Raw genomic sequence first — 72,089 nt, 5'->3', positions numbered from 1 at the left:
CCACAGGTTCAACATTTGGTTCCTCAGCAACACCCATATCAACATCGATACCCATATTATCAACATCAACATCCATGACAAATCAATGAACAAAAATTTGAGTAAAATCAGAAACCAGCAAACCTCGAAAATGTGCAACACATATATCACAAGGGAAGAAATGCTACTGAAACATGTACACAAATGAAATAGCATAATAATCAATCACCAATACCATAACACATGGCCATATACACCGAATTATTATATGTATAGGGACAATACAATTGTTTATGAAGTTGATGTGCACAGTTACATTCGACGCCTTGATAAAAACTAATGCATTATACATACAACATACAATAATCTGTTACCCTTCACTAAACAAGTGCATATGAACTACACATTCATACTTATAATACAGTTAATATAATTATATTACATTTTAAAGAAAAAAGCAATAGATATAAAGAAGAAACATAATAGTTTTGGTTAATGGTAAGGAAAGTTGTTAAAATGTTTCCATAATAGATTCAAATGAATATAATATTGCCTTTCTTTTAATTTAAAAGTGATTCAAGCTTTGTATGTGGAAATGAAAAGATTAGCTTTTGAACAAGTGATGATTTATTGGGATGGAATAGAGGAGATGGAGAAAGGTTTGAGATTACAAATGCCATTTTTCATATTAAGGTTGTTTTTTGGTTTATGTGTTACAAATGTCTGCTCTGTATTTCGTTCTAGATTTCTAGTCGTTATTTATTTTCGAGTAATTAGTTTTGATGAATAACAAAGTACAAACAAATACATGAGAGAACTTGGCTTGGATGTGAACTTGTTTTCACATTAATTGAGTGGAAAGAGATAACCATGTGAATAAAGATATAATTTATAAAAGTAAGTGGGAAAAGAAATTGAGAATAATAAGTGAGAGAGATACCTTTTAGAGAGAGTGAGAGAGTAGAGTAGAAGGGATTAAGAGATTTGATGATCAAAGGAATAAAGTCTTATTTTTTATTAGGTTAGTGCTTATTGTTCTTCTTGGCTGCTAGGTTAGATTGAGAGTTGTGAGATAGAAACAATTAGGTTGAGAAGTTTTTGTTATATAAGACAAGTTATTAAAAATACCCTTGTAAGTGATAAATTACAAAAAACAATGTTATTTTAATTGGAAATATTTAACAAAGAGTTGGACAATTATGATATATATATATTTATAGTGAAAGTGTCAAACTATAACTAGGGCTTGGTTAGGGCTAATGAGGGCTGAATTAGGGTTGGGCTTATGTTTCAGAACCTTAGCCCTAACCCTGTCTTAGAAGGCATTAGGGCCGGGCCGGCCTTACCCTAAACTCTGTGAGGGCTTTATAGGGCTTAGGGTCGGGTCAGTCAGGGCCAAGTTAGGGTCGTTAGGGCCAAATTCCCACCCCTACCCCACCCACAAAAAAAAAAAACAGTATGCAATTTTTTATTTTTTTGTTAGAAGGTCTAAACAATAAATATCAACAAAATTATGTATTTATTTCAATTTACAAAACTAGAGTGCGTTAACTACTAATGATTTAATATGGATTGATGAAGTCAACTACTTACGTACTTAAGCCATTAATTGATACTACTATATATATATATATACAGTTTTGCTCTCATGCGGACTGTTAAGTTACATACTTGGAGCGGACTCAAACTCAAAAGGAAACTCACACTTTTAATTTAGTATTTCTTATTCTTTCATTAAATATAACTAAATTGGATCCCACAAATATATTCACTTGACTCTCTTTCTTAATTCTCTCTCTATTTTATCTCCCCCACACAACACACACTTCTCTCTCCTCACTCTCTCTCCAAAAGTAAACACACGCCCTCTCTCCTAACTCTTTTTCCAAAAGTAATTTCTCTCTCATTTGACTTCAATTAATATATTTTTTCTCACCTCTCTCCTACCTATCTCTCTCTCCACTTTTTGCTGATATCACGTACTCTTCTCTATTTCCAACCCTCTTCTCTATTTTCGACCCCACACACATAGTCTCTCACCTCAATCTCACTATCACACACTTTTTTTTCTTTTCTTTTTGGATTGTTCCAACGTGGAGCAAAATAATATAGCTGAAGTCGTTTTTCAGCATCCCCGTGCCGGTATGTTCAATTTTTGTTTAGTTTATTTTGTTTTTTTATTTTATTAAATGGTTATTATGTATACTCCCTATTCAGGGTCTCGTAGTGTTATATTCAATTTATTTACAATTTAATTTTTCAATAATTCTTATTAAATGTTAATTAATTACAATTTTATTTATGTGTAGTATCTATTGAATGAATATGGAGTTTGAACAATTAAACTCAGATGAAGAAGAACAATCTGATATGGTTTATATGCCTGAAGTAAAAGAAGATTGCAAACCGAAAATAGGACAAGAATTTGGTCTTTGGATGAAGTTTTATGAATTTTACAACAATTATGCAAAAGTGGGTGGGTTTAGTATACAAAGTAGTTCTACTAAGAAGAATAAAGAAGATAATGAAATAACTAGGAAGAATCTTGTTGTTTTCAAAAGGGAAACCTAAAAGAAAAATGAGAAAGAAAAAAAAAAAAATTCGGGATTGTTCGTGAGGGTTGCAAGGCAAAATTATCAGTTTTGAAGAGATCGGGTTACATTGTTAGCCAGTTTATCGAGGGTCACAACCATTCTCTTTCAACCCCTCATAAAGTACATCTGTTGAGATCCCACCGAGGCGTATCTGAAACAAAAAAGTCATTGTCTCAACTTTTTTCTTCGGCCAATATACCTATAAACCAGCAGATAAGTATTCTTTCAATGGAAGCGGGTGGAATAGAAAATATTTATCTGAGAAAAAAGACCTTAGGAATTTTGTTAGAGATGCAAAAGAACTTGGTAGATGGGCATGATGCAGAGATATTGATGGAATACTTTTGTCGAGCAAGAAAAAAATTCTTCATTTTCTTTCAGAATTGAGACAGACGACGAAATAGGTTGACTCATTGTTTATGGGCTGATGCGAAGGCAATAAGAGCGTACAAACTTTATGGTGATGTAGTAGTGTTTGATACAACCTACAACACCAATAAATATGGTATGATATTTGCACCATTTGTTGGGGTAAATAAACATCGTCAGACTGTAATATTTGGCTGTGCATTCTTGTGTGATGAGACAACAGAATCATTCATTTGGCTACTTCAACAATGGATGGAAGTAATGTTAGTTGGCCCTCCCAAAATGATTATCACCGATCAAGACCCCGCTATGTCAAAAGCTATTGCTCAAGCTCTTCCAAATACATATCACCGATACTGCATTTGGCATATTCTGAACAAGTTTTCTGAAAAATTGGATGCTATCATTTATAGAGATCATTATAATGTTTTTCAAAAATGAATTTGGAATACCGAGTCTGGTGAAGAGTTTGAGGCAATGTGGCAAGATACAATAGGGAAAAGCGAACTAAAAGATAACACTTGGTTAGCTGCATTGTATGGTATGCGTTCTAGGTGGGTTCCGTCATTTGTGAAACACATTTTCGCTACCGGCATGTCAAGTAGTCAAAGAGCGGAAAGTTCACATGCATTTTTCAAGAGGTATGTCTCTAGAGAAAATTCTTTAAATGAATTTGTTAGGCGATTTAATTGTGCACTTGAATACCAACGTCATAAAGAATTGCAAGCTGATCATGTTGATAGCAATGAGTGTCCCGTGATGAAAACCCCAATTTTTATGGAGAAGCAAATGGCAGATATATATACCTTGTCTATTTTTTTAAAATTTTAGAATGAGTTATGGGAGAGTTTGGAGTACTTGATTGAAAGTTCAATAGATGATGAAAAACAGGTTGTCTACATGGTGAAAAGGCCAAGTGCAAGAGATTCTAGACCGCGGAAAATTGTATATGATAAGGCTCTAAATTTTGCTACTTGTAGCTGCAAAAAATTTGAATTTGAAGGAATTCCTTGTAGACACATTTTGGCTTACTTGAAAGTTAGTCAAATTGTTTACTTGTCGGATGCTTATATATTAAGTAGATGGAGGAAAGATACAAAATTGGAAGAAATAATAGCAGATGGTGGGAAAGAGGTGAAAGAAAGTAGTAACGACTTTATGTTGTTGAGGCACACAAAATTATCTCATCTTACTTCAAGGGTACTTGATGACGCTGTAGCTTGTGAAGAGGCAAGTGAAATCTATGAGCAACATTTGAAAGTGGTACATGAAATGATTAAGGAAGTGTTGGCTATTAAAGGAGTTGGAATTTCTCGGAAGGAAAAATGCCTCGACATGTGACTTTGAATGAGCCGAATCTAGCTAAAGCAAAGGGGAGTGGGAAACATAGATTGCAAGGGGGAAAAGAGAAGGCACAGGTTCAAGCACAAGTTCAAGCAAGGCGCTGTAATGGATGTGGACTTACCGGGCAATCACACGACAAAAGAAACTGTCCGAAGTTGATTGGTAATGTTCGATTGTTTATTATTTTTATTTAATATGTACTCTTTTATTTTTATTTTGTATTAAGGTTAATATTGGCTTTTGCAGGTTCAACTGGCACTCAAAGTTCAGCAGATGGTGGTGGTAACTCGTCAGTCTCTACACAGGTTGAACGTTTGCCTTGAGTGGGTCATGATTGTGAGAGAATCAAGTGTGAAAATAATGAACTGGTGGCATTTTTATTCGGTAAATTAAATAGTTTGTAGTTAGAATTAGCGTTGTTTTTTTTTATGTGAATTGAGGTGTTCAATTGAGGTGTTCCTATGTTATTTTTAAACATATCATTTTAAGTACCTTTAGCTAGTTCATGGTACATGTTTGCTAAATGATTTGATTCCAAGTTTCCAACTCAGCGAAGTTCACGTATTGTTTGTCTTGTTCCACTATACAGTTTTGACATCAGTTTTTGACAGTACAAATTGGTGTGACAAAAAACCAAAAGTATAGTTGTAGTCCCACATGCTTATATTATATATATACATATTCATTTTCATCTAACCAACATGAGAAATCATCTGCACTATAGGCCAAGTATGTGAATGTCTGAGGACTATTTACTGTTTTTCTTTTTATTCTTTCAATAGCACTTCCCCGCCTTGTTCTCTGCGGTCATTCTCGATGTCCTTGCTGGGACAGCCATTAAAGGGTTGTAAAGGGGAGCAAAACCCGTTTTGTCGACTAAACGTCTCAGCCAACGGAAAATACCACCTGATTCCTAGACATGCTTATATTTTCAGTGCTTCTTTGCTTAAATCACGTCTCAGCCAACGGAAAATACCACCATAACCACCTAATTCCTAGACATAGTACAACATCAGCCATTCTACAGTGCTTCTCTGCTTGATTAATCTCCTTTGGAGGTAAGGCATCCTCCCAATCAAGAACCGTGTATTTCAATTTGGCACCACACTTTTCATTAGAACAACGCCTTGATGTTTCCTTCAATCCGTACATGAATGCTTTGTAGTTTTGACTGATTAGAGCACTAACTTTATCCCCTATCATTTTCTAATCATGGCTGATGGTCCACGCCCATGGGTTCTTGTTTGCCAAGATGAGAAGCTTGATCATTGTATTTACGGAAGCTTAACTGTACCCTCCTCTTTGGTGAGTGAGTTCCAAATTTAAACTATAAAGCTTAACTGGACCCTCCTATTTCTGAAGTTGTTTGGCATAGAGAGATCACTTGACTCCTCTTTCGAGATTGGATGATGATGATGATGATCAAAACAATTTGAGAAGTCTAAAAAAAGCAGGGGGAGAGTAACTTCAAGTAACATTGAAATATATTATCTTACACATTCACTCAAATGATTTGCAACTATCGGCAATCCAATACATGCCACTTTCGGTTTAGGTAATAGGTACTACATAGTGATGCATAAGTAAGAGCACTCTTTGCAACTCTGTCAGAGAGTTGAATCAAAGGTTGGGTACTTCACAAGTTCACAAAGAACCGTTGGAACATCCTAGCTAGCTTCAAACAAGCATTTTTCGTATCAGCCCCTATTAAATCTATGCAGAAAAAGTGGAAAGATTTGAATGTAAAATTGTTGCCGTAAAGATTTTTTATGAAGTAGAATTAGCTGGCCTAATGACTTGAATTCTAAAGATTTGAATGACTTGAATTCTAAAGATTTGATAACAACCAGTAGTGACAGCAGCAAAAAGTGGAGAGAGAGAGAGATAGGTAAGAGAGAGGTGAGAAAAAAATATATTAATTGAAGTCAAATAAGAGAGAAATTACTTTTGGAGAAAGAGTGAGGAGAGAGGGCGTGTGTTTACTTTTGGAGAGAGAGAGAGTGAGGAGAGAGAGGTGTGTGTTGTGTGGGAGAGATAAAATAGAGAGAGAATTAAAAAAGAGAGTCATGTGAATATATTTGTGGGACCCAATTTAGTTATATTTAATGAAAGAATAAGAAATACTAAATTAAAAGTGTGAGTTTCCTTTTGAGTTTGAGTCCGCTCCAAATATGTAACTTAACCGTCCGCATGAGAGCAAAACTATATATATAATCTAGTCCACAAATCTACAACAATTCAACAATTTGTTAACTTTCTATAATGTTATAAGTCTATATAACATCATGTGGAGAAAACTATAAAAAATTAACATTGAAAGTAAAAAATTACTTGTTTTGTTGTTGTTGTTTTTTTTTAAGTAGAAATTTTATTAATAATAATAACGAATTTTACAAATAATTAGGACAAGCATGCAACAAGCTGCACTACAAGTTATTTTTTAATTTATTTTTTGTTTTTTGTTTGGGTTGATGTCTGACGCTTATTTAAGAATTGAGAGTGAAAGAAAGGAGAGAGAGCTTACAGGTTTATTATGGGTTATTAGAATTATACAAACTGGTCGGTTGGGTTTTGGGTCTTTGGCTATTTGTTTTAGTCTCATTAACCCATCAAACATTCAAAAATACATTTGTCCATCTTTAATGGTTTTTGGACTTAAAATAAATGATAAATGATAATTTTGTAAGGGCAAAAAGAAAAGTAAAAAAAATATTGATTTATTGGAATATTTTTTATTAGGTTTTTTTTTATACTATTTTTTTTTTGTTGATTATATTTTTATTATAGTGTGAAAATTTTGGGGGTACGGTAGTGAAAGTTTGCTAAAATAATTACGGGGGGGGAGTCCTTATAGTTTGAAGATTTTTCTAGACAATTAGTTATGTGGTAGTGGAGCTTTTCTAATCTCAGGGGCTGCGACTCCCCCCACACAACCCTGCTATACTAGAGTTATGTGGTAGTGGAGCTTTTCTAATCTATGCTTACTCTTCTCATCCTACAGTTGTTTGATATCGTTATTCATCTTTTTAGCTTGTCTACCTATACTAAAACGAGAGCAAGTGCACCACCCTCTGAACCACTTATTACTGATATGTCCAGCTTTAGTTTCTAATTGTGTCGCCTCGTTGAGAATACTTCTGCCTTCCGATTCCACGTCTGTACCATTTCTTTAATCTCTTTGTTGTTGTTCTCAGCTGTAGCGATCAACCTTTCAACATCGGTCTTCATTGCTTTTAGTAGTTCAATATTATCTTTGAGATCATTGACATTTCTTCTGAAATGAAATAGGTAACCAATCTCACGTTCGAGATGAGTAAATAAAGACTTAATATCTTCTCCAGTAACATGATTAGCAACATCCATTATAGTTATTTGTGAGTATGATTAGAAACAGGGAATGCATAGTGGAAATTTTTGGGAAGAAAGGCCGGGTTTATTAGTTACTGCCTTGATTGCTTGATGAGATTTAGTTTTTGAATGTCGGCATACCTATTTTGTATATGAAGAACATATTCCAAAGTGTGGGGTTAGGCGAAAACAAAACTTGCGAAATGGGCATGGCATCGACACTTTGCAGCTGAAGTGGGCTTTCTAGCACAACTTTTAACTAATGAATAAATCTGGGGCCGTGATTATCTCACGGGTAATCCCTTATCAAAGAAAAAAGTTTCAACTCTCTCTCTTTATCAAAAAAATAAATAAAAATTCGGCTCTCTCTAAAGTCTAAACATGGTATCACAATTCACACTTTGTCCACAAACACAAAAAAAGAGTGGTTGGGCCCTGCGAAAATAAAAAGTAAAGTAAAAAGAGAAAGCAGAGGACATAATTTGACTAGTGGGCTCTTAGAGAAAAAGAAAAAGCCCCGGCCGCCACACCCCCGAACCTCAACCTCAGACCACGTATCCCAAGCCCATATTTGAAGTTTCCAATATTTAAAACAAACTGAAAAATAGCATTTAGGCACTAATTTTCACTTAGATTTGGGTCTCCTATTATTATTATTATTATTATTGTTATTATTATTATTATCTTAAGTGTTGTGAACTTGCTCAAATATAATCTATAAATCTACAGTTGTTGTTGATTGCAGTGTTATCAGACCCGTCCCGGGCACTAATCCGGTAAAGGTATTGGGTCACTGGTCCAACCAATGGTTACTTCAAATTTATATCTAGTTATTTTTTTTTTATTGAAAACTCACTGTAGTGTGGTGGGAACTAGGGGTGTGCAAGAATACCCAATTGCCTGAACCCGAACCGGAACCGGAACCGAAACTGTTTATAGCGGTTATGGGTCCTAAAATGTTAAATCTATTTAAAGTGGGTCTTCAAGAACCGAGCCGATAAAGAATCGAAACCATTAGAACCGAATAGTAAAAACCCGATGGGTACCCGAACTGAAATCGGAACCGATTAGTATGATTTTGATATATAGAATTTAGTATTATATTACACTAAATAAAGACAAATCCAAACATTATTATTATATATAATCTATATTTGTTAGGTGTAAAATTATACTAAATATATATAACATTTAGCATAATAGTGAATGTGTGTTATTAAATGCATCTTTTATAATATTACATTAAATATGTGTATTATAAATATTAATAATAATGTTTACGTGTCTACGTCTATACGTATGGTCGTATACTATGAATTAACTAATGCACTGTCTATATTAACTAATGCATGAACGTGTACGTGCTTGATATATTACATGTATATATATTGGATAACGAATACGTACAATGCTAACTAACAATTGTGGTATATGTGATATTTATTCTATATATGACGCATTACGTATAGTATAATATACACATGTTCGATTTAAAATATACATATACATATAATGTATGAGAATGTATTTAAATTTTTTAGATAACTTTCAAATACTATTATTGAATTTAGGATCATTACTTCTTATGAGAGGACAAAAATATCGATGACAAGTGTTATAGTCGCCATAAACCAACTTTTATATCGGTTATATAATTAAAAAAAATAATTTTAGCAATAAAAATGTATAACCCAAGAAGAAACTGAAACCCAAATCAAAACCGACTTAATTAATTGGTATGGGTCTGGGTTTTCAAAATATAAAAAAAAAACCGAACCCGATAAAAACCGCTAAAAATAGACCCATAACCGAAACCGATAAGAATCGATCCAGAACCGACCCATGAACACCCCTAGTGGGAACTATGCCTCATTGTTATTTTTGAGAACCTAGGTTCGAACCAACCCCCACATAACCCATTTGAGTTTTGAAAAAAAATCTATTTGAATGTATTAAATATTAAATACTAATAAATTAAGATTAGTAAAAAATAAATCATATTCTCAACACAAATAGTGAAGTTTGGCATGCTAGTAAGCCGCTACGTGAGTTTATAAGTTGTTCTAAGTTCGAATCCTTGCCTAACAAAATTAATTTTTCTAACCATTAAAATGTGTGAATTTGACTAGGTTGGTCAAAATCGTTTGAGTTTATCTGGTTTGGCTAAAAACCGGTTGGTTTAACTGGATTTGTACTGGGTTGATTGCAAAAACGATCTAAACTCTAACCCAACCCGGTTAGGAGACCGGGTCACCAGTTACTAGGTCAACCCATCAAGCCAGATCGGGTCTAATAACACTGGTTGATTACTTCATACTATAACTAATTATGGTCCTTTATTTTTGACATTAAAAGCTTTTCATTTCACAATAAAAGAACCATGAATATGCCCATAAAAAAAGTAGATGATTCTCTATTTCCATACATAGACCAAAACTAGGTCATATATATATATATATGGGGATCTGACCAGAATACTGTATAGCCACATTGTGGACACAGCCGATCCACACCTTTCATCTCCCCATCAACAGAACTGATCCTACGGAGAACAGAAATAATAAGAAAAACAAAAACGAAATTCGGAAAAACCAAAATTTCGGGAATTTTGAAAACAAAAACACGAAATGTTTACCTTCTTCTCCAAAAAAAAATCAGTGTGACAATCTCCTCCAATTTCAGTGTGACAATCATTGTGACAATCAGTGTGATAAACAATCGAAATAGGATTCAAATAAAAAAAATCGAATGTTTACCTTCTTCTCCAAAAAATCGGTGTTTTGAATCAATCTCCAAAAAAATCAGTGGACACAGCTACACTCTCCGAAAACAATTAAGGTTTGTGTTTACATTCTCTCTTTTAATCTTATCTCCAAAAAATCAGTGTTTCACTCGAAAACAATGTGCTAATTAACCATTGTTGTGTTGAATTAAGGTGTTCATTGTGAATCAATCTTCGTTTCAAGCTTGGTTTAAGTCGAGACAACCTTTATTTTTCACAGGTTTGTTTCTTCCATTCAAACAAGATTTTGTTGTTCATAAATTGGGATTTTGCTTCTTTTTATGGAACTAATTGGCGTTGCTATGGGTTTGTTTGATATTTGTTTGCTTTATAAACATTTAAGTGGGATTAAATTATTAATTGAAGATATTTTGTTTGTTTACTTGATTGGATTTATAAGAGATGAATGATTCAAAATAAAAATCATTAAATCAAGCAATGAAGTTATGAACGGTGAACTCTGTCAGAGTTCGGTGAACTCTATCGAGTTTTGAACTCTTTCGAGTTGAGTTTTGAACTCTGTCGAGTTTTGAACTCTTCGAGTTTAGAGTTTTGAACTCTGTCGAGTTTTGAACTCTGTCGAGTTCGTGAACTCTTTTCGAGTTGAGTTTTGAACTCTTTTCGAAGTTGAGTTTTGAACTCTGTCAGAGTTCGGTGAACTCTGTTAGAGTTTTGAACTCTTTCGAGTTGAGTTTTGAACTCTGTTAGAGTTAGGTGAACTCTGTCGAGTTTTGAACTCTGTCGAGTTCGGTGAACTCTTTTCGAGTTGAGTTTTGAACTTCTGTTATAAGAGATGAATGATTCAAAATAAATAAATCATTAAATCAAGCAATGAAGTTATGAGCGGTGAACTCTATCGAGTTTTGAACTCTGTTAGAGTTGGTGAACTTTCGAGTTGAGTTTTGAACTCTGTCGAGTTCGGTGAACTCTTTCGAGTTTTGAACTACTCTGTCGAGTTGAGTTAACGAGTAATTGGCTCATTTGAAATGAAGTGAGTTAGGAGCCACCCTCGAAATATGTATACTTTTTCCTCTTTGTCTCGTTAATGCGCACTTTGTGAGCTACAACAAGCTTTTAGATGCATCGCATTGTGCGGTTAGGTTTTAAGTTGTTCTTGGATCTCGGTTTAGCGACTTTCTATATAAAATTAGAAAACTCAACTTTTTATTGGTTTGTTGGACAAGTGAAGTAGGGAAGAACTCACTTTTATGGTTGTGCATGGGCTTTTCTTTTGTATTTAGTCGGATCGGGGACTTATGGAAATGTGTTTGAAGCTTGCGATGTTTTGGTTTTGAAAGACATTTGGTTCTCTTGCGAAACCGGAGGCCTCTCTTTATCTCTTTCGTTCTGTTGCCATGAAGAGAGTGTGGAATACCCTCTTCTCTTTAGTTCACCTTAACAATCATTGTAAGAGACTGGAATTTGTACAAAGTACGACATATGACATCGATTGCATTGATTTTATCTTAAGTCTTCTAAGCCATATTTCCGCAGGCCTCCTCTAACACTAGGTTTAAAGCCCAAATGTTCACCAAACTCTGTGTCAAAATACTTTCATGAGTACTGACCCAGATTGGACTAGGGTAATAGACTTGACCCCCTGTTTGTAAAGGTTCTTTGCAGGGAAGATACTTTATGTGGTTGGTTTTCCCTTCTTTTGACTATGTACTTTTACTATAGGCTAATGGAAGCCCTTTCTTTTGTGAAGTTTTACTTAGTACCTCGTACTTTACTTCTTTAAAGTCTATATGAAAAAAGGAGCTGTTGATACAAAATTGGGAAGTTGAAGTTAGAATATCTAATGTGAAGGCGTGAGGCTAATTCTTAAATACGTTTTAGAGATGAAGTTGCAAAGGAAAAGGTGATTTGGATAGTTATACAATCGAGAGGTGTCAAGAAGAGATATCTTGACTTTGGATGATGACAAAAATCAAATTTTGGATTTTTGCTAAGTAACATGGACACTTTGTATATGACATATGGCCACTTCCATAGTTATTTATCTGTAAAGAGACACTTTTAAGGTCTTGAACCCAAGAGTTAGTTGTGTAACTAAAGAATAGAAATAGTTTTCTTTTTAATTATTAGGGTGTCCTTGTGTCCTAGTTCAAATAGGTCAGTAGTTTTTCTTTTTATTGGTTTGTTAGACAAGTGTAGCTAAATGGATGTTTGTTTGTTTGAATTTTTGTTACTGTAGATGGAAAGAACTGCGTGCAATAGGTGTGGTGATAACACTCATTCATCGAGAAATGTTGTTGGTTGTTGTCGCCTTTGTTGCATTCGAAAATGTCGTGGAAGTAGGATCACGAAGCGGTCGAGCCAAATCCAATCTCTTGGGAATTTTTTTTTTTTGACTGTCGGCGCTTGCGGAGACTTCCAATGGTTGGAAGAAGAGCGAGAGCATCGTCATTAGTACCTCTAGAGAATCTAAGATGCATGACGGTTGAATTGCGGGGGTTGAAAGGTTAACACAACAATGAAAAAACGGAAAATGAAGGCAGAAAATTCTTGAATTGCACCGAGTGTGGGAAGGATTTTGAATGGTTGGATACTTTGTTAGCTTGGTTAAGGAGCAACATTGAGTTGGCAGCGAGTTCAAGCTCTTCCACGATCACCTCTTCCTCGTCTTCAAAAAGATAAAAAGTCAAAATTACACTTGAAATTGGCGACGATGGTTTGTCGAAAGAATTCGAAGTTTCATTGTAAAATTAGATGAGTCGTGGTTGATTTCAAGTTCTTTGTATTTTTTTTTTTGTGAACTTGTGGTGAATGTAATTATCTTTGGTTAATTCATTTTGTGAACTTCTTTGGTTAATCCATTTTGCTTATCTTGGTAACAACTTGTGGTGAACTTGTGGTTATGACTCGATGTAACTATGACTCACGGTTATGAACTTGTGGTGAACTTGTGCTTATCTTGTAACTATGACTCGATTTATTTGCTACTGAGAATCTTGTGTTGATGTAACAATGAATAAATTTGATTGGTAGTTTGTTCTAATAACAATGAATAAGTTTGATTGGTAGTTTGTTCTAATAGTTTAAATCGCCGGAAAATAAAAGCTAAATAAAAGCTGTCACAGTTCCTACAACTTAAATAGTTTTGCTGTCATAAACATAAAGATAAACAAGTTCCTACAAGCTGTCAGAGAACAAGTACAAGCTGTCAGAGTATTGGTATTTCACAGAAACATACAAAAAAAACCGCAAGTACATGTAGAATAGAAAAAAGACAATGAGAACACCGACTGAAAAAAGCACAAGCTAACATAACATAACACAAGTCTGTACTAGTTTTACACTCCGACAACTTGCGCATTTTAGTTTGTCATTGCAGAACGTAATGTTTTTGCCAAAACGAAAGCATTTGTTTTTTTGCATCTTGAGCGGTGTGGCCTAAACCCTAAACACCTTTTTGAGCGGTGTGGCCACACGTTCAAGAGGCAAAAACAGACAACACCATTTTTATCCAAGCTCAAATCCCAAACGACATGGCCACACCGTTTGGGACTAGGTCCCGAACCACACCGTTTGGACTAGGTCCCAAACGGTGTGGCCATGTCGTTTGGGACTAAGTCAAAACGGTGTGGCCACACCGTTTGGGACAAAATCCAAATGGTATGATCACACCGTTCAAGAGGGAAAAAAACAGACCACCATTTTTATCAAGCTCAAATCCCAAACGGCATGGCCACACCGTTTGGGACCTAGTGAAAACGGTGTGGCCGCACCGTTCAAGAGAGAAAAAAACAGATCCACGCTCAAATCCCAAACGAAATTTCAGAAAAACCAAATTTTGCAAAGCAAAAAACACGAAATAAACAAAACATTACATCGAGAATTCTTCTCCAAAAAATTACATCGAGAATTCTTCTCCAAAAATTTTCTACCCTCTTCTCTCCATAATTCACGAGTGGGTTCTCTCTTTGGGCTGTGTGCTTCTTTCACAAAAGGTAATTTCTCTATTTTGAATTTCCTTATGCATTTTCTCGACTAGCCTTATTATACATTTACACTTGTGACTTGCTTAAATGGACAACAATTTGTTTGAGTTGTAGTTGCTACTATACTTTGTTCACAATTCCCTTGTTTCCACAATTTTGACATTTTTTGTTACTGTAGATGGACGACTCAATATTGATTGATGAAGTCGGAGAGAAGGAAGAATACGGTTCAGGTGAGCTAATGTTTCAATTTTATTTTCGATTTCTACCAACGAATTCAATCTTGTATTATTGTACGTGTTAGTTTATTTGTTTTTTTTTTTTGGCGTGGACACATTTATTTGCGTACCGAGTCTTTTGCGGCACCTTCGTGGCATTGGCATTTTCTTCCCTGTTCAACCTCCGAGTTTGAAGTGGAAGTGGAAATTGTGAAGCCACCATGTTTGGGAATGTGTTTTGAAACTCTTGAGGCACAAAACAATTCTATATAGATTACGGAAAATCGTTTGGATTTAGTCCGATAATTGAAGCTCTGAAAAATCAGTTTCGTTAGGATGAAGTTAGTAGTTGTCAAATGACTTGCTCGCGATTTGGGGTTTATAGAGATCGAGGAGGCAAAAATAAGAATGTGGATGGAACCGAGAAAGAAGTGAGAAAAAGAAACACAAATCTGATTAAATGTGGGTGCCTTGCTTCAATGAGGGTGACAAAGCAAAATAGTGGAATCTGGAAAGTGATGAAATTTAGTAGCGAGCACAATCACAACCTGGTTAGTCCGGCAAAAGAATCGTATGCCTGTTAATAGAAATATGCCTGCTGCAGCTAAGGTGTTGATTGACTCATTTCGTGATGGTGGTGTACTTGTGAATAAAGTTGTTGATATACTTGTGAATTACAAATTGGTTTTGATGATAGGGATTGTTGGAACCATTTGGGCCCCTCGAAAGAATACAAGAAACCCGGTGAGAGGTGATGCTACGCGGTGCTTCATTTTTCAAGAAAAAAAAGTATAGAGGATCCTAATTTCTTTTTATGCAATGGATGGATCATGAAGCAAGGGCCATTAATTTTTTACGGGTAGATGTCGGATTGGCATTACCACGTTTCAATATTTTGGTGGCGTGGTTTTCTTTGATACCACATATCGGAAGAATGTATATGAAATGCCATTAAGCCCCATTCTTTGGAGTTAACCACCATATGCAATCAATCCAATTTGGTTGTGCACTACTTTTGGATGAAACGAGAAGATTCTTTCAGGTGGGTTTTGAGACTTGGCTTGGAGCTATGGCGGACGTGCCCCATCTGCAATTATCACAGATCAAGATAGAGCTATGACTCTAGCTATTGGTGCGGTATTCCCTAATACTCGACCGCATTCTGCCTATGGCATATTATGAAGAAGTTCCTGAAAAACTTCCAAATTATTATTATCGGAAGTCAAAATTCAAAAAGAATTCAAACAACGTATTGGCAAATATTTATTATTCGATGTGTTTGAAAGGAGGTGTGGGCAGAATTGATGTCTAGTTTTAAGTTGGAGGAGAATGAATGGCTTCAAGAGATGTACAAGATTCGACACAAATGGGCTCCGGTTTATCACTTGGATACTTTTTATATCAAGCCGACTAGGGGCGTTCGAAAGCATGAATTCTGTTTACAAGAACTTTTTCACATCTCGACAACTCTTAAGGAGTTTGTAGTGAAGAATGATAAGTGTTTGATGAGGATTGTTGAAAGAAAAAAAAGAGGATTATATTCTTGAACACTTTCGAATCGGATTATAGGCAGTAATTCATTTCTCTTGAAGAGTCGCGACAAGTGTATACACAAGGAATGCTTATGATATATTCAAGCAAGAATTGAGTTAGCTAAACCGAGTATGTCCCATGATGATGAAAAAAGGTGCGGCGGCAATGAGAACCTACACTTATAAGTCGCGAGTTACGGTGTGGCGTGAATGAAAAGGTGAAGTTCAACCCAGCGACAAAAGAAGGTAATTGTGAATGCAAAACTTTTGAATTTCTGGGGATACCTTGTGGACACCTCATAAAGGTATTTCAGAGTCGTGATATTGAGATTCCCGAGCTCTTTATTCTTAAGAGGTGGATGAAAGGGGCAAATAAGTATAGAGCTGAGTATGACCGTGGATTTGGTAAGTGGCCATGAGAACTCACGAGTCTTGAGAATTACTCGACTTCAAATGGTTGCTAATCGGTTGGTTTATAGGCTGCTGAAACTGATTGACTTACCAATTAATGCTACAAAGACTGCAAGAACTGTCAGTGGAGCTCAAGAAACAGAAGGAAGTTGACCCTGGTGTTTCAGTTGTTAATTCATGCACTATTGCTGATAGTTCAGCACCGCCACTTGACCTATCCCAAGTTTTACTTTTGAATCCTAACATCTCTCAAACAAAAGGAAGAAAAAAGTATTGAAGATTTATAAAGAAAACTAAGGACGGTGGTAGAATAAAAGGGGGTCTTGAACAAGCATGTGCAAAAGCCAAAGCAAAGACAGAGAGGAGATGTACATGTTGTAACAAAGTTGGTGTTAACCATGATGGCCTAAATTGTCACGAAAATCCAAACAAAAGAAGGGCCCAAGTAAGTATAATATTGTTTCCTTAAAAGCTTAATTAAGTAGTATCCTATCTTACACAATTGCCTTTAAAACTTAACGTTTTCCATTCTTTTTGATTTGATTATTGGATGTAGAGTTAGAGGGCGGAGAGGCGGCGGCGATGAGGAGAACGAAGATGAGGATGGGGAGGAGAACGAAGGCGAGGGCACAAATGATAACATTTCCCTTTATCAGTTTATCCCGCTTTCGTATGGAACCTAGCAAGGAGCGGTGGTGGGGATGTTTGAGGACCACGAATATCACGCCATTCATGTCACCAACTTTATTTGGTGGGGCTGTCGAGTTCGGAATTGTGAAGAAGTTTTAGTGATTTGAGTTTTATTTGGGTTTTATTTGGGTTTTAGTTTTAGTTATTTGGGTGAATTGTCGAGTTTTAGTTATCATAGTTTTAGTAAACTATTTATTCATTTTGGAACCAATCGGAAGTTTAGTAAATTATATGAACTTGATTATATGTCGGAACTTGATTACCTTCGGAAGTTTTACATGTCGAAGTTTGTGTAAATTATATGAACTTGAGTTTTTAGTATTGATTGATTTAAACGTAATTATGCATGTAGTAATTATTGATGTGTACAGTGATTGGACTGGACTGAGAGACAAAATTCGAGGCTAAAACGACCTGGCTAGGTAGTCTGTATTGCACACCAAACGGTGTGGCCATGCCGTTTGGGATTTGAACTTGGATAAAATGGTGGTGTCTGTTTTTTTGCCTCTTGAACGGTGTGACCACACCGTTTGGACTTAGTCCCAAACGGCATGGCCACACCGTTTGTCCATAGTCCCAAGCGGTGTGGCCACACCGTTTGGGATTTGAACTGGGTTAAAAATGGTGTTGTCTGTTTGTCCTTAGTCCCCAAGCGGTGTGGCCACACCGTTTGTCCTTAGTCCCAAACGGTGTGGCCACACCGTTTGGGATTTGAACTGGGTTAAAAATGGTGTTGTCTGTTTGTCCTTAGTCCCAAACGGTGTGGCCACACCGTTTGGGATTTGAACTGGGTTAAAAATGGTGTTGTCTGTTTGTCCTTAGTCCCAAACGGTGTGGCCACACCGTTTGTCCTTAGTCCCAAACGGTGTGGCCACACCGTTTGGGATTTGAACTGGGTTAAAAATGGTGTTGTCTGTTTGTCCTTAGTCCCAAGCGGTGTGTCCACACCGTTTGGGATTTGAACTGGGGTTAAAAATGGTGTTGTCTGTTTGTCCTTAGTCCCAAACGGTGTGGCCACACCGTTTGGCTTTGATACAAAGCGGTGTGGCCACACCGTTTGTCTTAGTCCCAAGCGGTGTGGCCACACCGTTTGGGATTTGAACTGGGTTAAAAATGGTGTTGTCTGTTTTTTTGACTCTTGAACGGTGTGGCCACACCGTTTGGCCTTAGTCCCAAACGGCATGGCCACACCGTTCAAGAGGCAAAAAAACAGATGTTTTGTGTTTTGGCAAAAACATTGCGTTCTGCATTAGATTTGTGTGTAAATTGTTATTGATTGGATAATGGTAGACATTTTGTGAAAACCATGGGGTTATAGTCTGGCCACTTTTCTAGCAAACGCAATGAAGCAGGATATTGTCGTGGGCTAAGCAATAAATTCAAATGAAGCAATGCGCGTTTATCTGAGGAGACCAACAAAATGAAATGAAAAAAATTATTAGATCAGGCTCGGGTCAAGTTTCAGGCCCCTTTGCAAGTCCATATACTTTCGTGCTATGATGAATCCATAGACTCATAGAGGCAATAATACACAACACAACATTTTGCACAGAACACAAACAAAAAAATAAAAGTGTAATCAATCAGGTCAGGCAAAAGAATAGTGTTTGTTTGTGTAATCAATCGACGACCACGAATAATAACCGGACACCCTCACGAAAAGTACTAATAAGTTTTCAAAATCTATGTTATCAAAATCTAAAATGTGAACAGATAAGTTACTCAAGCTTCAGGAACTGTAGTAACATGTTTCAGGAACAGAATTTCAGGGTTAACATGTTTGTTACGCATGCTCAAATACTTTGACATCCCAACAAATGACACTCACAGTTCACCGGTACTTAAAAGTCTGCAATCTCTCCAAGTAAGTGGACATAACTTTCAAAGCAAATAAGCGGATATATAATAGACCACTGCTTTTTTGCGCCTAAAGAGAGGGCACTCAAGTCCGAACCCGTTTCCTCCTCTTTCTTAACTTCAACTTCTTCAACATTCTTTGCAGAACCATTATCGCAACCTGCACCAAGAGGAACACTACAAGTCTTATAAGGATGAACATTGTAAGCAACAACGTATTCACTACTACAGAAAAGCTCATATACCACTGTTATTTACAGTGGTAAAAAGCCTTTAGCCACTGTTTTCATACCGTGGTAACAACCACCGTGACAAATACTTCTAACAAAACCGTGGGGAAAAATATCTCTTATATACCACGGTTTTAGTAAAACATGATGGTATTAGAATTTACAAACCGTGGTTAATAGCCGAAAAAAGTCTGCTATATTCGATGTGAACCGTGGGAAATATCTCTTATATACCACGGTTGGATACAAACCGTGGGTTATATAAACTGATATATACCACGGTTGGATACAAAACGTGGGTTATATAAACTGATATATACCACGGTTAGAAACTGTGGGAAATAAATATGATATATACCACGGTTGGATACAAACCGTGGTTTATAGTTTTTTTTTTTTAAAATAAAATCCCCTAATTATTTGATTCTAATCATATTCATTCAACCTGCAACCTGCCCATTTTCACCATATATATCCACACTAGATTTAAAAACACATTGCTCAAATAAGCAATTCATAGTGCAACACAAACAAAAGAAATAAATTTACACATCCAACACAAAGACATTGAATTGCTAAAAGAATTTTGAACTTTTTTGAGTCATCAATAATAAAAGAAACATCCAAATTTACTTGTTATATCAAAATAATAATGACCTAACTTGTTGCATCAATAAAAAAAAACAATCTATTTGTTCTATCTAAAATATCAAAAAAAAAATGGTGAGACCAAGCACCACACCTTAATTGGAAAGGGTCAAAACCTAGCTAAGACTTCGGACGCTTGGCTCGAACGCTCCATTATCTTTGGATGAATCTAAGAATTTCAAGTCGAACAACATCAAGTTCCTCTTGTGTGTATGTATCTTTGAGGGATAGATTTGTCATCTGACGATCAAAGATAAAAAGTATATAATAACTAAATAATGAAGAGTAACACAAAATAGAGAATGCTAGTGTATGACCGAAAATATACCTTATTTTCAAAAGAATTATCTAAACAAGCTTCCATTATTTCTCTCATAAACTTCATTACGTAATACCCACACTCTTTACTACCCGGGTTGGTGCGGGCCCTAAGTACAAACATGGAAAATATTCATAAGCATATATTTTTCCAAACACACGGTATATATGCATAAAAATTTGTTTATTACCATAATCTTCTCCCCACTTCTTTGGACCTTTACTTCCTTTCCCTTCAAGTCTTTCTATTTTCATGACCGCACTTCAAAATAAGATCAATGTAAAACCTAATTAGCAAGTAAAAGATAAGCACGTAATGATCTAATTATTTCATATACATACACAATCATGACAAACCTGTTAAAATAGATATCCATATCATTAGATGGTAGATTATGCATCGAATCCAACCAATTAAAAGTCATTCGCGATAAATTAATAGCAATCAAAACCCAATGTCCACTACAAAAAGATCAGAGGCATGTGTGGTTAAAAAAGAAAAATTAGGCATTAAAACTATAATATACATTCCAATGAAAATGATAAAACATGGATAGTATTAAAAATATAAGACAATATCCTTACCCTGGATTATAAGGGATAAGAACAACTCTTTTCCACTTGTATTTTGCAAGCTCTCCACAATAATTTTAGTTTTCTCATTCCCATTAGCTCTTGTGAAAGATAAAGGGTTTATAAATCCGACGACATCCGACAACTCACAAATTAGGTCATAAAGAATCCTAGAGAAAGAAAAAAATAAAGCAATCATAATTACTAAAACTAAATATGAATATCTAAGATTTACGATAGCACCAACAATGAAATTTTGCAGATATTCTAACCTCATGTATACCACCAAAATAGCAGCATCTAACCAACCCATGTTACATACATCCATTATATCGCTTTTCTCCATAATGAAACTACCCATATTATCTCCAAACAATTCTCCTCCTTTGGAAAATGTATCGAACCTTGGTCCCCCAGGCGCCATATTGAGGAATCCCACAAAGCGAATCTATTGCACCTTGATTATGACTATCACTAGTTTGATTTTTACTTCCCTAAATTAAAAATTCAGAACAATCAATTATTAAAAGAGAAGCCAAATTCAGAAATCGATCATATAACTTCATATTAAAGAATCTTGTTATTTACCTCAATGTCGTCTTTATAATAGACATGGTCCTTTGGCCAAGGAACTTGTGTGCCAAGAGCATCTGCGACATATCTAAGCTCCTCATTCACTTGTATAGGAAGAGCAAGGCGGCCGGCTTCTTCAGAAACAAAGCGATACAACATAAACACCTAACATTATTGAGTCCCAAAGGGTAACCGTGAATTTCTTTTCGTTTATTTCCCTCATTATACCAAGCCCCGGCAACAATATTTGTTCGCCAACCTGACCAAATAACATTCTTTTTCCTATATAAATGTCTAAGTATCATAATAAGCACACAACATTATATTTTAATAACATATTACGTGTAAACTACAATTTACCTCCCTAGACCAAATGTTTGACCTCGTGTTTTCTTATTTGCCTTGTTCACATGATCAAATTGAGCCAAATTACACTCTAGGCCCTACAATTGAAGTATAAATCTTAGAACCATTTTAAAATTATATATATAATGTGTAAAACACTACTTACCTCTCTGGACCGGATGTTGGACTCACGAAATGATGTTTGACCCGTGTTTTATTCTTATTTACCTTGTTCACACGATCGATTGAGCCAAATTACACTCTAGGCCCTACAATTGAAGTATAAATCTTAGAACCACAACAACATTATTAAAATTATATATATCACATGTAAAATGCTACTTGCCTGTCCTAGACCCGGATGTTGGCCTCGAAAATGGTGTTAGACCTTCTTGTGTTTTCTTATTTGCTTTGTTACCATGATCTGCTTTGGGCTTTGATGGAGGTTGGGCTGCCTTCCCATTTTTTTTCAGCTATTAGTCAGAAAAATAAAATTTGTAGTTAGAAGGTCGGAATGCATAAAATGGTTGGGTCAAACTGTTGTTGCACAAACACACTAGACGAATGATGAATGATGCACAAATAGATGGCGGGGTTACCAATAAAATAAAATAAACATTCACAAGTAGTAACTTACTTTGGCGAGCATTTTTACTAGTCTACTAGATTGATGTTTGTCGGATGAGTGTATCGTCGATCAATATTGACACTTTCGTATTCTTTGTTTGAAGAGATTTTTTCAGATGGTAAGGAGTTATCTTTGTCCTCCAACCTTCTGACTCTATCCAACAACAACTTAACGTCTTCCTGAAGACGGTAGTTTTGGTCCCGTTGCTCTTGAATTGTTGATTCCAACTTTGTAACATGTTCCTTTGAGCCACGTTTGTTAACATGGAAATATGTGGTGGGGGTGATCCCCTTTCCAACCGCTCGAGTGCGACCAGGATGCTCGGGTGTGCCCAATGCTAGAGTTAAGATGTCTTTACTTCCTTCAATAACTACCTTTCCCTCCTCTACTTCCTTAGTCAGCACATCCTTCAATTAAGTTTTGAAGTAAACAAGGATTTAGTAAATCCAAATCACAACAAGCATTCATGTCTAACATTAAAACATAATAATAAATGATTAGAAAACTTACAATCTTTTCAGCCACTCTTTCCGTAGCTACTTCAATATATTTTCCTTTTTTTGAGTAAGCTCTTTTCCATATTGAAGGCCTTCGATTTTTTCCATTAAAGGATGGTCCCAACTCTTTTTTCTATGGTTACAAAATAATCACACAAACGACAGGGTTAATACGATGCATGTCTTCGAAACTCTTGGTTGAAGGTTTATCATACCCAAACAAATTAACAAGTGCCTACATGTATAAATGTTGGGGACGGACAATGTACTCACCAATTGTTCTCCAATATCAGCAAATCCCGTCTTGCCCGTCCTATGGTTATATACTTTTGCTGCTCGCCGCTGCGAATTAAGTTTGCTAATTTCCTGGAAAACATGAAATTAGTCGTCTTTAGGAATAAAAAACAATATATAGGTTTAATGTGATTGGATGTCTTTAATAGTCGAGGAATTAATTATCACAGCACACGTCAAAGGCAATTTGGGGAGGTCACATTCCTATTAACAACCTAGGTTGGCACACAATCCTAGACTATCAAAGGGGTGCTCGAGTTTAGATGTGCAAAAATACCGCTTGTAGATGACATCCTATGACAAAGACAATTTGGGGAGGTCACATTCCTATTAACAGACAAGTAAAGAATTTTTAGAGGACCAACTATTTAAAGGTGCTTACTGTGGTGGGTTTGTGCGTACAGTGATTGCCATGTTGTTAGGGCCTATATTGACAACATTCATTGTGTTGATTTGGAGAACAAAAAGAGTGAATGAGACATTTCGAGGCTTAGTCACATTATTTTCATGACTTAATGTTGGCGGCATATGCATTTTCATGACTTAATGTTGGCAGGAAGTCACTACTTAGCTCCTAACTCTCCTCTGCCTAGCTCCAACTCTCACTCGTCATAATGATTTTCATGACTTAATGTTGGCAGGAAGTCACTACTTAGCACTAGCAGTAAAAGGTTCTATTTACACAGCAGTAGTAGCTACCCTACAAGGAATGCATATATAAAGATAGCAGTCACTATCCATAGCTCGTCACTCAAGCTCTGACAAGACCTCAGCTTTAGCTCTGTTATCCTTGTTCCGAACATTTCCTAAAAGTCGACTACAAGTTATAAATCAGAGGGGGAAGGCAGGCGAAGTCCTTTCCTCTGGCCGGCAATGCCCCGGATTTCATCGAACCGGAAGGAGAATCAAAGGTAAGCCAAAGCTTTCGCGATAACGCGTCACTACCCGTTCCCTATAAGCCATAGCTCCTCACTCTTCACTGACGCAACTATAGCTCCTAACTCTCCTCTGCCTAGCTCCAACTCTCACTCGTCATAATAGTTTCGTTTCGTTCTCTGTTGTAAACAAAATTTTAGTGAGCTTACGCTTGGGGCCCTGTAGCTAATTAAAGCTTAGAATATAATGGAAGAGCAACTTCAGGGAAAAACATTATCGAAGCAGATAAGTGTATGCCGACTTGTGGATAAGTGTATGCCGACTTGTGAACCAAGTGTATGCCCGGCTTTGTCAAGTGTATGCCGGCTTGTCAAGTGTATGCCAAGACTTGTCAAGACCCAAGACTTGCTAATCAACTACGTCGGTACATTTTCATACAATAGCGCTGTGTAAAAAACAATCATCAAGCATTATGGTGGTGTATAACACTGATTAAAGTGTATGCCAGTTTTTCCAGTTTTTCCAGTTTAAAGTGTATAACAGTTTTTCCAACTGGGAAGCAGTGTTTGAAATGTAAAGTTTTCAGGCACCATCTCCATTTTCCACGTCGAGAGTACATCGATGAAGACTAATAAAGCGAAGACCCTCTCTACTATCACCATCATAGAGTAATCGAAGGTCGAGTTTTCGTGCAATCGAAGGTCGAGTTTTTGAATACCGTCGAGTGTACCATCGGAGAGTACCACGTTTTTAGGCAATCGAAGGTCGAAGTTTTTGAATACCGTCGAGTGTACCATCGAGAGAGTACGCGTCGAGAGAAATTACCACGGTTTTCGAGGCAATCGAAGGTCGAGTTTTTGAATATTCGATGCGCTTACGACTAATAAACCGATGAAGACCCTCTCTACTATCACCATCATAGAGTAATAGTGAATTAAGAGAACCGCAAAATGTTCAGCTAATAGTAATAAAATTCTATCAACTAGGAACATACAATTTGGAAGTACTTAAGTAGTACCATCCCTTCCACATCAACAAGAGCCTCTACTACCTTTACAAAGACTCTCTTTCTCTTTGGAATTGCTTGCCAACTCAACTCTGCACCGTTGATCTTGTGGAACTGGTAGATGTTCGCGGATAGAGTTCACGGATAGAGTTCAATCTTAATCGGCAAGCTGTTGAACCGACCATTGCCGCCAAGAGAGAGACCGGGCTTGCGCTTGGCTCAATTCGATGAGAACTCATAGCGGGGGATGCACCGTAGAGGAGGAAATCAAATTTAGGGAGGGAACCTATTCGCAAGGGAGAAAGAGTTTATTTAATGCGCAGGGACTTTCTGTACTACTCTCGTGAGACTCATCTAAGGCTTATGTCACCCCCCACTCGGTCGATTCCGTACCTTGATTACCGCGTGGAAAGCTGAAAGGCAACTTCAAAGTGAAGTCCGGTGGACGGATCGAATGCGGGATAAACCACTCGGCAAAGTGGCTCTTAAATAAGCCGTGCAAAGTCAATGAACTGGTAGATGCCATTGGTGCGAGATACCTCCCCACGATGGATGGAGTCTCAAAGAGAGAAGCACTTGGGCGATAGATACATCCTTCACATGCACTTTGCCCGAGAAGGGTTGAAACTTGAGCTCAAGCCACTTAAGGTAATTTTAGGGTTAACTCACGCAATTTCGTTTCCCTAAAATTTTAGAGTAATGAGGTAGGTATTACAGATTATGTACAGGGCCTACAGGTGAAAAAAAAGTGTTCTAATGAACAAGTGTGTGTGTGTGTGTGTGTGGGGGGGGGAGAGAGTTCTTAAAAATATTATGTCCTATTGAACATAAATGCGATTATCAAGGACAAAAAAGGGTACTAGTTTATAGACAAAACAACAAAAGTGATCGCGGAAAAAAGTCACGTCCGTCCCCTCCCCAAAAAAAAAAAAAAAAAAAACCCCCGACAAGGAGAGAGAGAGACTTCTATTCGCTTATCTAAAGTCTAAACTATAGATAACTACGCTGTCAGCAAATGGATGGTAAACGTAAGTGTATAGAGGGTACATTTCTCTATCACTTTAGAGTTGTGACTCCAATATTCATTCAATCTGTTGTAATACATCCAAAGATGGAATGTCGGTTGAAAAACTTGGAATTTTGTCCCAAAGTTGGACTCATGGTGAAGATCTTCTTTGTTTTAACTCCTCAAACCCTTTGTTGTTTTCGTTGTGTTTTGCTTTGCTTTATTGTTTTTAATTAATATACTATCGTAAAAGAAAGAAAAAAGATGCATGTCCATTGAGTGCAAAGTAGGTGGAGGTAGCCTACACAAACACGAAAAAAAAAAGTACCAAACCTTAAAATATATACTAGTTGAATCACAGCCTACACCACATAGTATAAATCGGGAAAAAAGATATGCTCCTACCTAGCTACGTAGAAGTGGAAAGAAAGTCCTAAGAGTATTCTGTTCTAGACCTTGCAACCATGCGGGAAGGAAACTCCAATTTTATGCAAACCAAACCAAGGCTTTCATGGACAACTGGACACCAACACCTGCCTCCACCAAAACAGCCAATGGTGCACCTAGATGCTAGGCGATAGTGAAGAGCCTCAGTCTAGAAGAAGCCTGGATAATCCAGGGTCATGTGCACCTCGGCAACCACATAACCGCCAAAAAGATAACTTTTTATCCCTAAAAATCATTGTTGAACAACGTTTAGAGGAAGTAAAGTGTTTTTGCGGCTTCGGCAAATTTGTTTGTCTAAATGGCTGCTATTAATTGTCCCACATCCAAAAAGAAAATATTTTATCACAAATTTCGTGCTACCCCACCCAATGCTCAAAGTAGCCATCTACAGAGTGGCAACACCCAGAGCTTAGTTATTGACTTATCGTTAAAGATTAGGCTTCATGGACACATTAGAAAGCATCATCGCTTTGTTTAGTTGTTTGTGAATTAATAAAGTATAGTTCGCCATGATATTACTTGAAGGAAACAAGGGAACACAATTTAGTATTAACAGCAGGGAGCATGTCCTAAACTCCTAGGTGTTAGTCGCATAGGCTTATGACTGCAAGGTTTCCACCGGCTCCCATACTCATATCGAGATCGCCACAAGCCCACAACCAATTCTCTAACTGAATTTAATTAATAAAATAATATTTTTAGTTTTTACGAACTTAACTTTCTTATAAATTTGGTCCCTTAAAATCATACGACAACTTGTATGCTACATAAAACTAAACTATCAAAACTTCCATTACAATTATTCCCACAATAAATCAGACTCGTCTGTTTCACCTAGACTGGAAATCATATCGTATTTATTTAATTATTTTGGCAAGCCTGTTTTTAACGATGATTCATTCCTTAACTATTCTTGATCCCGATTAGTGAAAAAAAAAATTCCTAATAACAAGGACACAACATTTGCAAATATCTTATACTAACTTACATGGCCTATGAAGAAACAATAAAAATGGAACGATATCAATTTTGCTAACCTTGAGTTTAGACGGGTCAATGCACTGAATCCAACGACTTGAAGGCTTCAACCGAGCAATCGGACTATAGGCTTGCTTGGTTTAGTCAGTCAAACGTTCAATCTATCTATCATTCATACTTTATCGAGATATTGGGTTGGTCGAACCACCACGAGAAGGGTTTTTACTACTCGACTAAAAGGGAAGGATAGAAACGCCACTTGACCGAAGGGGACTACAGGAGCTGTGTCGCTAGCCTTAAAAAAAGAATGTGATAGGTTTCGCGGTTCAGGAGATGCAATAGAGCGAGTTTCAGCAGTTGATCTAGTTTCATCAGTCGCTCTAGTTGAAGCAGATTCTGTTGATGAAGCAGCAACCAAAGCAAGGAAGGCAGTCCTTGGCTTACGAATGGCCCCATATCCCGGCTAGTCGACTACAGTTTTTGGGTTATCTCTCGTATTCCAGAAGCTGCTCGCCTTTCGGCAGCCCAAACATGTGGATGGATTCTCTTATTTTGTACTTTAGTTCTAGTTCTAACTTTATTTTCCAAAACTAATATTTTTTTTTTTGCTTGATAATATGATAACTCCTCAACTAATCATTATCTGTTTCTAAAGGGATAGAGATCAAAAGACTTAAGCTGCTATATTCACCTGCCCTAGCACCTAGTTGGTCATGGCCCATAACATATCAAGGTGCAACAAACCAGTTCTGTCACAGTGTAGACACAGTTGCAACAAACTGTGTCTCCTGAACATAACACACTACTCTCCATAACATATCAAGAACTAAGGTGATTTCCGGAAGTGAAAACACATTGTATCCCTCGCTCACTTCCTCTCAATGTATTTCTTCCTTCGCCTTTTTGGGGCTATGGAAGGTACGCCTTGCCCAAAGCTACCAAAGAAACTGGAACCCTTGAAAGAACATGGATTTCATCCAAGGTGCCAAAGACAAGAAGAGATTTTTTACTAGAACTAGGCGTGGTCGCTAGCCTTAAAAAAGAATGCGATAGGTTTCGGTTCGGGGAGATGCAATAGAGCGAGTTTCAGCGATTGATCTAGTTTCATCGGTCGCTCTAGTTGAAGCAGATTCGTTGATGAAGCAAAGAACCAAAGCAAGGAAGGCAGTCCTTGGCTTACGAATGGCCCCATATCGGCTAGTCGAGATATACCGCAGTTAAATCCGCGATATGAACACGGTTGCAAACAAACTGTGTCTCCAACATAACACACCCTCCACCACAGTTGCAACAAACCATTTTTCTTTTTCATTATAGCAGTGAGAACCTACGTTTGTTTACTTTTAAGCGGGTTCTAATAAGAACTTCTACTACAATTGTGATTGGACGATAGACTCGCACAATTTACACCCAAAAGTATATCATCCATCTTTATCGTAGGGGATTGTTCATCTTTGTCTAGAACCTAGGAGGTCATGGTTCAAGTCGAGTCTCTATATGCTAGTGGTTGCTAGTTCCTATAGACTTACAAATTCTCATTAGGAGTTACAAACTTTTCGGGCACTTGTTAGAATGTGCAATCTATACTCTTCGGTCTTGATTATCCCTTTGTCAAATACTCTTCACAATCAGTCTAAGGAATGGTACCGAAGTATCACCGGATACTTCACAATCTAAGGAATCGCACAATACTTCACAATCGGCTACTATCACCGGACAATACACCACCCCAAGTGAACACCGGTACTGTAGTATAGACAATTTTGCATGGTTGTCATTTTTTATATGAATCAACTAGTATCAATAATAGAAAATCCAATTTAAGATGCATACTGAAGAAAATACTCATATCAGCTAAGGAAGGGGCACCTTTGGCCATTCTAAGAAAATACTCATAATCCAATTCAAGGCCAATAGCGTAAGGCAAGTATGGCAATTCATATCAATAGTAGGGGAATGAGAGACAAAGACCAACACTAAATCAGATATGCCCGTAAATGCTTAATCTTTTTACAAAGTACAAGGTATCAATGTTCTATACTATTCTAAAAGTTGGCTACTATTTAGGAAAACCTCCTTAACTAGCAGCACCTGTTTTAGAGAGGAAGTAGCAGCTGCTATCTAGCAAGCGTCTAGACTCGTGAGACTCGCCCCCAGACTATGACTAAAGAGACTACCAAATTACTACCCACACCCACACCCAGTAGAAAATCCAGCATAAAGTAATAGCACATGGGCTGAGGTTTTAGGGATGAAGGCAGTAGGAAGTATCAGAAGATAGAATGCTTGTTAACCAGAAATGAATACAATTATCCAAAACCAATCAAACTAACAAAAATAAGTTATCCTAACCTGAAATTTTGGTGTCAGTCTTGACTTCACAAATCTTTCCCAATCTTCCTGTCTAATATTTTTCTCGTGTTTTTTAGGCGGCTTCAAAAGCATTTCAGGTTGGTCTTTGTAGGGAGTGATATAGTACCTAGTCAACCGACTCTTGAATTCTTTCCATTTCTCACCAATATCTGAGACAACACCCTTCTTTTCGTCTTCTGTCAAGCTGAATTTGGCCTATAAAATAAGAATAAGCTATAAAGTTACAATAAACTAAGACTAATTAGACAATTAATATTACAACTGGAGCTATTTACCTTTATACTATCCCATAACAAGTCTCTCACTTCATCTCCGACAGCATGCCAATTTTCATAATCAACAATAGAGATTCGGGACTCCGCTAACAAACCTGAGTAGCTTGCCAAATCCTTTCCGCCTTCCCCTATACGTTGACCATCTTCATTGTATTGAACATTCAATAGTTCACCCTCTCTCATTTTTGTTATCTTTTTGCATTGAACTGCTCCTCTTCCTGTCCTTTCTACACTTAAAGCTTGTGTATTGTTAACTTCCATTGGTGTATCGGAAGTCTCGTCAACTCCCATATCTGAATTGGAATCAGAATTCTCTCTTGGATCCATGCTGATTTCCTATATACCAAGTATAGACATGAAAACTTGAACCAATAACAACATATGAAATAAGCTAGGTATCAATAACTTGGACAATATTAATTAAACAATAATAAGACAAATGATCATCCATAACATGAATTAAAGTATTAAGGCAAATATAAATATCAAAGTAGGTACGAATTCACATTTAATAACAATATTCAATAGTCAAATAATAAAGGAACAAAGTTGTTCAAACATCTCCATAGAAAGGAAAAAATCATAACATGCTCTAACTTAATCGTTTGAGGTAGGGTCGACATAAGTCCCCTCACAATCTACACGCCAAGATAAGATGATCTTGATGCACTGAACTAAGGGAGTCAACATCTGGAAATACTTTACTACTTGTATGATCTAGCTCATCCTCATTCCCTTCCTCAAGGTAGTCTCTTTCGGGAGTCCTCAAAGCTATTGACCATTTAAGATTGAGTTGGTCGGTACATAAAGACTTGCTTGGCCCGAGAGGCCATCACAAAAGGGTCTTCCTTATGTCCAATTCTACCAAGGTCAATGAAGTGAAACCCAAATCGTCTACTTTGATGCCATTTTTCATTTGTCAACCCAGTCACACTTAAATCTTGGGACTTTGAGTACCGGATAGTCGGCGACCATATCTCGGTTATAACACCGTAGTAACCCATTTTCGAAACAACGGGGTTCTTATCCTTTGCACTAGAAATTTTACCTTTGTTGTCGCCATTAAACCTACACCACTGTTTTGGTTTACTAGTGAAGCTTCATGATCCGCCATTGATGAAAGCGGTATCCACCAATAACATAGCCTGAACACTTTAGAACGCGTCTCGACGAGGTCCTTGAGCTATAACTTTCGAGGGTGTTTGAAAGTTTGTTACTGGTAGCTGCTGCCTCCTCATTAACCTGATTATCCAAGTTATCCAAGAATCTTAGTCGAATTTAGCAAAGTTGTATTAGATGTAAAATAATTTCAAATAATCTTACCCTTTGACGAATCCAATAAATGAATGTGCGAGTGTGCTCATCTTGATACCATTTGGTTGACTTACGAGGATAAGTAAGCTTTAGGTGTTCCATATGCTTCCTATCAAGTTAGGAAAAAGCTTGGTCACCATTATCTGTCTAGGTGAAATAAGGAAAAACAAAATTCTATACTAACGCTTTTCGATATAAGGTTGAGCGTCATTAGTGTTTGCCAAAACACATTGATGAGCTTGCTCCCAAGTCTTCTCGCCGACTTCAACAACATTCATACCACCAAGAGGCTTTCCATTAGAAATTGTCTTTTCTTTTTCTCTGTATCATTAGTATCCATGTTTCTAACCGATGGGACTCAACTGCATTCACTCCGGATAAATGCGCTAAGAAAAGAAACTCAGCGGCTTCTTCAAGGATATAATTTTCAGCAATGCATCCTTCGGACGATTTCGATTCAAGACGTAACCTTTAGTATTTTCATGAACCTAATATTCAAAAAAGTGACAAAAGAAGATAAAATACAAACAAACAAACAATCAAATTGATGAAGCTTTTTGAATTATTGAAAGTAGTTAATTCAATTTTCTGTGTACTTGCCTCTCAAATGGATACATCCAACGAAAGAATACTGGCCCACAAAGCTCAACCTCCCTTATAAGATGAACAGATAGATGCACCATGATGTCAAAGAACGATGGTGGAAAGTACATTTCCAGTAGACATAAAGTGAGGACCAAATTGTCTTGAATTTCCTTTAATTTGGACACATCCACTACTTTGGTGCAAAGAGAGTTGAAAAAGAAACACAACCGAGTGATGGTATACCTCACGTGCTTTGGCAACACTGATCGTATCGCCACAGGAAGAAGTTGCTGCATCAATATGTGACAGTCATGAGACTTGAGACCATACACTTTTAGATCTTGCATCGACACGCGGTGTCTAAAATGTGAAGAATATCCATCTGGCACTTTGAGTTCACGCAACGTGTTGCATACTGTTTCTTTCTCAGCTCTAGAGATAGCATTATGACATCTTTGGTGGAAGATAAGTCCTATTTCCCCTTTTCTCTGGTGCTAGTTCCTTCCTCATGTCCATTTCTAAGAGGTCTAGGCGACTTTTGAGGTCATCTTTTGTCTTGTACTTAATGTTAAGTAGTGTGCCGATGATGCTATCACAAATATTTTTCTCAATATGCATGACATCCAAATTGTGTCGCACAAGCAAGAATTCCCAATATTCAAGCTCAAAAAATATGGATCTCTTCTTCCAATAATTACCACTTTCATTCTCATCGAAGTGCTAGGTCGCTTCTCTCTCGTGTTTGTGACTCTTCATTGGATGCCTTTGACTTCTTTCTTGATCTTTTTGGCTTTGGAATCACCAGCTTTGGTTTCCCCCATCTAACCTTCATCCCTTTGAGCTTCTCTGAAATCACCTCTCCAGTTAACGGGTCCGGATGTGATCTTAACTCTTGCTGACCATTAAATGCTTTCCTTTGCCTTCGATAACGATGATTTTTTGGAAGGAACTTTCTATGGGACTGATATATGTTTTTATTCGAGTGTTTCAATCTTGTAGAATCAGTTTTCTCACCGCATATTGGACAAGCAAGATATCCCTTGACACTACACCCAGCTAAATTTCCAAGAGCAGGAAAATCATTGATCGTCCACAGTAGAACAGCCCTTAATGTAAAAGATTCTTGCTTGTAGGCATCATAAACCTCCACACCGGGATTCCAAAGAGCACGTAAATCTTCAATTAAAGGTCTAAGGTAAACATCAATATCATTACCGGGGTTGTCGGGGGGGACGATATCAACATTGTCGACATCAAAATTTTCTCTTCATACATAACCATGGCGGAAGATTGTAAGTGATCAACATAACCGGCCAGCAGCTATGCCTAGAGCTGAGATGACTATGTGGATTGATCCCATCTGTCGAAAGAGCAAGTCGCAGATTTCTTGGATCTTCAGCGAACTCTGGCCACCTTTTATCAACCTCTTTCCATGCTGGAGAATCTGCTGGATGACGCATTTGACCATCAACTTCTACTCTTCTATCTGCATGCCATACCAAATCCTTTGATGTCTGAGCGGATTGAAACATCTTTGCAAACCTTGGGAGAGGCGGAAAGTACCACAAAACTTTCGCAGGCGCTTTACCCTTCTTTTCCTGATATCTCGACGTTCCACAAGTTGGACAACTAGTTAAATCCTTGTACTCATCTCCTCTGTAAAGTATGCAATCATTGGGACATGCATGTATTTTTTGAACTTCCATTCCAAACGTAGACAAAATATTTCTAGCTTTGGTCATGGATTGTGGCACTTCGTTATTATCCGGCAACATTTTTCCCAACACCTTCAATAGCTTGGTAAAACTCGTGTCTGACCACCCACTACTGGCTTTCAAGTTGAACAATTCCACAAGGGATGATAACTTTGTATAGCTTTTGCAACCTTTGTACAAAGGTTTCTCAGCATCTTCAAGCAATTTACAAAGCTTTTCAGGATTCCCTGTGAAACTCTCATATGCATCATTAACCATTCTAACCGTGTCCCCAAAATCACATGGGGTTTCCATATCAAAGTCTTGACATGGAGGTTCATGCGTGTTGACACCGGGACTTTCCATCGCGTGAGGCTTTTCCCCATGCCATATCCACGTTTTGTAACTTTTTTCAAAACCAACATGAAACAGATGATCCCTAATATCGTCCAAACTCTGATGCAAGTGGTTCCCACAATTAAGGCATGGGCATCTTATGAAATTAAGATTGTCTGGGCCTGCATGCTCTCCAGCACATTTTATAAAATACTTGACCCCTTCCTCGTATTCATCAGACAGTCTATCCATAGACATCCAAGGCTTATCCATACTCAATGTCAGAAATTCAATACACAAGTACTACATACACATGAAAAAAAAAATGTGATTAAGCAAGATAAAATCACACAATTCATAGATTTTGGCTCAATCTGGTGGTTGAAGCAAATAAAAACATGCAATATAACCTTGTACTAATCAACCTAAGGTGCCAAAAGTGTAGCGTGGGAATGGATTTAGGCGTATGAATGGGGAAATTCCTACTTTCCTTACATGTGCCCGGCCAGCCACCTAGATACTTGGTAGAATAAAATGAAATAGCTAAGTGTAGCATTAAGATTAGGGTCTTGATATCAGAAATTCCTAGATCATAATATTCAGTACCCTAACTTTGCAAAAAAGACACACACACACAATCAACAAATTGAAAGCTAGTAATCTTTTTACCGTTGAGTGTTTATCTATTTGTCAGCTCAAATCACGATCAGCCAAGCGTTCCTGCCCAATATATCAATCAACAATAAGCAAACTTGCAAACTAATAGTAAAACAACAGGCATAAGAGCTTCTAAAATCAGTTTATGTACGAGAACAGTCTCCATCTCTTACTCATTCAGTCAAACACCTTAAGCCACTAAAATACCGCCACCGCGCTCGGCAGATTACGACTCTTACTTGTCAACTTATCATAATACACCTGAAAGGAAAAACTTTTCCAAAGAAGAGTGGGAAACTTTCACAAGAGACTCAACCAGAAAAGCATTGGAAGAGCTGGTCTCTTCTCCCGACTTCAACAAATGGGTCAGACGGAATCTTTGAAAGGATCACCCTAGCACCACCCGTAAAACCGGGGTTCGAAAAACGCTCAAGGTGGCTCCCATGGTTTTTAAGCAGTTAGGTCTCTTTTTGGAAACGCTAAAAAAATGCTTCGAATTGATCTCCAACCTTTCCACTGGATACCTATCCCGATCTTTGATGTCATATTTAAGGTGAGTTCAAATTACGAGAATCGTGCAAAATTTTCAATTTCTTTGTGTAATTTGAGTTCATTGGTTGGGCTGTAGTGTACATGTACACACTCTGATGGATATCTAAGCTGTTTCAACCCAAGTGGATCAGAACTCGTGATATCTAGCCTCATCGAACAAATACAGAGTTTCCTTTTACACTAAAATCCCCAAATTTTGCAAAGAAAAATTGCAATTTCTTATTTTGTTTGTGAACCCTATCAACAGCTACCAATCATATAAAGCAAAAACAATCACTTTACAGCCAAAATTGAATTTAAATAGAGCGAAAAACAACAACGATAGCGAAATTTGGGAGAGTCAGATCTCGGCCGCTTTCTTTGGTGGACGATATTCTCACGCTTTTCTTGGTGACGATGAGAGACCGATAGAAGTTGAAGAAGAATGGACGATAGAAGTTGAAGAAGAATGGACGATAGAAGTTGAAGTTTAGAGACCGAGAGAAGTTTAGAGAGTCTGAAGTTAGAAGTTTAGAGAGAGTTTTGGAAGTTGAAAAGACTGAGTTTGAGCGCGAGACGGTTTTTGGCCCTACTTTCTAATATTTCGCGTGGGGTTTTCGTAGACCGACTTTGTCCACGGTATGCTTATTTTTTTTGCAGATATTAGCCACCGTTTTTGTTCACATCGTGGGGTATATGAACATCAAAATACAAATTAGGTGATATTGGTTTGTTCCGTGGTATATGACATACTATATACCACTGTTTTACGAGACTAGTGGCTTTTGCTTGTACCGAAATTAGAAAAAATTTTCTTACCGTGGCATATGCCTATTAGCCACTGTTATTAGAGAAACAGTGGTATATGCGCTTTGACCTACCGTGGCTAATGAGCATTTATGTAGTAGTGATTACAAATGTTTCAGATAAAGCCAAATATAATTAACTATGCAATAGACCTTTTGCAATCATTAAGCGTAATATCTATTCTATTAAGGTCTCCAAAGTCGAAGATTCATTACCAGCTTGATCAAGAAGAGCAAACAAGCTTCTATTAACAGCCTATAAGATAAGTTCGTAATGATCAAGGCAAATTGGACAAATGTCCCTGGTGAGTGGTGATGATAGCCCTTGTGAAGATAATACATTCTGTTATGAGAATGTATCTAAACACAGCAAAAAGATTTTGGTATTCATAAGAATGGCTTTCAAAATCCAGCTCCAAACCAGCTTGATCTCACAATCATGAAACTCGTAAAGGAATAGTTATACGGATTCTAAATTTGCAGAAACATCATTGTCTTCATATATCTAGCAGACATTAATCAGCTAAAGGAATAGTCCAAATAGAGTGTACCCTAGAGCAGCAATTAAGTTACTCAAGCTTCAGGAACTATAGTAAATACCTATCAACTACAAGTCCATGTGCACTAATTCCTCATTCAATGTACTCTAACACAACAGTCCAAATCCTCAAGGTTCAAAAACTCTACAAACAACATAGCAGCTACAAATCGCGAGTTTGTTTTACTCCTAATCTGTTATACACTAGCACAATCCTTAAAGCTTTCCAGTTTCAAAGTCAACATGTGTGTGTGCTTTATTCCTGCAAAACTAACCTCTCCACTTGCTTCCTCATGTTCACCATTTCCATTTCCAACACTCGTCCCAACACAAGATAAAAGGAGGTAAACTAACCAAACTCAACATACCTAAATCCTATGCTAACCACTAAACCCTAAACTAACCAAACTCAACATACCTAGTATAAGATGCTCATTCACGATATCGTCCGCCAATGAACTTGCACCGGGTCAAATTGTATGCCTCCATGAACTCGTTCTGTGCATCGTCACGGAATCTTGATCCCACCCAATTGCAGGCCTTGATTGAGCAAGCGAGAAATTTCATCGACGACGGGGTGCTGTCAAAATTAAAACGAAAAACTACATTAGTATATACATTTACATTTATAAAATACCAAAACAAAACAAAACAAAAATTAACGTTGTAAGATATTAACTCACCAGATTATGATATGGAAGACTCTGTAGGGAGTAGTGACTAAGATGATCAGGGTTTATCATTCTCATATGACTATTGTTTTCGTATTCAACTCATGTATCTACTAACACACTCCCATGGATAAGACGGAATGGGTCCTCGTTGTTCAAGTTGAATCAAGTGATTCTGCCATTTACTCCAGTAGGAAGATGCAATATTAAATTTCACATCATACCCGCGTCCGGAAGTAGTTCGCGTCGAGGTCTTTGGTCTTGGGGGATCTGAGGGTACAAACTGCATATGACCCAACTGACGCACAACCCTCGAAACATTGTCGCTTTCGACATTATCAAGAAAGCATATAAATCCCTCGAAAAATGCTATTTCATCCACCGGCCGTGTAGCTCGGACTTGCACATAGGGATACCATTCAACCTGTCAAATAGCATATGATCGAGGAAATTAATCATTAACCACATACTAATAATATCAATTAATAAATAAAACTATTTACATACAAAAATGCTTACATCGGTACAAGTCATATTATCAATGGTGGTTCGGGTATGCTTCAATGTAGCTGTTGTGCTAGCATAAAAAGACTGAGTAACTGAGTACCTACGAGCACGACACATGCTCAACTGATAGTCCTCATTTGGGTATGGCCTGAACACCGGGAAGTACTCATAAATCCATGCCTACATTAATATAGACACCAGTTAATATTGTAATAGATAGATAAAATTGACATTGAAAAGAAAAACAAAAAAACTAATACCTGTAGGAGAGTGAAATAGCCTGAAACACCCTTCACCTTGGCACTTGTGGCAGTCCCAAGACCCCTGTACAAGTAAGCCAGTAAGGCTGCACCCCACGCGTAGTCTCTGATCTCGGCAAATTTCGAAAGCAGTCTCAGATAACAAACGGGAACTGCAGTTCCAGACGTGTCGGTGAAGGCGGTACATCCAAAGAAAAATAACAGATAAGCTCTCACAGCAAACTGCACCTCTTTTTGGGTTGACGCCTTCTTCACAACAACCCCATTTTCATCACGTAAATCTTCATCTCTTACCTTCCCAGCAAACTGCTTCATCAAGAAATCCATCCTAACTTTGGAAGTGAACTTATTGGATTTCATCTCCGCATCTATCTTATCCATGGGTATGCCAAGATCTTTGTGGAGGAGTCTTTTTGTCTGTTCAAGGTCAAATCGGTGTCCCCGATCGCTTTGCTTTGCCTCGTCCGGAACTCCTAAGAGTTGGGAAACATCGCCCAACGTGATTGTCATCTCGCCCCACGGCATATGAAGCGTGTTGGTCTCGGATGCCACCTCTCCACAAACGAGAGACCAACACGGGATCGATGCTGTATACACCTAAGACCGAGCACATAAGCGGTTCTTTGAAGCTCCACGTGAAAAGTAGAACGGTTTGAACACTCTCCGAGGATATCCCATTGTACCAACTTGTTTAGGTGCCCATGGCACTTCAACACCCCTCGCTCCGCCTAAAACAACAAAAACTTAGTATTAATGTATGCACAAGTTTTAGTAATACAAAATTTAAATACTAATAGATACTAAATGATAATATTACCTGCCCCTCCCAAACATCGGCGAGAGCCACGCGTAATACCTTTGCATAGTCATACAACGGATGTGACACACAAGGGCCACCTCCATAAACACCTCTCTTGAACTCCAAGTCATTGTTAGACTTTCTCACAATATTCACTGGAGGTACAGGTACATGGACTTCCTCGTCATCCTCCTCCTCCTCCTCCGCGTCCTCTTCCTCCTCGTCAGTCTCTTCTTCTGCATCATCAACACCCTCTTCTTCACTATCAGCATGACTTAGAACTACACTCTTCCCACGATCCATATTTACGTCATCGCCATCGTCATCGTCATCATCATCGTCATCGTCATCGTCATCGTCATCGTCATCTACATCTACATCTACATCTAAATCTAAATCTACATCTACATCTACATCTACATCTACATCACTAAGAACTGTCCCTTTTCTTCTCTTTTGATTTCCTAACTCTACACCACTTACAACATTACTGGGATCATCCGCTTTCCGATCCCCTCTACGAACTGATGCCGAAGTGGTTGTTCTCCTTCCTCTCTTTTTCTCAGGCTCCTCATCGCGACCCGAACTACTACTCCCCCCACCTAACAACTTCTTAGCACCCGTGAAAAACACTTTTGCTTTGCATTCTTCACATTCAGATTCTTTGTTCGAGGCATTGCTACAAAATAAATAGGAGTTAAAAATAAGACATTCAACTAATTCAAATTGTTGCAATACCAACGTGAAAAAACAAAGAACGAAATAAGGCGGTGTGCATGCCAATCTATATCTAAGTTCAAAACTCTGACAGAGTTCACGAACTCTAACGAGTTCAAAACTCGACGAGTTCACGAACTCGAAAAGAGTTCAAAACTCTTACATAGTTCACCGAACTCTTACAGAGTTCAAAACTCTGAAAGAGTTCAAAACTCTTAACTCTGAAAGAGTTCATCGAACTCTAACAGAGTTCAAAACTCGAAAAGAGTTCATCGAACTCTAACGAGTTCAAAACTCGACGAGTTCAAAACTTCGAACTCGAACTCGAAAGAGTTCAAAACTCGAACTCGGCGAGTTCAAAACTCCGACGAGTTCACGAACTCGAACTCGACAGAGTTCAAAACTCGATAGAGTTCAAAACCAATTGGATTAATATTATTTAAAGCCGTAAAGTTTAATCATATCGATGTATTACTAATGAGTAAGTAGAGGTTGTGGTTTCTAATCATATCTGATGTAACTTTACCGGCTTTAAATAATATTAATCCAATTGGTGACATATTTATTGGATTGTATGAGTACAAGCTGGGTTGTCAGCTCAATTAATAGTTCCCTTTCATTCAACAATTTAGAGATCTAGATAATACTCACTAATGAGTAAGTAGAGGTTGTGGTTTCTAAATTTTTACACAACATCAGCAGACTAACTAAAGCTTGTCCTACAAAAGGAAGACTTCCATAATAATTCAGTGCAATACTTGCTCAATATACGGTCAAGTCAAAGCGGATGCATTTTTCATATCGATTATCAAAACATTTACTTGCATAGTCGAGCCAATGACCATCACATATAAGTTTTAACAACCAACATTTCTGTTGTCTCGGTAGTAATTTCAAAGTGTCGATTGACATCATAAAGTCTAATTCATCGATTGAACCAAAACCATCACATATAAGTTTTAACAACCAACATTTTTGTCTCGGTAGTAATTTGGTGTCGAGTTGACATCATAAAGTCTGATTCATCGATTGAACCAAAAACTTCATGTATCACATGAAAGATTGTGTTTAACATGAAAGTACACAAAAAAAAAAAAATTATCAAAATTAGAAACAAATTATTAAAAAAAAAAAATTCTTACTCATTTCGTTCTGTGGCGGAATCGGATCAAGTGCTTCTTTGGGGCCCCGCGAACAGGTAAATTCAATTACTTAAACCGTAAGAGTATAGTACTTGAGATCAACAAACTAAGTGTACAATAATAAGTTAGAACCACATGGCAACTCACGGAAGAGGAGCATTTCACGGTCCGGATTTTGGTGCAGAGGTAGGTGGAGCATTTGCTTGTGTAGTTGGGGTAGGTTGTTTAAAGTCATGAAGAATGTTCCATGAGATGACATAAGAAACATAAAGGTTAATCATCATCACTACACACTAGCTTATCTCATTGCAAGGAAAAGAATACATAATCATAATCGGTCACACATAAATTCGTGAAGAAGAAATTTGTGAACTGTCGATCAAGAACCATTAATACCAAATAAGATTAATACTGAATTTAATTTGTGAACTCAAACCAAGAACCATTAATACTTAATTTGTGGAGAATACATAAAGGTTAATCATCACTACACATAAATACATAATCAGTCAAGAACCATTAATACCAAATAAGATTAAGTTGAGAGAATAGTTATACCTAATTTCTTCTTCAAATGAATCTCTTTATAGATTTGTTTTCGCTTTCTCCTTTATAGATTTTGGAGAGAGATCGGTGAAATTGGAGGAGATTTTGTTTTTCACAACGATGAACTAATTGGAGAAGAAGGTAAACATTTCGTGTTTATGGACTATTTCGTGTTTTTTGTTTTCAAAATTCCTGAAATTTTGGTTTTTCTGGAATTTCGTTTTTTGTTTTTCTGATTTCTGTTGTCCGTAGGATCAGTTGGGTTGATGCACGAGATGAAAGGTGTGGAGATGACAAGGTGTGGCTATATCCCAACCCTATATATATATATATATATATATATATATATATATATATATATATATATATATATATATATATATATATATATATATATATATATATGTTGAATTTGCAAAGATAAAACTTAACAAAATCAGTCGTATACATATATGTTGCATTTGGAAAATTACTTTAGTATTATTTTTTATTAAATAAAAAAGCATATCTTAATAAATAAAAGTATTAAATCAAATTGTATTTATTAAAAGGCCCACTATTCAAATTTTGTTTAGGGCCCAAAATGTCTTGAGCCGCCGCTGGCACAAATTGTCAAGTATTAGAATTTTCATTGGATACTAATAATTTTTCTAGTTGCTTTGGTTATCAGGAATACAAATTGTAGATTATCGAAAAAAGAAAAAAGAAAAGAAAAAAAGAATACAAATTGTAAGGTTAGTTCCCCGAGGGGATTATGATCAAGCTTCGTAAATCGATCATGTACCAATTTTTAATATGAATTAAGGCCTAAGCATAGTTCCAATTCAGACCGAACTCGTTTGGTAGAGGAAAATATTGTTTTTAAGTCTGACTCGTTTTGATAGTTAGCAATGAGATGAAATGTTTATATAAAGTTTAGACTTACAGGTGAACACAGTGTAAATAGTTTTGAAAAGAGGTCGGCTACCCCGAAAATATCCTCATTGGACGAGATTCGAGACCGTTGGATGTGTGATCTAAAAAAAAAAAAAAAAAAAAAAAAAAAAGTTTTGTTTTTGATTTTCGGACCGTTGGATCACACATCCAACGGTCTCAAAACCCTCGTCTCTATAAAAATATCCTTGGGTAGCCCGAACCTTTCGAAAATTTGCTACAATGTTTCCTAATACTATTCAAAGTTCTTTTAATTATCAGTTGGTTATTGTCACTATTGTATGTTAGAGTGACGGTGTCTAATAATTAAGATCTAATTGTGGACTTTAATTTTGGTCAATTATTGAGGATTTTGTGGGAAAATGACAACTACGACTATGACAATGGATATAATCACCTACCATTTTTTTTAGTAGTCAAATTTCCAACGCATTTTTCAACAGAAAGTGTGGAAAGGGAGTGTAGAATTACACACTTCCACTTCCACAGTTCACTCCACCAATCCCGCTAATTTGTACTGTAATGAAATCAATAAGCATAATTATGAAACTTTGATATATGTATGAAATAAAAAACCATTATAAACTTTAAACAAACCCATAACAAACTCATCATGTTAGTACATTTTTAGTAATTTATAAAACATAAAAAAATTGTTCAAATCCGATATTGCCAACCCCGGCCAAACATAATCCACGAATCAATAAACTGACTTTTTGGACCTTGGTTTTCCACTAATAAAGAAAGATTACTGTAACACCTAACTTTTGGCATTTGCCTCCTCAGTCCTCACATGGGCAAAGCACATACCCTAATCTTTTGTAAATCATTATCAGAGTGATTCAAGCAGTTTCCAAACAAGTAAATGACAAAAACAACTACTATAACTCACATGAAATCAAATTTAGGTGTCTAGATCTGCAAGAATATATTATTATTAAACTCAAACAAAGCTGTCACAGTACAAAAGGATGGCCCCAGCATACCTAGCTGATACCAGCATGGTACCCCACAATACCATCTCCCCATTCTCTTTCTGACACTATAGAGGCAGTGTGAGCTTGAAGCTCTTCTACTTAGCTACCTTAGTGCTCTTTGAGTCTTTGGTACACTTTGCACTGTGTTTTAGCACATTTATTGTGTAACTTGGACTATTAGTCATTATTCATTAGTGCAGTAGTTCAACTACTTAGTAACCAAAAGGACCAATACTGAATCTGGGTTGATATATAACAGAGTGAAGAAGAATGTTTTTAAGCAATGGATTGTTATACCCAGTTATTGGTTTTGCATCTTGTGTTGCATTTATATATATGTCAATGGTGGATTTGAGACCAGAGTATTTAAGAGAACCTAAGATTAGTTTTGTTGGGAGGAATGGAACTCAGTTTATGTTGAATGGGGAGGCTTTTTATGTAAATGGGTGGAACTCATGGTGGTTAATGGATCAAGCTGTGGATGAGTATAGTAGACCAAGGGTTAGAGCAATGCTGCAAGCTGGTGCTAAGATGGGTCTTACTGTTTGTAGAACTTGGGCTTTTAATGATGCAGGTTATAATGCTCTTCAAATTTCACCTGGTCGGTTCGACGAGCGAGTCTTCCAGGTATTACTTTATTCTTTAGTTTTCTTCTTCTGAAATTTGAATCACTATTTATGCTGTGTGAACATTTTCAATGTATTTTACTAATCATTTTAAACTTGGTTTAATTTTGCATTGGGATTTCATATTTGTTATTTTTAATTTACCTCATTTGGTATATAGCAGTTGAAATTTGTTAAATGGAGTTGGAACTTGGAAGTATTTTACTTGGCTAGGGAAATTTAGGAGCAAACATGGTTGATTTAATACCTTTCCAGAATTGGTATAATAGTGGTGGGTGTGCAATAATCATCTCATGAATCAAATTGTTCAGAAATGAAATAACATGGGATTTAGTTGGTAACTTGGTGTTTTTTCCTCCACACCAGTCTCCCTTTCCTCCGCCCCTCTTTTATCTTTCATATATGGTCTGTAAGCTTCTCTGAAAGAAATTCATGGGCATTAGATAGAAGAGACTGATTCTAGTATGTGTTCTGATTAGAACCCGCATCAAAGATCTATTCCTTTTTTATTTTTATTAACTTCAGCCTAAATTTTTATTCCAGAATGTATTTGATTTGTTTTCTTCGTACTCACTTTTTTTGTATGTGTAATACCCATACAAGTGTATATGTAATATATGTTACAGTATACCTAGCAGGTCTTGGTTGAATGTGCACATTTCAGACTTATTCTGCTGATGGGCCTATGGATTAATCATTACAAACATGATATATCTTAAGGCTAGACACCTAAAAAATGATGCATAGATTCTTTGCACACCCTACCCTGTTATTCTTTAACAATTTTGTCTATCCTTGGAGTCTTATTATTGGATTGAACGGCAGGGACTGGACCGTGTCATTGCAGAAGCAAGAAAACACGGGATAAGGCTGATTCTTAGCTTAGTCAATAACTTGCATCATTTTGGTGGGAAGACTCAGTACGTCAAGTGGGCATGGGAAGAGGGTGTGGGTCTGAGTCCTTCTAATGATTCTTTCTTCTCTGATCCATCCATCCGTCACAACTTCAAAAATTATGTCAAGGTAAGTTATCTACATGTGAATATTGGAAGAATATATCTTTCTTTCTTTTCTATCTTTCACTATGAAAGAGTAGTGGCCAGTACTAGTCACTTGTATAAAATTTGTTATGCTTAACTGTGACAATCACTTGCATTCTCTCTGCGGTGAGACGTAAAGTTTATTCATAATGCTGATGAGTGTATGCACCGTGTCAGTCAATCCCGAATTAGGCATGGTTTCTTGAGCTACTGAAGTAGCGTTTCTTTAACACATTGCCTGAAGTGGTGAATCAAAGTTTTTCGTTAATTTCTTTCTCAGCATCTTCCACAAGGAAAATTCTATCCTGTAGTACATTGCCTTCAGGATGACAAAGCACTCTTTTTCTTATCTTCTAAAGACTTGGAAATGATAGCTGACAAAAATATGTAACCACAAATTGTTGGGGTAAAACACAAGGACACTTTCTGGTGCCAACCTAAATGGAAAATATGGCTGGATTTGCCACACTGCCCAACCATTTTTGGAGTCATTCAAATGTGGCTCAAGAAGATCTATTGCCCTTAGTTATTCTTGTAAGTTGTAACAACCAAAGGGATCTCTACGAGCTAGTATGAATTATGAATTATGAGTGGTGAGTTGCATTGAGGAAAGATTGGTTGCACTATGTCAAGTTCGCATGGATTTATAGACTTCAGAGTGCACTCTGCCTTTTGGTGAAAAACCATGAACTGACCTGATAAATTGGCCTCAAACATATTGAATAGCAAAAGTGGATGGCGGTTGTGGAGAACCAGTAAGAAAAAACTGAACTTATTTTGTTTGCTTATAAATTATAGTCTTTCTGGATGTTAATTTTGTAAGGATGGAACTAATTGGTAAGAATTTAATTATGTTTAGATTACTTGTAACTTTTCTAGTGAAAACCTAGAAGATTCTAATGTGCCACACAGTATGGCTCCAAGATTTTCTTTAGCGCATCAGTATAAGCAGAGTCTCTTCTAAATACCAAATTAGATTTTCCTCGATAGTTTTCAAAATTGTTTCTTTTCACTGGGGAAGGAAATTACAGGAACTTACAGCAGTAGAAATTTTCCACGGCTTAAAAGAAGTCTTTACGTAATCTGATCAATTACATTAGTTGAAGAAGACCTTTACATCTCTTTTGCAGACTGTTTTAACAAGGAAAAACACTATCACTGGAATTGAGTACAGGAATGATCCCATCATCTTTGCATGGGAATTGATGAATGAACCTCGCTGTATGACTGATCCTTCCGGTGACACCCTCCAAGTAAGTAAAATGTGTTTTTGCAGGTACTTTTGCTAATGATCACTATTAATAAAAGAAGTATCTGAAGCATCTAATTTTCCAAAAGGCATAAAAAGCTAAATATATTTAATTTGGACTATGATTTGTTTTGTGGAATCCTCCTGATTCCTTCCTTTATGCTTGAACACTACAAACATAAATGAATAATCAATGAGCATATTTATTTCAATTCAAGTAGCATGGTAGATAATCTTTTGATCACAGTTCTATTTGATTCTGTGGAACACAGGATTGGATTGAGGAAATGTCAAGTTTTGTGAAGTCAATCGATAATAACCATTTGCTGACTGTGGGAATCGAAGGGTTTTATGGTCCCAAAAGCCCTGGGAAGTTGAATATAAACCCAGGAGATTGGGCCAGTGAACTTGGAACTGATTTTATTCGAAATTCCAAGACCCCAAACATTGATTTTGCTTCAGTCCACACTTACCCTGATCGTTGGTAAGTAATATAATTACTTAAATTGCATAAATTTAGCATAATTTCCCCTTCTTCGACAGTTTGTTCAAATGCCGAATTGAGGTGATTACATTATTTGCAGGTCTAAGGAGCTAAATCTCGAAGACAAACTGAAATATGTGAAAAGATGGGTGGTGTCACACATTGATGATGGTGACAAAATTCTAAAGAAACCCGTGTTGTTCGCTGAAGTAGGTTTTTCAAGTGAGAACAAGAACTTTGAACCATCTCGGCGGGAGAAGTTCTATAGAATTGTATACGACATCGTTTATAAGTCAGCAAAGAAGGGTAGGGCAGGAGCAGGGGGGCTTATTTGGCAGTTTTTGGTTGGAGGCATGCAAGAGTATAATGATGATTTTGGTATTGTCCCCTGGGAGAGGCCATCAACATACAGGCTAGTTACCGAGCAATCATGTAAGCTGGCTTCAGTTCAGCACAGACAGGATGAACTAGACGACATACCTAAAGAACTCTGTTAAAGCAGCCTCTGAGCTTGTAATCCTTTTACATCGAACTTGACTCTTTTGTCTTTCAAATAGGGTCACCTCAAATCATTCACATTATTATTGATGCTGAGAGTTTTTTTGTTTTTGTATCATGTTCTTCCCATTAGTATATATCCCTTTTCCTGTTAGTAGAACTATCCTTGAGGGTATCTCTATTAACGGCTACCAAATGCCTGCTTCTTCATTGAAAGGTACCTGTCAAATATGATTGGAGAACCAGTTATGGTTCAGTGTCTTTTCATTTGCGTGTGTGGTGTGAGTACGTTAGCTAGTGTGGATCAACGACCAAAATATCGGCGGTGTGTGCGAAATAGTGCTGATATATATTGGTTTTTAGGTACCTGATATAGATATATTGTGATATATCAGATGGATATATAGACACATTTTGTATTTGATATATATTGGATTTTCTGATATATCATCAATATATCAGAAAATCCAATATATATCGGATACAAAATGTGTCATCGGAAAATAGATCGTTGATTTTATTGACTTTGACCGATTTTTATTAAATATCAATGATATTTTTGATATAATCGATGATATTTTTGATATTATTTGATATATCAACATACAAAATAAAATTTTAACTGATTAACAAAAAGATATATATCCACTGATACGGTTAGGCTATAGTGCCACTCTTATCTCACACCCCATCCTGCGATCATCAGATCTAATTCATTAAAAAATCGTAAAATTTCAAAATATCAAACTCATCTCGGTCTTCTTCTTCTCCGCTCCAGAAACTCTCAATCTTGTCAAACGCGAAATTAAGGTATTTCGATTATCAAGCACTTTCATTATTTCACTAGCATGTGTCCTGTGCTACGCATCACTTCGCCAAGTTGTTTCTCTCATTAAGAAAAGAGAAACAATTTTCTAAAAATGGGAAAGATATACAATTCCTATACATAAATTTTAGCTTTTAAATTAAGAAGACTATCCTAAAATTACTGAAAAAAGAGGTGGTTCAATTTTAATAGAGATCAGGGAGCCAGTTGTAATTAATAAATAGGAAATATGTAATTTAAATAAACATAGGGAGGTGGCTCTAAAATCTTAAAATAGGGAGATTAGAAATACACTGTTCGGTTGAGAAGTGTGGCTCATACAAACCCGGCTATCATATAATGTAGAGATTTGTGAAATTCGTTTGATAATGTTTATTTTTTTTTATTCATTATATTCAAAACTATATTGTTTAATTTCTGCAAATACATTCGTTTTAGTCGTTCATGAAAACTTGGTATACTCTTTTCTTTGCAAGTTTAGTGATTTTAATTACCTAATGCAATCAATCTATATTCGATTTCAGACTGTGCAGAAGCCATTCCTTATTTATGTTCAAAACATTAGTAATTTGTCCAACTTATATACTCTCATTTACTAGTTATGATTTTTCTAGGTTATACCTGCTGAGAATATTGTTGCAGCATTCCAAGACACTCAGAAGACTGAGTTTGCCATCTCAAAAACTCCCTCTGAAGCACAAATATTTTTTGAGGTAACTTCTATGTACGCTAGAGTCTGTATTAAGATGAGAGTTTCTGTATCATTTTAAGATTGTTTAATGATTCAAACACTTGATTATTTAAAATGCCCTGGCAATCTAGCTTTTTGATTGTAATGAAGCATTGGTTCTAATCATGGCTAGTATTATCAGGGCTATGTTGACAGAAGAAATGAAGTGGGGAATCTGTTAAGCTTGAATACAGCCACTGTAACACGTGTTCAAGTAGTTGGAATGGGTGATCGGGTATGTGTGGATTTGTGTACTGGACTTCTGGTTTGTGCTGGACTCTCTTTACTTGTTCATGTCACACTTACATACTTGAGATCCCAATACGACATAAATTTTGTGATGAACAAGGTGTTTTTAGGTTGGGTCCTTTGCTAGAGGGCTATTCCTCGTTCATTCCGAATGCTTGGAGTCAAATTACATTGCCAGCAGGCCTTTCCGAGTTAAGGCGGTGTGTAACAGTTGTAAATTTGAGTGAACTTACCGTCCAAGTTTTGAATTTTATGTTGTGTCTCGACAGGGGCCAATACATGCCTATGTAGCTGTTCCGGGAGGAAGGACCAGCTATCTTTCAGAGTTGCAGACAGGTAAAGAGGTTCTGGTAGTTGATCAGTGTGGACGGCAAAGGACAGAAATTGTTGGGCAGGTAAAGATTGAGAAAAGACCACTAATCCTCGTCGAAGCTAAGGTTTGTACAAGTTTCAAATCTGATTCTGCTTCACTTGTATTATGGGATTGAAACTGCAAAATGGTTCTTTTAAACAAGGTTGTATCATCTTTTTTTTTTTAAAACTCTTCCCTTTCTAAGTCGATAAGTATCTGCTGACCTAAATTAGCTCATGTGTTTCACCAGACAGACTAATTATCATAGTATCAGATACAAGCCAAGCTGAGAGACCCATAATACAATATATTCACACTGAACCATATACTGTTGATTAAAATAGCTAAAAAATGTATTTGTGGAGGCATTTATCTTGGTTCAAACTAACGGGAATTTATTTTCAAAACGTTGGCATTTATCTAACTTGTTTGACACCTTAAGATTTAGGCACGAGTGTTCTGAGTAAAAAACAGGGTAACTTGTGATATTTATGTATGACAAGTACACAAAGACGCAATTTACTAACCCCAGCATATAATTTTGAGCACATGTTTGCATTTTATATCTAGACATGGACCGACTCCTCAATTGCACATATCTAATGTGGATATGCACAAGTGATTCTGATACGTTGTTGTTTTTCAGTTTGTTGTGCTGAACTTGTGATAAGGTGTTGATAACTAACAAAAGTTTGGATTTTATTAATGCATGGCACTTGCAGAATAGTTCGGATGACCAAACTCTCTCCAGTATCCTTTTGCAGAACGCAGAGACAGTTGGCTTAGTCTGCCCCTCATGAGGTTTGCTTTAACTTCTGTCCAGTACACACTGTTTATCAAGTTCTACAGTTCATTCTCTCTCAAAGGTTCTTTGTACATTGGTGGTTGACAGGAAATGGATCTATGAAGATGGTAATTCCTGTGACTTCACTTGAAGTAGGAGATGAAGTTATGTTAAGAGTGCAGGGTGAGGCTAGACATACAGGAATAGAAATCCAAGAATTCGTCCTGGAGAAGTAATCCTGTGACCTGCCTATCTCGCGGCATGCAAGTTTTACTAGATCAGCAACATTAACAAGATTTTGTTAGCTTGTGGTCAGCATTTCATAAATGTACACATCTGAATATTAAGCATTTTAATCATGTAATGGACTTATTTACACTTTTAATCAAGTAATGGTACATATAAGTGTTCATGATCTCATAATGTACAATGCTTATGAAGAATTCAATTCATTTGAATCAAACTACAGCCAGGATCTTGTTTACTCACTCCCTTAATCCTCATTTCTGTTCTTACATCCTTTACATTATCCCAATCACCCGTATTTGCATACACATTAGATTGGAGAACACAATTACCACTATCGTAAGGGTCCAGTTCGAGTAAGCGATTTGCGATTTTACTTGTTATACTGGTATTGCCCTGGTCTTTACAAGCTCCAAGCAACATACGCCACATGATCACATCTGGGGTTATTGGCATATCTTCCACAAAGTGAAATGCCTCACCAGCTAGCCCTGCTCTACATAGAAGATCCAGAAAATTAGGCTAGAGGGGTTAGTTAAGAATATTTAGTAGTCCTAAGACTTCTCTTAAATTTTTTTAGAATTTAATACTCCAATTTGACCAGAATATGGAACACCTATTACCCAACTTTACCAGGAATAGACGAAAATATCCTTGCTTGGAAACAAGCATAACCGACTATCTACCCAATAACTTAGTGGGATGCAAAACAAAATTTTGAATTTCACACAAAAATAAATTTGAATTTCACACAAAAATTTCACTTATAACCACCTGCCTTTACATTTAAAAATGCATATAATGAAAAAACTAAAAATATTGTCTCCAATATTTTGTGGAGGCATTTGACACTAGTCATTAAGTCTAAACCCCAAACCACTATACACTAAATCCAAAATCTTTATAAACTAGACCCTAAGCCTAAACCCTAAACCTTAAAATACTAAACCCTAACCCCTATAAACTAGACCCTAAGCCTAAACCCTAAACCTTAAGACACTAAACCCTAACCCTTATATCCTAAATTTCTAAATATTGAACCCGAAACCAACCCATTGCATTTAATAGTAGTTAATCAAACTCACAAAATAAATAATCAAATGCATTTTATATCTGCATTTTAAAATGTGTGGTGTGTATGCATTTTAAAATGTATAAGTTTATAACATGGTGCATCTGCATTTTAAAATATATAAGTTTATAACATGGTGCATTTGCATTTTAAAATGTATAAGTTTATAACGTGGTGCTTCTGCATTTTAAAATGTTTGCATTCGGTAAAACGTTTTCCATAGAATCTGCAAGTGTATCCATACAATTCAAAACCAATGATTTTAAGATTTAAGATGGAGGATTTACAAACCTATAAAATAAGGGGAGAGTCATGTGCATCAAAACTAACATGGCAAACATCAGAGATACGAAGTATTGAGAAAGAAGTACAGTCAAGTAAAAGAAAAGAATACACCATTAATACCATTGATAATCACAAACCGAAACTGTTGAACATCAACCAGGTAAAAGTAAGGTGTTCTCCTATACCTTCCCTAAAAAATTACACACTCCCACAACTTTGTCAAAGTAAATTAACATTTTCTAACTCTGTATAATTCTATGCCCAAACAAAAGGTAATGCAAAGAAATTTAATAAACTCACACACACAAATGTAGTTTTTCAAACAATGTTTTCTCATTCATGATTCTCAATCGCTCCTACAAACCATTAAATCTGTATCAGCGAGCCCGAACTTGCTGATGTGAACCCAAAGAAAAATTAGGATCTAAGATATCATTGTGGTTTGGCGAAGGGTCCAAGTAAGGCTAGTTGGAAGTCGACTATGACTGTTGATGACTTGGAGTCGCAGATAGTGTACTTGGATGAGGAGGGGGTGCAGCGGACTGTGAAGCGAACTAATGTCAGCTTCAGGTTGAGTAAGGTATCGGCCTGCTTGCTTGAACATATAGCTCTGGATGGCAACTGTAAGGAGCTGGATGCCAAGGGGCTGGCTGATAACCTGAAGCGGATGAAGATATCACAATGTCTGGTAAGTGAAACTGTCCATATTTGGCTTGCTTGTTCGTTTATGAAAACTACTGCGAACTGATTGCTGTTGTATGTGTACGATGGCAGCTTGTGAGTGGATTTCAGAAGCTGAAGGAGATTGCCCAGTTCGCTGAGTCAGATAGAGAGACTGTGGTGAAGTTGAAAGACGAGCTGAAGGGGGTTCAGGATGCGTATGGTATAGATTGCCGTGAACTTGAAGTGGTGAAGGAGTACTAAGAGCTTAAGTTGGCAAAGCTGCTGAAGGACACTGAGGTAGACGAACTGAAGCTAAAACTAAAGGCTGCTGAAGAGAACGTTAACGCTGCTACTATAGAAATTGGTAGGTTGAATGACTACGCCATACACAGCAAGGGCGTTGCTCAGGACGCTACTAAAGCTTATGACATTCTGGATGCTGATTTTGTTAAGCTGGAAGCCGATTATAAAGCTTTGAAAGAGGAGCATGAACGCGGGGCTCTCTGTACCTCAGTGGTACAAGTACAGGGAGATGCAAGTGATGCTCTTACTTCTTCAGTCGTTGCTCAAGAGGTTGCCGAACCTCGAACTGATGTTGTTATGTCAGATGTATTTGTGAACTTAGATGTGGATGGTGTGTTAGTTGTGATTGAGGGGAGGGATGCCGAAGTTGAGGACTCGCTGGCGGCTGCAAATTTGGCTGTTCTACCTGGGGTTGGCGAGTCGTGAAAGTATATTGCTGATGTTGATGTTTGTAATTTGTGATACTGATACAATTTTGGTTTCCCGGGATAACCCAGGCGATTCGTTTTTCTTGTTTCTGTTTGTTAACCTACTGAACGACCTGGTGCCCCGTATTGGTCTGAGGTGCCAATATGATGAATGGTGGTTAGCCGAATTTGGATTTCCGAGTAGACTTCGGCCATTTCGGCTAAGATGTGCTTGTGATCTGGGTTTGCCTGACCAGTTCATCTTTTTGCTTATATGCTATGTTTGTTGTTTGCTGTTTGCTTCTTTGTTTTGTTTATCTCTTGCATGGCTGAATGTATGAGTGGCGATATTGCTATATCGGTGTGGTTGCGTAGACGACTCCTTGTAAAAGTAGATGCGTTTAAGTAACCTGTGGTCCTGACTGAGCGTCTTGTCCTTAATTTGTCCTTAGCGTTGTAGGTCGCATGTAACGAGAGTTAGTGACTCTGTACGAACTGCGGGTATAGTAGGATGTATGACGTGCTCTTTATTCTGGAGAGCTGAAGTATTTTTGCACGTGCGTGACACGTGTAGGAATATGGACGGTTAGAAATATGAAATGACGGCTGCCAGGTGGCCTGACGTTTGGCGTCTCGATGTAATTATGGCGTGCCTAGGGAAGATACGTTATTTGAGAATAAGTAGGACTGTTCCTAGAAGACACAAGGCATTTGCTCTTCTTCTCACTGCATTTCCTCTTCTCCAAACCGTTGTGTGCCATTTTCTTTGCTGCTTACTCAGGTATGTTTGTTTCCATATTTGGCTATATCTTTTGAACAGAAACCTGTGTCTTGGTTGCTAACTTGCTTAATGTTAGCCTTGCTTGTAGATTTCATTATGGACAGGTGCCGTAAATATACTAAGGGTGAAGGGAGTTTGAGGGAAACCTCCCCCCTTATAATGGAAGAAATGGAGTTCCACCCTCATCAGCATGGTGACCGTGGCAAGAGAAAAGGTGTTGCTTCAGAAGCTAAGGGCAATAAGCGACCCAGGAGTTTAGGTCGCTCGACTGGTGGCATTGTATTCAGGTCTCCTCGGCATATGGATGAGGCCGATCTGGCTGCTGAGGAGCATAGTGACCAGGGTCAAGGCCACCATGTCACTAGTGAGAGTTCGTCCTAGCATCTCGGGGATGTGGGGAGCGAATTCTTTTATTTGGGGAAGACGGGGAAGAAGCATGTTGTGAAATGTTCTGACTGCAGCTTCCACTCAGCACCCATAGCGACCAGTCTTCTAAAAGGGATCGTGTTGGATGGTAATAAGGCTGAGGTTGAAGACGAAGATATGGAGACGTTGTTGGGGACCATGAACATGGCTACTTGTTTGGTGAGCTTTTCATCTGTTATGTTTTTCTTTTTGTTTCCTGGGCGACTCTAATTTTGGTATTGTACTTGCAGTTTCTTGGGTCACGACAGATCAAGAACGGCAGGCAACGTTCGGCATTGATGTCAACGCCAAAATTTTTGGGATGTATGCGAGCTGCGTGGGGGGCTGACAAGAAGAAACTGGAAGTAATGACCAAAAATTATCGGGATGCTGCTGATGAGAATTATGTGCTAGTTAATGCGATGAAAGATCTGTAGGAGAAGTTGGCTGAAGTTACGGAGTATGCCAAGCAGTGTCAGGGGGTTGCGCGCAAAGCGCAAAATGCGTACGACGTGACCTGTATCCACTATGCCGAACTGGATGAGAAGTATTTCTAGTTGAAAAAGGCGTGTGATGGTGGGGATCAGGGTACGGGTATGCGCGTGGTGCTGAGAGCTGCAAGGCACACCCCCTGGACCAGTGCTGCTCCGAAGGATAAACATGTTGCTGCTCCTTGATGGTGATTTCCGTTCTTGTCTTTGTCAGTGTTGAAAATTTGTAAGAATTTTGTCTGTTCTCCTCTCTGTATGAGAGTTAAACCATAGAGCTGAGTTATCAGGCTTGCCTAATCAGTTTGCCTTTTTGGTACCGAGACGCAGTGAACTGGTTTCCACGAAAGTGGCAGTTCGACATTTTGCTAACTTGTACGAATACCGATCTGGATTTCCTGGGTAGACCCAGCAGATCGGTGGATTCATGAACTGGTTTCCTGGCGTTGGCCGGGAAGTTCCATTGATGAATGTGTATGGAATGCATGTTTTTGCTTGATTTTCGATTGCTTGTAGCTAAAGTTTTTACATGTAAGTTGCCCCGTATAGGCTGTGAACCCTAGTAGTTTAGGTGAACGTGCTAGCTTACTATGGCATAAGGCTTGCTGAGAGCGTTCTCGTTGAGTTGATCCTACAATTAAATGTATTCAACTGAGGAGAATGTGAGAGGCTTTAGAGCCTGTGATCTCAAGAAAGCGAGAGGCTCGTGGAGAGCGTAATGTGTGTGTAAGCGTAATGAGAATTGCAGAGGCTTAAGAGCCTGTAAGCTCAAGAGAGCGTGTTACTCGCGGAGAGTGGGTTAGCTTATGAAAGCGTATCGCTCACTGAGAGCGTTCTCACTGAGTTGATCCTAGAAGTATAGGTCCTCAACTTGTGAGAATTTGAGAGGTTCTGGAGCCTGTTAGCTCAAGAGAGTGTGCTGCTCACGGAGAGCGTGTTAGCTTATGAAAGCGTACTGCTCACTGAGAGCGTTCTCACTAAGTTGATCTTAGAAGTATAGGTCCTCAACTAGTGAGAATTGGAGAGGCTCAGGAGCCTGTTAGCTCAAGAGAGCGTGCTGCTCACGGAGAGCATGTTAGCTTATGAAAGCGTTCTGCTCACTGAAAGCGTTCTCACTGAGTTGATCCTAGAAGTATATGTCCTTAACTAATGAGAATTGGAGAGGCTCAGGAGCCTGTTAGCTCAAGAGAGCGTGCTGCTCACGGAGAACGTGTTAGCTTATGAAAGCGTATTGCTCACTGAGAGCGTTCTCACTGAGTTGATCCTAGAAATATAGGTCCTCAACTAGCGAGACTCGGAGAGGCTATGGAGCCTGTAAGCTCAAGAGAGCGTTTTGTGCTTGAGCACGTTTGAACTCCGAAGAGTGTTTTGTTCTGTAGAGAACGAGCTGTGAGTGGTTTCCTCATGCTGACCTGCTATAGAAGATGAAGCGACCTCAGCGGAGCTGGTCTCGGGTGATTGTTTCTCGACCGGAGGAATGGAGATCTTGGCAACAGGAGTTGGTGCGCCCTCTGGGGTCTTGACAACAAGAGCGGAGGCGACCTCTGGGGTCTTGCCAACAGGAGCTGGGGCGACCTCTAGGGTCTTGATAACAGGAGCGGAGGCGCCTCTGGGGTCTTGACAACATGAGCGGAGGCGACCTCTGGGGTCTTGATAACAGGAGCGGAGGCGACCTCTGGGGTCTTGTCAACAAGAGAGAAGTGGTGACGCTATGTAGCGTTTGAGCTTAAGTGAGCGTTATATTCAGCTGGGTGTTGTGACCCGGGTGAGTCTGTGGGCATCCTGCTTTGGAGATTGTCGTCAATAGCTAGCCTTGAATTGGCGTGACTATAGTTAGCCCCAGTTTTGGAGCTTCATTGACCTGTAAAAATGCGAGCTAGCACCAAAGAGTTATTGCGAACTAACAGTAGTAATTTTGGAGATGCATGGATCATAATAACAGAATTGAACTTGTTTAGATGGCAACAATGAGCCCAGTCCGGAGATGGTTGTGGCTAGCCCCCAGTATGTATTGGAGTTTGATTGACCTGCACTAGATCAAACTAATATCCAAAAGAAATTAGAACAAAAAACTGTTAATCTGGAGACTTTTCCCGCCGGAGCAGGGTAATGTGCCTGTTCATTGTGCCTAGTTGACCGACTAAACTCTGGACTTGAGCTTCAAGGCTTGCCATGCTTCGTGGGCTTGAGTGTTTTTCTTTTTGGTTTAAGGATTTCTTAAGTGGTTTCGCAAGAGATCGAGACCACAGACGGCGCTAATGTAAAGACGTATTTTAGCTTTCCTTTACATATAAGGGAGGAAGGAGAATGGGATTGGGTTAAGGAAAGACCGAATTCGCTGATGAGCGAGCTACCTACGTATCTTCTCTTGATTCTGGGGGGAGAGAAGAATCTAGTCTCACGTAGTTCATGTAGGTGGTATTTATAGGCATAAAGGGGTGTTGATCCATGAGACACGTGCACTGACATGTACATATGTAGGGTGGAGATTATGAATGTGTGTTAGGTTGGTTTTGGTAGGAATTGTGTGATGATTGGGAGTGGGTGCAGTAGTTCATATATCACGGTGATTGGAAGTACAGGTAAGGCTCTGGTAATGATTACATCTGGATAAGGGATGATGTCCTTATTCGAAGCGTTCTGCTTTAGGTCGTTCATTCGCCTTGAGGTATTCTTGAGCGAGCTGAAGTGTACCACCTACATGAAGCGAGCTGCTCACGAATCGAACTTGGAGGTCGATGACATGAGTTCGTTACGATCTCTGCTTATGGTTAACGCGTGTTTAATATTCCTCAATGAGAATATTACTCTCTTACACCTGTCATGAACACTTTTATGTGGAACAATCCTTTTACAGCACGACATCTTGATTCAATTAGCGGATTAGGTATTACTGTAGTACCTCCCATACCAAAGAGATTGGCTTGTGGAGACTATGGAAATGGTGCAATGGCTGAACCATCTATCATCTTCTCTTCCATGATGCTTTCGATCAAGTTTCCAGCTCAGCTTGTTGATAATGGTAATGATCTTTAGTAGCCTAATAGGCCGTATCACTTCTTGGCCTTGTGGCAACATACACAGCAATGATTTTAGTCTTCTATACTTACAAGATCTCTTGTATTGGCTTTAAATATAGCAAAAGTTGCATTACAGATTTCATTGTTGATCTCCAACTTGTCCCCTGTTTCATCTCTCAATGTATTTGATATGTTGTAAAATGTTATCTTATATTCCTGAGACTTAAATTATTTTGTTTTTCGTAGACAGACAACGAGATTGTGGACCTTTGGTATATTTCTATGGTGAAAACTTACAAGATGCTTGCATTGCCTACTGATAGTCTGAAACAACCAAAAAGCTGAACTGCTACTGTGCAGAACTTGCAATCTAATCGTTTGTGACAGGCTAGTATTTGAGAGAACCAAGACAAGAGGCTTCTTCTTCGAGTCCCTAAATGGTTTAAATTGTATCATGCCGCGTTGTCAGTAGATAGTGATATCTAATAGTGCTCTTTATGATTTGTAGTCTTGTACAGTGTGGTTGAGAAAACTAAACAAGAAGTTTCTTTCAAATAGATGATCGTTGACCTTGAGTTGTAACTTGCAAGATCGAAATGTGTGAACTAGGTTTTAGAGTTTTTGGATGCTTGAAGTGGTGTTGGGCTGTTGGCTATACAACGACGAGAGGATTTGGCTACGATTATGGAGTATTTTGTTGTTTTCCTTTCAGTTTGTCCTGGATGTGAATGGCAGCAAACACGACTTCTTTAACTTTTTGATTTTCACTGCTTAAAGGAGTGTTCTTTATTTTCTGTCTTCTCACTTGTGCGAGCTAAGCAAGTTGCGTTACACAACTTCGTTACAGCATGTACAGTACATGAAACTTCAGTGCAGGGCAGTGAATCGAAGCACTAAATTCGCCTTGGTCAACCAGAACTGATAATGATCCAGATTCCAGACCACAGTATCACTAATTCACTACAATATGACAGTTCAATGAAATATAATTTTCATAATTAATATCATCAAAAGGTAGTTGCGAAAAATGGAAAAGAAAAGCTCAGAAGACATTCTTAGCCATAAGCTTGCAGAATGATAACAAGAGATGGAATACTTTCTCCAATAAGTTCATGTCTCTACTCCCCCCTCCTCTTATACAGGGGCACATACAAGTTCAGAAGAGACTAAATACACAATACTGAAAAACTGACCAGGAAATTATGCATCTAGATTTGCCTTTCTGTTTCTTAAACTTTTTTTTCTTTTTTTACATCATCGAAAAAAAAAAAGTTTCTTAAACTTTCTTAGTATGAACGTTTCTCCCTCTTTAACTGTCGCCCTTCTTCCCATCTCAAAGTTTCATAGCTCTTGTACTGGGTACCTTCCACTTGGATTGTACTCCTTTATCTCCAGCAAGGCTGTAGCAACCGCACCATACACCTTATTGCCATACTCATTCTTCAGGTCTTTCAATTTTTCATCCTCGTCATCTAGTAAAACCTACATCTCAAACAACATTTGCAATGACTTGGAGCAAGACTCACGTAGAGGAAAAGAAAATAATGGTAAGAAAGAGCCTCAGAGAATCAATAAAACAGTTTTTACCTGCTCTTCCTCCCCAACTTTTACCATTTTGTATGGATTCCACTCGGGATTCCTGAGATAGCTATCCCACTTTGAAAAAAGCTCAATAGCTTTTACATCAGCTTCAGTACCATACTTGTGCTTGCATGCATATCGAAATGGTTTGATGTCAAGATTTCCAATGTTTTTTACTCCAATATGACTTTGCAGTCTCTTTCCTCTCAAACCCTGCAAGAGAGGAATGTATTGTTGTGAGATAATATATAACTCTGCAAATTAGACTGTCATAAGTTCTGAAAAGTAGGTTAAACAAGCAAAATCCTGCAAATCCATTTGATAATTTGATATAGCTTCAAGAAAACTATACTTGAGAATTATTACAAGTGTGATCCTCAATGAGGCATCTCTAATGAAAGAAAGCTTACATTAATCAACTCCTTGCGAGCTTCCTGCAGCTCAGCATTACTATTCTGCTCTTTTGCTTTTAGCGCTGTGTGCATTCCTTTCAGATATTCGAGATTTTCAATTATCTCCATGCTGATCTCCATGCTCTCCGTTTCCAAATCCTCCTTACTTTCCACATGCTTCATCACTTTCAAATGCCCTTTCAATTGCTCAATTTCCAATTCTAATGCTTGTTTTTCTAACTAAATAATCTTCTTGTGATGAATATCTTTTTCCCACTGACATGTATTGTAATATAAAATATCTGATAAAATTGAATTTTATATAATAAACAAAATAAAATGGATATATCGTAGGTTAAGTCAACTTGTCACAAACCTTTTGAGCTTCGAGCAGTTTCAGCACATTGTCATCTGCTTTCTTTTGCGCCATAGACGCCAACTGAAGAGACACAATTTTCCCCAAACTCTAACAAATAAAAGAAAATTGTACTAAGCATCTACTACATATGATAGCGTCATGCATGACAGAGCGTACATTAAAAGAACTTCGCTCTACCACAATACATGAAACAAAGGATTAGTGATGACCATGATCTAAGCCGATTCTACAGTAGCATCTGCATTCCTACTCAGGGGATGACTCAACCATATCTACTCTTTGTAATACAAACTCAGATTGATTCAACGGTCAAAAGATATACATAACACAACAAGCAAAAGAGATAGATAATACAATTGGCAAAAAACTTTGTGATTATAAAGACTAGCACAACCTAAACTTGAACTTTATGGCCTTGTGGTCATGTATACCATTACTTTCATCTAAGAAGGAAAGCAGGAAGAATATAATTGGTACCGTAATCTTCTCAGCAGTCCGTTTCCTTCTATCACATTCAGTTTGAGCCTCACGCATCTCCAGTTCTCTGCAACGCAACTCAAGCTCCTACCTCTGAGTTTCCAAATGCAACCTCCACTCTTCACGTTCCTGAATCATCTTCTTGAAATGGCTCTGTGTATTCGACTGCATCTTCTCTATCTCTGAGAAGTGCAGAACAATGGAAAATATGATACAGGAGAAGTAAATGGATTTGGTACCTAATTCTATTACAGAAATATACATCATGAAAAGTATTAGAAAGAAAAATACAGATGAAATCTATGACTGTAATTCTGATTGAAAACAACAGCAGTGCTGCCATCGTATCAGAGAGGATATACCTTCATTATGGACTCTAATAAGCTTGTCTTTCTCTTCCATGACAATATGAAGTGATGAAGTAGTAGTCTCTTCAACTTTGGACTTCATAATGTTTATGTTCTTCTCCTTTTAAATTATCGCATTTGATAACTTTGAGACAAGTTGATCAGTTTTTCTTTCATCCTCAATGTGTTTGATGGTCTTCAAGTCTCCAAACTTGTGAAGATTCTTGCCCAGCACATCTCCACTATAGTAATCATCTTCTTGTGTTATCCATCCATAGAGCTTAGATCCATGACGCTCTGTGGCTAGCCAATCCATTTGGCCTAAATGATCTGCCTCAAAAGATTTTTCAAATGATATAGCATTACCAAATCCAGCCCAATCCTTACTGAACTCTACAATAGCAATTCCCGAAAAACCTTTGTGATCCACAAAGGACGGGTCCTCAAAGGGTTGAACCCTTTCTTTGTAAATTATTTCTTTAACTTCGATGAACTTTCCCCTGCCGCTTTTCCATCTTTCCATTCGACTGGAAGATTAACAATGACACCCATCCAGGCCACACGAATACCTCATCTTGCATCCGCTCAGTTTGAGAATCTACACAAACGTCAGGTTGAGATGCAGCGACAGCAGTAACTATAAACTCGTCTGAAACCTCTAATTTGTGAGTTCCATTCTTCATTTCTTCAGAAGTCACATCAATATCAGCATGTATCTCAGTTTCCTTTTCATATGAAATTTCATCTAAATTCCGATCCATTAAAATCCAAATCTGCAAAAATCCCAAATAAATATTTCAACACCACTCCATAGATTATGAGCTTGTTCACCGGTACGTAGTACAGAGAAAATAAACATAACCAGAGTTAATGGCAGGGGCTTCATAAAAGGACTTATAGTAAAGTCTATCCATTTATGAAAAGGGGAATCAGAAACAATTATGGATATACCAAAAAGGTAGATAAAACGATCATATTTATTCACAATGGCGTCAATTTAATTTTCTATGTAATCTTTATGCATTATAGTGTCTAGGCCTGGGAGTAATGTATTTGGAATTATCTGAAACCCGGTAATAACTATCCTACTTTAGCGGAATGCATAATACAATATTTAAATCTACAGTCTGTTACAAATTCTGTAGAAATGTTTCTATCTAGACTTACAGAGTAACATATAAACAAGGGAGAAAAGGAGCAGCCATCAGTGTTAGAGCATCCAAAATGCAGTTAGGCATTTTTTCCTGATAGCAAATGAACTTCCAAAAACATCTCCAATGGATTAGCCATTGTGCATCAGCAATACCATACTGTTGGGCAAAGTAACTAAAGCCACAGTTACACAAACAGTTTGATGTAAACTGTAAAAGAAATTGTCTAAAAACAATCATACTGTAAAAGAAATTGATGTAAACAGTTAGATGTTATAAATGCTTCCTAATGTCATTTAGGAAAACACTCCATGAGGAATGCAGTTCTTAATCTGGAGACAATAAAAGCACCGTCTCCCATTACAAACATAATTTGACATGCTAGTATAAATAACTTGTGGCTTGCTAAAAACGTTACGAACATTGAACTATTCTAGCTATCATATATTCATATCCTAAGCCAAAGTACTTCATAGCGTCTCAAAACCTAACATCAATGCAGACGCTCTGATTCTACAGGCATCCACAACACGTACTTCAGGTTTTATGCGACTTTTATTTTATTACAGAAGTAATAGAAGTGAACAACTAAAACAGCATCAGCGATAAGATCTCTGTTTCTCTTTTTTGAATGAAAAGAGAAGGAGAGATGATAGAAACTAATAAGGCTTTAAAAAAAAAGTCTCAGAATCACTATTTCTACTCTGGGATTACTGCAAATATATTGTTAAGATGGATTAAACTCAAATCAATATGTAGACTAGTGGGAACGCACTCTGATCATATTATCTGCCTTTGACCTCAATTTAACAGAACAGGATAAAGGTGAGTTTTACCTGTAGACAAAAAAAAACAAGATGCTACTAGGACACTCTTTCTTCACTATATTTGTGCTAGAATGCTCCTCTTCTTCGTTTTACAAAAGAGAGAGAGAGAGGAAGAAATTACTAACCCATACTACTGCCTTAGCAGGATTAGCTGTTAGTAAACACATTTTATCATATTTACGAGGTGACATTATGTAGATGGCAACATGTTTTGAATCCCAAAACTTCTCTACACGAATGACAGCATAATTATGTAGTAGATTTAAATGCTCTTTGAAAATCATCACGGCTTACGAGATAAGAAAAGCTCCCAATACCATTGACATTTCTAGCATACTCTTGAAAGATGCCTTTACAAATTCTGACTGATTTAAACGCAGTAAATCTTTTCATATCATATGGCATGATATTGTTGGATTGTGATGCTTAGCTCAACTTACTGACTTGGAGTCTTGGAGATGTCAAAATGGAATTGCAGGGAAGCATTAACCATAAAAGGATATAAAAATAAAATAAAATAAATGTCAAAAGGGGAAAAACAACTTGATTCGCACTGAAAAATACACGATTCACACTCAAGTTCTATTGTAATAGTACCTTTTACCCATGAAACTAGCAAAAAATAGTAATAACAAAGTCTTTCAAAATCAATTTAAAATAATTATTTTCATCTGTTTGTCCGTAAACTGATACTCCATTGAAACAGAGAAATGCTACCTAAGCATATTCTCTCCATAGGTTGTATCTGTTGTGGAGAACGTTATGTGAGCACCACATGTAGTAGTTCCACATATGGCTGGGCGCCAAGTTCAATTTTTTTCTTATTACAGGGAATTTATTTAACTGGGAAAGTCGATTTACTAAAAGTTAATTCAGCAACCATCTCTGTAACAGATGAGGCATTGAAGCTTTGAAGAAATAAAACGCTGGCCCAGATTACACCTAATGGTGGGACGACTGCAAAATTTCTTTAGCTGGTTCTTTACAAATTCATCGACTTCGTTTCAAGATATAAAACCCAAAGCCATTGGGCAGGTATCTTTTTCCAAAAATACATTTCAACTTCTATACAACTACCACTCTTACAGAGAGTTTTGCATTGAAGTTTTAAGAAACTTCAGGCATTTTGCCATCACAACTAAGCCAGTAGGAGACGGCAAATTCACCGTCATATACAATAAAAAATTGGAAAAGAACCTGAAAAACCCTCTGTAAGTTTAAAACAACTTAACATCCAAAGCTTACTAGATGGTTCTTTTGGATTTCTGTTTCTTCCACTTGTTTAATATGAGCTTTGCTCCCTCTTTTACGGTCACCCTTTGTCCCTCCCTGAAGTTCCACATCTCTTGCATTGGGTACCTTTCCCTTGGATTATAGTCCTTTATCTCCAGTAAGGCCGTAGCAACCGCATCATACACATCACCACCTAACTCATTCTTCAGGTCTTTCAGTTTTTCATCTTGATCATTTACTAGTACCTACATCAGAAAACAATATTCACACATTACCAAGTAAAAACATTGGAAAAAGCAACGGTAGGAACGAGTTTCACTGGAAAGAGTTTCACAGAATCAGGAAAGTTCGCCTGATCTCCTCCCTCCACTTTTACGACTTTGTATGGATGCCACTCTGGATTCCTGAGGTAGCCATCCCACAATGAACAAAGCTCAATAGCTTTCTCATCTGCTTCTTTACCAAAATACTTGCGCTTGCATGCATCACGGAAGGGTTTTATGTCAAGATGTCCAATGTTTTTTAACCCGATACGAGCCTTATTGGAATTTTCTATTCAATTCTGCAAGGAAAGAAAGTATTGCTATGTAATATAACTCTGCAAAACTGTCGTAAGTAGTAGTATGTAGGATACTAGGATCAGATAACAAGCAACCATTAGCTTAATTGTTGCATAATCCTGCAAAGCCAATTTATTTGGCTTTCAGAAAACTATACTTTAGAAATGGAACAAATGATCTCCATAAGTAGGCATATTTTTGCAATGAAAGAAAATCTCACTTTAATCAATTCCTCGCGAGCCTCCTCCAACTCTGCATTACTCTTCTGCTCCTTTGCTTTAAGTGCTGCCTGAATATCTTTCAGATCTTCTAATTCTTCTTCCTTTTCTTCCAAATTTTCTGTCATTACCTTCATCTTCTTTAGCACATCCAAATCCTCACTTCCAATATGCTTCAATCACTTTTAAAGACCCTTTCAACTGCTCAATATCCAGTTCTAATGCTTGTTTCGCTTCCAATTGTTTTTCTAATTCAATAATTTGTTTATGATGATTCTCTTTTTCCCACTGACAAAATAATACATGCATGTTTTCAGACAGCGGCTCATTATGATATATATATATTTGTAGGTTAAGTTGAGACAAACCTTTTGAGCTTCGACCAGCCTCAATACATTTTCATCTGCTATCTTTTGCGCCATATCCGCCATTTGAAGAGACTCATTCCTCCGGGAATTCTGACAAGAAAAACAAAGGTCTATTTGTAAATATGCGAGATAAATGGTTGCTGAGGACGATGAGCAAAGCCAATTGCTAAAGATAGCTACAGTTGCATCTAATTTCCATCTTATAGTCTTATGACACCACCAAGGAATATATGTACTCTTTGTATCATGACTCAGACACATTCAAAGAAATGATAAATAACACTACATGGACAAAAATCTGAAATGCTTAGAAATACTTAACAAAGCTCATCAAATTATATAGGTATGATGTATAACATACATGTCGCGGACTAGTACACCATTTGTCCATTTATTTAAGACGGAAAGGGGAAGACGGAACTGATACCTTAATCTTCTCATCTGTAAGTTTCCTTCTCTCACTTTCACTTTGTACTTCACGCATCTTCAACTCTCTGCCACACACCTCAAGCTCATTCCTCTGAGACTCCAATTGCAACCTCCACTTTTCATGTTCATGAAAAATCATCTTCAAGTGGTTTTGTGTATGCAACTGCATATTCGTTATCTCTAATAAATGCAGAACAAGTATAGTTACAAGTAAATGGACTAGGCACCTAATGGATAAAAAAAATTATGAAACTAAACGAAAAATAATAATAACAAAGGCAGAAATCTAAGCCAGTAAATCAAGTGCAAAAATCTCCGTTTTACAATTGAAATTGACATACCTTCATTATATATATTAACAAGCTTTTCTTTCTCTTCCATGACTTTGTGGAGTGATGAAGATGTCTCTTGTACTTTAAACTTCATAACATTTATGTTCTTTTCCTTTTCGCTGATCACATTCGATAAACTTGATACAAGCTGACTGGTTTTTCTTTCATCTTCATCCATAATTTCATTGATGGTCTTCAAGTTGGATTTGCAAAGATACTTACCTACAACACCTCCACTGTGACGGTCGTCATCTCGTGCTACCCATCCATAGAGCTGAGATCCATGACTCTTTTTCTCACGCCAATCAGTTTTGCCTAAATGATCAGCCTCAAAAGATTTTTCAAATGACATAGCGTTATGAAATCCAGGCCAATCCTTACTGAACTCTACATTGTGTCATTTCCTGCTTTAACTCTCCAACATATATTCCATTCCTCAGTTCAACTGGAATATTAACAATGACACCAATCCAAGGCCACACAAATACTTCATCCTGCTTCCCCTCAGTTTGAGATTCTAAACCAACTTCTGATTGAGATGCCCCGACAACACTGCCTGAAACCTCTATTTTGTCATCCCCATTATTAATATCCAAATCGTAATCCATTGGAATTCAAATCTACCAAAAGGCCAAATAACGAATAATTTCGTTAAATCTTGAGGACACCAAAAATAGTAGAAACATACACATAAACATAAATAATACATGGTTTGAGAATCGAATCCGAGAAAAAGTCCGAATAAAAGAGATGGAAGAAAATTTGGAGTACATACAGGGTCCGTCCCTCACTACTGTTACATAATATTTTAAGGCTCTTACTACTGTTACATAATATTTTAAAGCTGTGTTTGTTTAGTGGCAAACCTGAAGTGGGAAAATATTAGATTTGCCAGTATTAGATTAATTTGTAGTGGAAAAATATCAGTTTCCTAGTGTTTATTTGTAAAAATTTATAGTGGAAAAATATGGGATTTGCCCGTATTTATTTACATGGTTTTTTTCCCCATGACAAGTAATATTTTTTTTGTTTCCAAACTCAATGAAGTCTAAAAAAAGCTAAAAATAAAATGCAAAATAAATAAAATTAAAGACAATACACAATCAAACACTTCAAATTAAGGATGCACAATCATTGAATAATGCAGTTGTAGCGGTTAGGTTAAAAACCTATTAGACAAATTTCATGTTGTCTAGTTTGCAAATGCAAATTCATTACAAACCAATCTCAGAAGTGCTATGAATGTTGACGCATGATAGTCAGGTGTTGGGACATGGGAATATGGGATCGAGTATGGAATGCTCGGGATGTTACAATAGAAATGAATTACAAATGGAAACTAAAAGGCGACTCTCTCTTGCTTTTCGGTTTATCCGGAGCCGGAGGAAGAAGTTGATGCTTCTTATACCCCTCCGTGGTACTTGTAAGAAATATGAAAAGCCGTAAGCAAAGCACCAATCCACTACACTACTAAACCACCGCCACCTACACCCGGTCCACCATCACACACGGTCCACACTCACACACTACACTACTAAAGGCAAAGACGCTAAAGACCAAACAAAGAAAGAACAAAGAACAAAGCGCAAAACACCCAACACCAAAGACTAGCAACACCCAACACCTTGCAACAGAGCACCCAAAGACCTTGCAACAAAGAAGACTTCCCAAAGACGCTAAAGCAGCAAACATCATCACCACCACCCAAAGACGCTAAAGAAGACACCCAAAGACGCTAGAAGAGCAACACTTTCAAGACCTAGCAAAGAAGAAAGACCTAAACCAACCTGCACACAAACACCCACCTAACGATCACTGACCAGCGTACTACCACATAACATCTTACACCCAACACACACACGCACTACCGCACCCAACACACACACACAAACCTTACCACCTTCAACCGAAACAATCAACGAACACACCCACTATGTTTAAAATCAGATGACTTACAATATACGTAACAAAACCAAAGAATCTCAACTATTGCATTCATAGCTAAGCTAAGCATAAAAGCATTAAAATATTACAAAGACCCCAAATGAACTTGCCTATATTGCCGTTAGTGAAGCTATCAAAGAAATCAGATTCACCATTTTCAAAAAGAGAAAAAGTAGATTCCAATACTTATTGTAAAAAATATGTAGACTACCTACACACACTCAAACCACCTAACCACACTCACACCTACCAAAGTTATCAAGGTAAGTGTTGCTGAAGTTTCTAATAAAGTAAAGCGAGTTTATTCAGATGTCAAATACTTGTCAATTTATCACAACCAAGAAAGCAATATATTGCTACATAGAGACAACTCAAGAACATATTTCCGCCACCATCATTATCACCATTCACAAACGTCATATTATACCCGATTACCTACTTATGCCAAAAGTGGTGTTCAAGTTCGAAAATCTGGTGTTCTGCTTTACAGAAAATTTTAATACCACATTTGATGTTGTTAGATGTTTCAAAAACGAACAGGTTTGTTGCGAGGATGGCACCATAGTGAACAGAAATTACGCAATTAAAACAGGTGCCACATGGTCTCTCGCTCTCTTAAAATGGGGTTGGATAACTAAGTTAAACATTTTATAGCATATATAATTTACATGTGTGTTTGATCGCCAAGCCCAAAATAATTCGCAAGAGTAGCCATCTGCATTCAAATTTGTTTTTGGAATACATCAATTTCTCATATATAATTGCTACTTGCTAGGAATGTTAACATAAAGAAACTATGAAGTATCAAACCTTCATGTTTCCAGCTCGTCTCCCAAACCTTTCTCTCAACAACACCTTTGGTTCAGGAGCTGGTCGACCAATCTTTGCAAAAGCTTCACGTATACGAAAACAATCGAATTTCACAATATTGTGACCAGCCCAAACTCGGCCTACACAAAAACAATTCACAAATTATTACAAACTAATATTTAAAGTACATAGTAAAAAGATAGTGGTCAAAAACAAATAAACCATGAAGAATATTATGAATCGGAATTTCCCTTACCCCCCACCTCATTCCTGATGGTTTGCCTGATCCCCGGTGTTTAGGTTCATAATCATCCGAAAACCCGTCAATATGAACTTGTTCCTCCTTATTCACCTCTTTCTTTGTTTCTTCAGTTGGAGTAATTCTTTGAAACTTCCTTTTGAGTCTCTCTCTCATCCAAAAAGAGGTTGACCCTAATTCTCCTCGAAACCGGTTCAATATCACTTCCTCTATCCTCTCTAGTCCGACCCAGTATTGGATAAATCTCGATTTTTGGTGAATCGGGCAGTCCTTCCATTCTCATCGCGAGACCATGGAGTTTCCTTCGTGAATGAGAGAGGAAGATGAGAGCGAGAGAGGGTGGCAAATTTTTCTGTCCTTTAATGGGAAAATTTCGACTGGCAAATGAGTTTAGGGGTGCGGGTGGATTCTATTTTCCCATTTCTAGTGGGAAAATTTCATTTGCCGGCAAATTGAGAGTAGTGTTTGCCAGTGCTCTTAAAATCACCGAAACACTAACAAATGGTGCATCTAGTGGGAAAATAAAATTTGCCACCCCCATTTGCAACTAAACAAACATAGCCTTAGGGGTCGTTTGTTTTTCTGAGCCTATGAATCTTTGAATCTTTGAATGGCTGAATCATCATCCTCTGAATGCTAAATGATTCTTTGAATTCTAAAAACATGTTTGTTTTCTGTTAGAATAACCTGGCTCTGAAGGCTGAATATAAATCATTCGGACAATTTTACTCATACTATCTATTTTAAACACTAACTTGATTTCTTGTTAAACAAAATATATATTATATTTGAGGAGAAGAGATGGATTATCGAAAAAAATAAATGATAAATAAATTTATTTAAAATATGCTTTCACAAATATATTTTAACGGTTTATTTTCATATTTTGTTTATTTTCAGAATATATATATGTAATTCTATTTTTAACAAAGTGGATATCATTCACCCAAAAAAAATGAAAAAACCTGTGACGCCAACATCAAATTTTGAAGAACCTATTTTGAAACCATAAAAGTCAAGGTAAGAAAGTAGATGGGTTCTTAAGATGGGTTCTTAAGAAAGAGCAAGAAGGGACTTTTTTGTTTCAAGTATTAGAATTCAGCATTCAGAAGAAATTTTGGTGCTGAATGCTGAATGCTAAAAGTACCACTTAATGCTTAAACTACTTAAAAAAAACAAACAAGTTTTGAGCCTCTGAATACTTAAAACTTAAGGTTAAGAGGCTCTGAATGCTGAATTCAAAAAAAACAAACAACCCCTTAGTGTAAGCTACGTCACAAAAGTTGAGGAAAAGAAAAAGAAAAAGAAAAAAAGAATCCCACCAATTGCACAACCTCACTGGTCGGCTTCTTTGTTGGAAGCTCTGAGTTCTCACCATTCTTTGTGTACATTGCATCATCTTGGCATATATCTTTGTCAGTTTACTCCTTTCAAAGTATGTTATTCGTTCTTCAAAAATATTGTCACATTTTCTCTTCGTTCAAGTTAAGATTTTTCATGTTTTAACAAAATTTCTATTTTTAACCCTCTTAATTTCATAATTGCGTTACTAGTTTTACATTTTTTTTTCACATTTTTTTTTGTCTTTGTACATAGTGGGTGATGAATATGGTCATAGAGAGTTTAGGTGTTACTATGGTGGTGTTTGGAAACAAAATGCAATGAGAGTTTACACCTAGAACCAGACTGCAATCAGTACGTTATAGGCCAATAAATCCTGAAACTGAAGACTTGAATTATGTTATGGGAAGAGGCAATACAAGTGAAAGAGCACCGAGTGGAAGAGGAGGTCGATCAGGTAGAGCAAGGAGAGGTATATCGTAACATGCAACCGTGTCATTTAGTGAGTCTCAGCCACCTCCACCACTTAGTCAATCACAACCAGCACCTCCACCCAGTGTGGGAAGAATAGGAGGTAGCTAGAGCATGTAGAGCTAGAGGCAGAAGAGGAGGTGCAACTAGCACCACCAACTCAGAACCAATACCTAGTTCCAGTACGAGGCCTATATTGAACATACCTCCTACCCCACCTATGCAACCACCACAACATAGGAGGATAACAACTTTTGTACCTCTTGAACTGCATATGAGAAGATACTACAGGCAAGGAGAAAACTCAAATTCAATAACAGGACCAGGGTCTTTTTAAGCAGTAGTTTATGTATTTTTCTACTAGTGGTTTTATGGAGTTGTTTATGCAAACTCAAATTCAATAACAAGACCAGGGTTTTCTTAAGCAGTAGTTTATGTATTTTTCTACTAGTGGGTTTTATGGAGTTGTTTATGCAATTTTCGTGTTTTTTTTTGTTATTATCTTTGGTAGTTTTGGTTTGGATCAAAAGTTCACTGTTGAGGTGTTATGTGCTTATGATTATTAGTCAATGTTTTGTTAATTTTTTAGTTTGTATTTTGTATTGTAGCCATGTGTCATGTCTGAGAGATGGTTTTATTTAGTTAATGAATATTGAATATGTGCATTTATGTGATTATGTGTTGCTATGCATTAATGACATGCGTTTGTTTGATATATATTACTAGATTTATATAGAAAGGGAGTGTGAAACAGAATGGAGGTTGCTAGATTTATATAAAGTTGGGGAAGGTGGACTTGTCAAAAGAATATAACGAATTTCTATAAGGGCAGTTTAGGTATTAACTAAAATACCAACGTTGGTGTGACGGGGAGAAAATAGAATCGGGTTTATGTCTAAGGAATTATACAATGGGGGTTAGTTTAAACAAGTATATAAAATGGGGAGTTCAGTCTAATTAACCCTATCAAAAACAATGCAGCTTTGTCTAGATAATGAGATTGTTCACCTTAAAAGTAAAAGTTCATCCATCTATTTTTAGGTAAGTAAAAACGAATTATGAAATTGCTAAAAAGGTAGATCAATCATACGTATGCACATTTGCCTTGTGAGGGAGTAATATTCACATCCAATGAATATCAAGCACATTTCCAACTTAAACAGAACTACCAACCGACCTCAAGTCCTCGTCCTCAGAGCTCGTTTCATAATGGCTCGACTCAGGCAAATGATCTATTCAGCCAAGTAACTACCAACCAATCTCAAGTATTTCCAATGAGCTCGTTTCAAAGTGACTCGAGTCGGATAGACGATC

At 37.4% G+C, this 72,089-nt stretch overlaps 3 protein-coding genes, 1 long non-coding RNA gene and 3 pseudogenes across 6 annotated transcripts; 2 read left to right on the top strand and 5 right to left on the bottom strand.

Moving 5' to 3' along the window:
- Window positions 1-20,995: 20,995 nt before the first annotated feature.
- Window positions 20,996-30,462, bottom strand: LOC147476359 (uncharacterized). The gene is made up of 8 exons (XM_086585710.1): window positions 30,136-30,462; window positions 29,840-30,055; window positions 23,154-23,246; window positions 22,894-23,013; window positions 22,464-22,790; window positions 21,426-21,575; window positions 21,242-21,331; window positions 20,996-21,007 (listed from the first exon to the last, which is right to left on the bottom strand). The coding sequence occupies exons 1-8, from the start codon at window positions 30,460-30,462 to the stop codon at window positions 20,996-20,998; spliced, it is 1,335 nt and encodes a 444-aa protein (XP_086441836.1).
- A 1,373-nt stretch (window positions 30,463-31,835) lies between these two features.
- Window positions 31,836-33,957, bottom strand: LOC147476358 (uncharacterized; annotated as a pseudogene).
- Window positions 33,958-42,999: 9,042 nt separating this feature from the next.
- On the top strand, window positions 43,000-47,157 carry LOC147476357 (mannan endo-1,4-beta-mannosidase 2-like). The gene is made up of 5 exons (XM_086583974.1): window positions 43,000-43,775; window positions 44,600-44,797; window positions 45,945-46,067; window positions 46,336-46,547; window positions 46,648-47,157. Exons 1-5 carry the CDS (start codon window positions 43,419-43,421, stop codon window positions 47,042-47,044), a joined length of 1,287 nt encoding a protein of 428 aa, XP_086440100.1. The 5' UTR covers window positions 43,000-43,418; the 3' UTR covers window positions 47,045-47,157.
- Window positions 47,158-47,683: 526 nt separating this feature from the next.
- On the top strand, window positions 47,684-50,401 carry LOC147476356 (uncharacterized; annotated as a pseudogene). The gene is made up of 7 exons (XR_015208963.1): window positions 47,684-47,855; window positions 48,486-48,584; window positions 48,744-48,866; window positions 48,961-49,050; window positions 49,120-49,287; window positions 49,925-50,003; window positions 50,095-50,401. The product of XR_015208963.1 is annotated as an uncharacterized LOC147476356 (transcript).
- An 8,444-nt stretch (window positions 50,402-58,845) lies between these two features.
- On the bottom strand, window positions 58,846-64,194 carry LOC147476355 (protein INVOLVED IN DE NOVO 2-like; annotated as a pseudogene). The gene is made up of 7 exons (XR_015209763.1): window positions 64,056-64,194; window positions 60,959-61,605; window positions 60,486-60,724; window positions 60,006-60,095; window positions 59,648-59,931; window positions 59,244-59,450; window positions 58,846-59,138 (listed from the first exon to the last, which is right to left on the bottom strand). The product of XR_015209763.1 is annotated as a protein INVOLVED IN DE NOVO 2-like (transcript).
- On the bottom strand, window positions 63,760-66,610 carry LOC147476354 (protein INVOLVED IN DE NOVO 2-like). The gene is made up of 6 exons (XM_086583618.1): window positions 65,960-66,610; window positions 65,617-65,798; window positions 65,190-65,279; window positions 64,824-65,109; window positions 64,396-64,605; window positions 63,760-64,288 (listed from the first exon to the last, which is right to left on the bottom strand). The coding sequence occupies exons 1-4, from the start codon at window positions 66,300-66,302 to the stop codon at window positions 64,981-64,983; spliced, it is 744 nt and encodes a 247-aa protein (XP_086439744.1). The 5' UTR covers window positions 66,303-66,610; the 3' UTR covers window positions 63,760-64,288; window positions 64,396-64,605; window positions 64,824-64,980.
- A 1,393-nt stretch (window positions 66,611-68,003) lies between these two features.
- On the bottom strand, window positions 68,004-69,310 carry LOC147476353 (uncharacterized). Its single transcript, XR_015209298.1, has 3 exons — window positions 68,968-69,310; window positions 68,705-68,844; window positions 68,004-68,609 (listed from the first exon to the last, which is right to left on the bottom strand). It is a non-coding gene; the product is annotated as an uncharacterized LOC147476353 (long non-coding RNA).
- Window positions 69,311-72,089: the final 2,779 nt, after the last annotated feature.

The sequence above is a fragment of the Coptis chinensis genome, chromosome 9 (genome assembly GCF_015680905.1).
Source record: "Coptis chinensis isolate HL-2020 chromosome 9, ASM1568090v1, whole genome shotgun sequence".
In the NCBI taxonomy this organism is placed as follows: domain Eukaryota; kingdom Viridiplantae; phylum Streptophyta; class Magnoliopsida; order Ranunculales; family Ranunculaceae; genus Coptis; species Coptis chinensis.
Note: the sequence above shows the minus strand (reverse complement) of the source record. Positions and strands in the feature narration are given on the sequence as shown.

Coding starts and splice junctions, on each gene's coding strand:
- LOC147476359 (XM_086585710.1), bottom strand. CDS start 30,462: ATGGATCCAAGAGAGAATTCTGATTCCAATTCAGATATGGGAGTTGAC. Junction 23,247..29,839: donor GACTGACACCAAAATTTCAG/GTTAGGATAACT, acceptor CATGTTTTCCAG/GAAATTAGCAAACTTAATTC. Junction 21,576..22,463: donor CAAACAAAGAATACGAAAGT/GTCAATATTGAT, acceptor CAATAATGTTAG/GTGTTTATGTTGTATCGCTT.
- LOC147476357 (XM_086583974.1), top strand. CDS start 43,419: ATGTTTTTAAGCAATGGATTGTTATACCCAGTTATTGGTTTTGCATCT. Junction 43,776..44,599: donor TCGACGAGCGAGTCTTCCAG/GTATTACTTTAT, acceptor ATTGAACGGCAG/GGACTGGACCGTGTCATTGC. Junction 46,548..46,647: donor CACACTTACCCTGATCGTTG/GTAAGTAATATA, acceptor CATTATTTGCAG/GTCTAAGGAGCTAAATCTCG.
- LOC147476354 (XM_086583618.1), bottom strand. CDS start 66,302: ATGTCATTTGAAAAATCTTTTGAGGCTGATCATTTAGGCAAAACTGAT. Junction 65,799..65,959: donor TGTTAATATATATAATGAAG/GTATGTCAATTT, acceptor TGCATTTATTAG/AGATAACGAATATGCAGTTG. Junction 65,110..65,189: donor GGCTGGTCGAAGCTCAAAAG/GTTTGTCTCAAC, acceptor TTATTTTGTCAG/TGGGAAAAAGAGAATCATCA.